The sequence below is a fragment of the Cibotium barometz genome, chromosome 24 (assembly GCF_041138505.1).
Source record: "Cibotium barometz isolate CiBa-2024 chromosome 24, ASM4113850v1, whole genome shotgun sequence".
Lineage (NCBI taxonomy): Eukaryota > Viridiplantae > Streptophyta > Polypodiopsida > Cyatheales > Cibotiaceae > Cibotium > Cibotium barometz.
In genome coordinates this window covers 17167434-17239250 of record NC_141069.1, presented here as the reverse complement: position 1 = coordinate 17239250, position 71817 = coordinate 17167434, and the positions used below count along the sequence as shown (strand labels likewise).

At 39.4% G+C, this 71817-nt stretch overlaps 5 protein-coding genes across 9 annotated transcripts; 3 read left to right on the top strand and 2 right to left on the bottom strand.

Annotated features, from left to right (window-relative positions):
* Positions 1-27368: 27368 nt before the first annotated feature.
* LOC147624961 (major pollen allergen Bet v 1-D/H-like) lies at positions 27369-28326 on the bottom strand. Its single transcript, XM_086818906.1, has 2 exons — positions 28051-28326; positions 27369-27904 (listed from the first exon to the last, which is right to left on the bottom strand). Exons 1-2 carry the CDS (start codon positions 28232-28234, stop codon positions 27567-27569), a joined length of 522 nt encoding a protein of 173 aa, XP_086675032.1. The 5' UTR covers positions 28235-28326; the 3' UTR covers positions 27369-27566.
* Positions 28327-43774: 15448 nt separating this feature from the next.
* Positions 43775-47150, top strand: LOC147624960 (uncharacterized). 2 transcript variants are annotated; one of them, XR_015269022.1, is made up of 4 exons: positions 43775-44107; positions 44792-46022; positions 46105-46756; positions 46844-47150. XR_015269022.1 is itself a non-coding variant. In XM_086818905.1 (3 exons), exons 1-3 carry the CDS (start codon positions 44057-44059, stop codon positions 46251-46253), a joined length of 1431 nt encoding a protein of 476 aa, XP_086675031.1. In that variant the 5' UTR covers positions 43775-44056; the 3' UTR covers positions 46254-47150. The 2 variants fall into 2 exon arrangements, 1 of the variants encoding a protein (XP_086675031.1); XM_086818905.1 differs by having other exon boundaries at positions 46105-47150.
* On the top strand, positions 46251-49032 carry LOC147624959 (uncharacterized). The gene is made up of 3 exons (XM_086817919.1): positions 46251-47234; positions 47337-48088; positions 48856-49032. The coding sequence occupies exons 1-3, from the start codon at positions 46892-46894 to the stop codon at positions 49030-49032; spliced, it is 1272 nt and encodes a 423-aa protein (XP_086674045.1). The 5' UTR covers positions 46251-46891.
* Positions 49033-49945: 913 nt separating this feature from the next.
* Positions 49946-55630, bottom strand: LOC147624958 (uncharacterized). 4 transcript variants are annotated; one of them, XR_015269021.1, is made up of 18 exons: positions 55257-55630; positions 54765-54833; positions 54534-54602; positions 54222-54287; positions 53636-53707; positions 53177-53248; positions 53014-53079; positions 52694-52765; positions 52531-52596; positions 52304-52372; positions 52123-52191; positions 51725-51939; positions 51489-51617; positions 51253-51417; positions 51009-51146; positions 50870-50916; positions 50623-50724; positions 49946-50537 (listed from the first exon to the last, which is right to left on the bottom strand). XR_015269021.1 is itself a non-coding variant. In XM_086818902.1 (18 exons), exons 1-18 carry the CDS (start codon positions 55347-55349, stop codon positions 50448-50450), a joined length of 1716 nt encoding a protein of 571 aa, XP_086675028.1. In that variant the 5' UTR covers positions 55350-55626; the 3' UTR covers positions 49946-50447. The 4 variants fall into 4 exon arrangements, 3 of the variants coding, with proteins under 3 accessions (XP_086675028.1, XP_086675030.1, XP_086675029.1); XM_086818902.1 differs by having other exon boundaries at positions 50823-50916; positions 55257-55626; XM_086818904.1 differs by lacking the exon at positions 51489-51617 and having other exon boundaries at positions 50823-50916; positions 55257-55627.
* Positions 55631-58511: 2881 nt separating this feature from the next.
* Positions 58512-59432, top strand: LOC147624957 (major pollen allergen Bet v 1-D/H-like). Its single transcript, XM_086818901.1, has 2 exons — positions 58512-58787; positions 58934-59432. Exons 1-2 carry the CDS (start codon positions 58604-58606, stop codon positions 59269-59271), a joined length of 522 nt encoding a protein of 173 aa, XP_086675027.1. The 5' UTR covers positions 58512-58603; the 3' UTR covers positions 59272-59432.
* The last annotated feature ends 12385 nt before the right edge of the window (positions 59433-71817 follow it).

The window sequence follows — 71817 nt, the reverse complement described above, 5'->3', positions numbered from 1 at the left end:
CTTGAAATTATAAGTAAAAATGATATCCAGATGATGAATTTGAATGTGATTGATATGATTTTAAAATTCTGGTTGAGAATTGATTAGTTGATTTGGATTTTGATTGAAAAAAAGATGATTCCTGAATTTTGGTTGAAAAGCGATCAGTTGAACAAAGCCACATTGAGGATGAATGGGACGAGTCCCTATGATGATGTTCGTAACTGAAATGACGATAATGACTTCAGCAAATCACTACGAGATTAGTGGATTGTGCTGAAAGATTGCTCCTGTTAACACTTGACCCAGTGGATCAAGTTGAGGGATGTCAAATTAAAAATGTGTAAAATTAAAAATTCCCAAGGAGGAGGACTGTTCAGATGAAAATTTTGGTCTAATGGACCATTCTTGTGATAAGGATTTGAATGATATGATCTGAGTGAATTGTTATATCTGATGATGAGTTCTATATAAGGGATACTTATCCCAGGATTCTATGGAGTTCACCAGACTATAAGGAACCCTAGAATCAGTTGGATCTTACGGAAAAGAGTTGTCCTCTAATTTTGCGAGATGAGGACATCTGGTGTTTTTTAAGTGGAGTAGATTGTAAGATTCCTCCCTCCAACTTTTGAGGTGTACAAGTGTAAGAAACTCCCCTTCTCATCTTATAATTATTCCCCTCTCTGAAATAAAAGAAAGATCTTGTTTTACCTTGTTTTGACCTAGAGAGAGAAAATATCTAGAGAGAGGTAGTCCAAAATTGAGATATTTTTGGATATAAAAATCCTCCTAGTGTCAAAAATGGTTTCCTTTGAAATAGAAATTTAAAAAGAACTTTCCAATGTGCAATTGGAATTAATTGAAAACAGGTAAAAAGGACCTTAGCCTAAGGGTCCAAATTTTTAGAAATTTTTGGATTATGGTCGAATTATGAGTATTACTAAAAAAATGAGATATTTTGGGTATAGTGATTCAATTTTGACACCTTGGTAAGGAGAAGGGGGGCTCTTTAAGGAGGCACCTATTTCACATGTGTGGTGGAGTTTTAAACTCAAAAATATTGTGATATTTTTATCTCTCTTCTCTCCTAGCTGGGGAAGCATTTTGACCGTCTTGTGAATAAGGTCATGGGAGACCTAACTCATAAAGTTGCAATAGCTGACGCACAGAGTCAACGGAGGATGTCTCGCGTAGCAAGTTCGACCGAGGTCTTGACCAGCCTTGGTTCAATTTAAATGGTGAGCTTCCGGTACAGTGGATAAGGGACCAACGAAATGGCCTATGAGTGAAGCGCTAGGTCACCTGTGAAGGATCCTAGAGGGTGCTGACCATACGGTGCTCGGGCTCTGGGTCACCGATGATACCCACACATGCATCGTGGAAGATATTGGAACAAGGAGTAAGAGTTGTTTTCTGAAACCGGGCATGGATCTGGTTGATTGACCTTCCTGGTCCTCAATGGATGAGTCCATGGCTCTTTTATATGGATCTGTTGGTTGATCTTGTTGATCTTTAACAGAGATTCCATCTTGATTTTTATAAGTGATTATATTACCGGTTACTATGAGCTAGGAAGAACTATTGAAAAGGCCCCTCAGGAGACAGGTGGTGAGCGTTCTGGTTTGCCAATGATGCCATAGATACACCGATGAACGAATGATTGGAAATAAGGATTCAATCAAAGATTTTGAGGATTATGATCAGTGACACTATGGTTTCATTAAATGATTGTTTTAAAGATAGCTGAATTTGTGAAAAAGGCAATTTCATATTGGGTGTGTAAGTGGTGTGATTGGCGTTAAATTTGCATGAATATTTGGCTAGGGGTCCTAGGAACTCTTTTCCCTGGTACCTGGGACAAAACCTAACTAAATTCCTAATTGGATTCCATCACTTCAATGGTTGGGTGGTTGGCTAACCCATGGGACTGGATGGCTGGACTGATGGATCCGTAAAATGAAACTCAATTCTGTTATAGTATGATAGATGAAGTAAATCTCAGATAGTAATTGTTCTATGGAAAAAGAATCAACGGATGTGCCTCTCGATGGGGAAAAAAGCATTGGTTTCTATGATCTAAGTGCAAGTTTCTTTCTTGATCTGACCAAGTGACTCGCAAGTTTGGTTCAATTTGGTCAGTAATAACCAAAACTATATTAGAGTACAAATATCCTGGAGGAATCGCCTGTGCTTTCGGGTAGGGGGAAGTTTGTCCGGGTTCGGTTTTTGAAAAACCAAGGGATTAGTCTCTTGTTTGGATATCTGTGGATGAGGCCTCGGGTGAGGGATCCTGCCTCGTGCAAGAAGTGCTACTTCCACTGCTGGCACCCCCGAATCCATTGCGCGGAGGGGGCAAGGATCTTTCAAAATTGAATTTAATATTCCATGCAGTTCGGTTCACAGTGTGAAAGACTCAGTGTTTCACAGTGTGAAAGCCTAAGGTTTCACACGAAAAAAAATTCAAAATTTATAAAACTTGTGAAGTCCGTCGACGTGAAAAGGGGTCCCTCGGCCAAAAAAAAGGTCTGTTTTGAAAACACCCCTGTTTGGAGGCCCGTATCTCCTAAACCATATATTTGGTGAAGGCGCTCTAGGGCTCATCGAAAAGCTAACATCGAGCACTTCGACTTTGGACATGGTCGTTCGAAGTCAAATTCGACCATTTTGGCCTTCGACCAACAACCTCAAAACTCGACCCAGAAATCGAGGCAAAAAATAACCTAAAAACCACAATCGCAAAAATTAGTGCGAAAACGACGACGAGCCAAGGCTACTTTTTGAGGGTCTAAATGACAAAATCGTGGACAACTTCTCAGGGAAACAAAGTTGTAGTACTCCAAAAATACTACAACTCCCTCCTAGAGAGTTTTTTCAAAATTCCTTTTGGAACGCCCTAAAAAACGTGCTGCGAAATAGGGAAAAAATTATCAAAAAAATTTTCCGTCTTGAGACAATGATGGAAAATAGGTTTTAGGACCTCCTCTTCCATCTAGGAAGTTCCTAGCATACGCTTTTTTTGGAAAAATATCTTGGTCATTCACGTGCGTATAGCACATAAGCTAATTAGGGCGAACGGACACCCGTTTGATCCAACGAAGAGTACGCCAAGCCTCTTGACGCTATAACAAGCTATGGAAAAGTATAAAAAGCAAAAAAAAAAGTGTGATTGCTCATGGCCACGATAGAGGGATTGCTAGGGATCACACAAGCACTGAATCCAATGGTTGACATCTTCGATCCATTGAGATCTATGCCGTAAATTCACCTCCCCATGCCATTGGCCATACCTATAACAAGTGTCATAGGGTTTTACACCCCTATGACCGATCCCACCGGGCTTTGGTCCCTTGCCTAACATTCCCACAAGTCCTATAAGTACCAACCCTTTCCTAGATGCCCACACCTTGGACATACTGACTAGTCTAGGAAGGGGGGTGGCCCAAGGACTCACTGAGTCTCTTCCAACAAGAGCACTTACATACGTCCTCAGTGACTCATACAGAAATATGGCAGTTCAAATTTCTAAAATTATGGGCAAATATGATGGAACAACACACCCTGATCAATTCATTCAAATGTTTGAACAGAGATGTGAAGCCTTTGGAAATCCCAACTGCCCCACTAAGGTACATGCGTTGAACTTATGCTTAGAGGGAAAAGCTAGTCGATGGTGCATCGCATTAATTTCGGCGATCAATGCCAACTTCAAAACCTTGAAATCAACCTCTATACATGGCTTTTCCAGACAAGGTGATTGGTGGAGTGCAGCAATAGAACTCTATTCAATTGAGCGTCAACCAAATAAATCCATTAGAGATTTTATCCTTAGGATAAAACTCTTGGACTCACACTATGAGTCATGGGAGAAATTAAAAAATGTTTGTGAGACCCCTGCCCTCTCTGCGCATCAAACTCTAGAGCGCTAGCAGCGGAAGTAGCAACCCCTCGCACAGGGCTACAGAGCTTCCCACTCGGGGGCTCGCCCAAGAATGTCCGGGCAAGGGACTAGTTCGGCGATTCTTCCAAAACCAAAACCGAAAAAACTTTCTTTGCCTAGAAAGCATGGGCAGTTCCTCCAGGAAAATCTTCTAACGAAAATTTCTCTAATGGGGTCAAGAGCCTTAACTATCCTTTGTATTATGACCAAACCCGTGGGTCACATAGCCGAATCAAAGGAGGGACTTGCACTTGGTTCATAGAGATAATCACTTTTTCCCCCTTAAGTGAGGCACAGGCGTTGATTCTTTCCCATAGAACAAGAATTACCCTGTGACTTACTACAACTATCGTAACTTGAATACAACTAAACTTTATTGTAGAAATCCACCGATCCAGCCTACCCCAACCGGCCCATGGGTTAGCCAACCACCCAACCACTATATTGGTGGGATCCCTCTTTAAAAATTTGGTTGTGTTTTATCCTGGGTACCATGGAAAAGAGTTCCCAGGCCCCTAGTCGGCACTCATATAAAAATATTAATAAATAGACACACCACTTACGCACCCAATATAAAATTGCCTTTTCTTAGATTCAACTATTTTCAAGACAGAACTACAATAAAACCACGGTGTTTCCATCATAATCCTCAGTATTCAAGTTCCATTGTTTTACAATCAACTGTCCTCGGCAACCGCGAGCTCAAGCATCGCCTGGTCATCAGAACCCTCTAGGATCCTCTTTAGGTGTCCTAGCACTTCACTTAGGGACTTCTTTGTCGGCCCTCACCCATCATACTAGAAGAGCACCATTTTTAACCCTACCGAGGCTGATCAAGACCTTGGTAGGCTCTGCCCCGCTGAGAGACATCCTTCGATGACTCCCTGCCGACTGTTGCAATGTAAACTCTCGTTAGATTAAACAATAAACCAAATGCTTTCTCTAGTATTCTAGCGTAAGACAGTCATCTACAAAAATAGAGTTTCTCTGCAAGTAGGATTTTTCCATTGAGTTTACTTTCATCTCACGAAAAGCCATTTCACGAGAAAACCTCTCTAGTATTGGTTTCACAAGACCCTTTTTTTAAAACCCAAAATTCCTCAATGAAAATCACGAATCTCGTATCTCGGGTGATCCATCCCATCAATTACAAATGAATTTCTAACTTATTTTTAGACCATTTCAGGTTTTAGGGAAAATTCTCTAAATCAGACAGTTATCCCTTCTTCGTACTACTGAAGAAATGGGAATGGTCATAAGTCTTGGCTTAATTTACAATTCAAGAGTGGGCATGTATCTTACTGACCCACCTTTCTCAAGTGGTCATGGTCTAGCACGGAATTACTTGAATTTATTCCTAGATTTGTTTTCTAAAGATATTTCTCCATTTATCTCATAAAATAACTATGATTTCTAATCATAAAAGGATTAACATCCAATAATATGAAAATTCATTCTACTTTGGATATAAAAGAACTATAAATAATTCTACTTGTGAATAATGGAATTTAACAAGGATATTTCTTTTTCTAAATTATCCTTTAATAAATATGCATACATCATTTTATTAAAATATTCACATAGAAATATTCTTAAACATTCTCTTCTTCATTTGAACCTGGGCATCAACATGCTATAATTATCTACATAGAAATATGATGAAACATTCTCTCTTTGATACCAAAATTAACTATGCATATTCCTATTTAAAGATATGATGAAAATTCTTCTTTGATAAACAAAAATATTCATGTATATACATACCATGAATATACATATTTAAAATGTAACAAAAATTCCTCTTTTTAAGATTCTAGATATTTATGCATACACATACTATGAATGTATATTCAAAAAATGTAACGAAAAACCTTCTCTTAGCATTTAAAATGCTTATGCATAGAATATCACGAAAATTTCTCTTTTTGAATTATTAAATTTATGCATAAACAAAATTACATAAAAATATGGTGGGACTTCCTCTTTTAATATAAAAATTCTTTCAGCATAAACCTAAGCATAAATATAAACATAATTGCATCTAAGCATCTTGTTTATTTTTAGAAATATTCAAATATAACTTCCATATGAAAATAAATATATGAATGTTATTATAAGCTCTCTTTCATCATAAAATGAATAAATATAAGATTTCTTATCATAAAAACAAGCTTAAATGAATTAACCTCATTCCAAGTAGGTAAATAAACATAAAAATATTTAACCTTCATCTCTATCTTGATAGGCTTAGAGTTTAGGGTAAGAAAATGAGATTAGAATTGATTTATCCTTCCAAGAAGGATTTAATCATAAGAAGCGAGTATTCTTTCATAAAGAGTGATTATAAATAAAAATAATACATTTAAGCATAGGAGATTAACATTACTTCATTTAAACAACATAAATCAAGAAGGGCATGGTTTTAAGAAGAAACCGTGAAATAGAATGCTTCCAAAGCATGTAGAGAGATTGGGAAGAAGATTACCATCCAAAGAAGAGAGTAAACATCATTGATTAGGCTTACCCCCTTGGTTTTGGCTTGGTTCTTTAAGGAGATGTGTAGCCTTCAAGGAAGAGGCTTGGCCACCAAGAGAAGAGGGTAATCTTCAAGAGAAGAAGAGGTTTAGTGAAGCACCAAAGCTTCACAATGGAGAGGCAAGGTAGAGGGATGAAGGAAATACACTAAAATGAGAATTACACTAGCATGTAAATACACTAAGATGAAAATACAAAGGAATGGGGTTCTATTTATAGGTGAGGGAGGCCACCAACCAAGCCCAGGCTTCCAGCTTTAGTTTTATCCAATTTGGATAAGTTTTTGACTAGTTAGGCCCACTTTTTTTATCTAGTTTGGAAGAGGAGAGATGAGAGATGAAATAGCTCAATTTTTTGAAAATGAGGATTTTATGTGCCTCCTTAATGGCCTCTCCCCTCCCCCCTGAGGTGTCACAAGGCCTCCCAAAAGTCTCCTTCAAATATCTGAAACTCATGATTATTGAATCTTCACGTCATGTAAGCCTTTCTTTACTCTTTTCTTATGGATAATTCTAAAATTTTTCATTTTTATTTTAATTATATTTTCCAACCTTAATGGATAAGGATATCACATTTTTAACTTCAAAATAATTTAATAAGGCTTAGAACTTTGAACTAGGGGACTCCTTGGTTCACCCCCACCACCACTGTCCAAATCTAATGCAACTTAGAAATTCCGGATTAAAATTCTGTTTCAGGGGATCACTACTATTGATTGGAAGAAAATACTTATCCAAAAATATTTCAAATTTTTTTACCTCTCTCTAGAATATTTTCTCTCTCTAGGCCAAAAACAATGAAAAATAATACTCTTTTTGTATTTTGAAAAAGGGGATGATTACAAGGGACTAAAAGAAGAACTTATACATCTTTAGGGCCTAAGGAGGAGCCTTACATCCTCTCCCACTTGAAAAATGTGAGATGTCCTCATCTCGCAAAAGTGGGGGTAATCCTTTACCAGCTGATCTTCTTTTTCCCAAGTGGTGTCCTCTAAAGGGTGGTAGAACTTCCACTTGACCAAAAATTCTCTTAGTAATCTGTTCCTGAGAGCCTTCTCTCCAACATCTAGGATTTCTTTGGGTTGGAGCTCCATCTAACCTTGAGTCAAAAAAGTCAACTGCTCATCATCTAGCACATGACTCAGGCTCGATACATACTTTTTAAGCAAACTGACATGGAACACATTATGTACCTTTAGATGGGGAGGTAGAAGACGGTCATATGCTAGATCTCCTACTTTCTTCGTAAATGGCATACAATCCATAGTATCTAGGAGATAACTTTTGTACTTCCCTAGAGATAAAGAACTTCTTTTGGGTCTTACTCAAATGAAGACCATATCTGATTCTTCAAACACTCTCTCTGTTCTCTTCCTATCATCATACTGCTTTTGTCTATCCTGATAAAGTAGCCTTAATATCTTTGCGGATTGATTGTATTTGCTGCTCCATATCATCTAGCATCTGTCTGGACATCTTGACCCTGATCAATGGGTTGGGCCAAGTTAATGGTGTGAGGCAATCTTGTCCATACATAGCTTTGAAAGGGCTCATCCCGATACTTCGGTGATAAGAGGCATTATAAGCAAACTCAACTAGATGTAAGTAGCTTAACTACTTACTGAGTTCTCTGCCACAGCATGACTGAAGGATATCTTCTATTACTTGGTTCACTCTTTCTGTCTGGCCATCTGTCTTCTTGGGGTGATAGGCTATAATGAGATCTAAGAAAGTTCCTACTCCTTTGAAGAATGCAGTCCACAACCTTGACGTAATCTTAGGATCTCTATCACTCTATCCTTCTTCTGGGTAAGCCATGCAACCTGAAAATCTCATTGAGGAGGACTCTGGCAACATCCATTGTAGTGTAGGTTTCTTTTACTAGAATCTGATGGGCAACCTTGGTTAGTTTGTCAACTACCACAAAAATGGAGTTGTAACCTGATGATTGCACTAATGGTAGTCCAGTAACCTGATTGCATTGACGGTAGTCCAGTAATAAAATCCATACTGGCACATTCCCACTTCATCTGTGGAATATCTAAGGGATGCAAAATTCCTCGCATTTTAACTCTTTTTGCCTTGACTGTTTGACATAATAAACACTGATGCACATCATTAAGTACATCCTTTTTGAGTCCTAGGGCCAAAAGAATCTCTTCTTTACATACATGTAGGTCTTTATGAAACCTGGATGTCCAGCTATTGGGCTATCATGGGCTTCTCTCAAAAATTTTCCCTTTGTTTCCTCATCATTGGGAATGCATAGCCGATTATTGTAATACATGCATCCTTCATCTAGTCTATAAACAAGAACTAACTCAACTCATTTCCTGATGAGGAGTCTTGCTTTAATGCATAAGTAGGGTAGCAATAGGGGCAAAGACTTTGTCCTGCATGATCTTCTCTCTTGCTTCACTAATCAACAGATTTGACACCAATGTTATTGCAAGCAAGGAGGCTTTCCTACTGAGTGTATCTGCTACCACATTCTCCTTCCCTGGACTGGTACTTAATCTCAAAATCAAATTCTTGCAAGGTCTGCATCCACCTTCTTTGACGCATGTTGAGATCGTTTTGGGTGCAGATCCACTTCAAACTTTGATGATCTGTCCATCAAGGTGAACCTTTGTCCCAAGAGATAACGTCTCCACAGCTTTAGAGTATAAACTACTAAGAGTAACTCCAAGTCATGTGGATAGCATAATTTCTCTCATGCGTTCTCAGTTTTTTGGATTTATAGGCTACTACATGACCTTCCTACATGAGTGCACCTCCCAGGGCAAAGCCACTAGCATATGCTACTACTTCAAAGGGTATGGAAAAATTTGGCAATTTAAGAAAAGGGTTGGTTACTAAGGCTATCTGCAGCTTATCAAAAGCACTCTGACACATAACGGTCCAATGAAATAGGGTACTCTTCTTGAGAAGGTTGGTCAAAGGGGATGTTATCTGAGCATACCTAGGTATAAAGATTCGATACCACCCGATTAATCCTAAGAATCCTCTGACTTCCTTCACTATCTTGAGCTCTGGCCTATCTACGACAACTGCTTGGATTTTAGCGGGGTCACGAGAAATCCCATCCTTAGATACTATAAATCCCAAGTATTAAACATGGTCAACAGAGAAAGTACACTTGCTCTTTTTTGCAAAGAGTTTATCCTTCCTTAGGATCTCCAGGACTTTATGTACATGATATTCATGATCTGTTGCATTCTTAGAGTATACCATGATGTCAGATGTCAAAGAAGACAAGAACAAATTCATCCAAGTATTCTTTGAGAATATCCTGCATGAGGCGATTAAACGTTGTTGGGGCATTTGTTAATCCGAATGGCATGACTATAAATTCATAATGCCCATAGCGAGTTTTGATGGCTATCTTTGGGATATCTTGATCCTTGATTCTGATCTGGTAATATCTAGATTTGAGATCTATCTTAGTGAGGATTTGGGCTCCACTTACGGATCCAAAAGCTCATCAATCCTAGGGATAGGATACTTACTCTTGACTATCAAAACTGATTTAATCCTCTGTAAATCAATACAAAGTCTTAACGTGCCATGTTTCTTTTTTTGAAAGAGAAACGGGCGCACCCCAAGGTGAAACACTGGGTCTTATGAATCCTCTCTAATAATTGTCTTAACTACTCCTTAAGTTCTATGGCTTCTAGGACTGGCATCTTGTATGCATGCTATTGGGCTATCGGATGAGCTCCGCGGGTTAGCTCTATCTCATGATCTACTTCACGAGTCATGGGCATCTCAGTAAGCTATTCTGGGAATACATCAACATACTCACTTTGCCACTTGGGTTCCTTAGCCTTGGATTTTTTGTCTACTGGATTCATTTTAACGATATAGATGGCTTGCTTCTTTCTGAGTCCCTTCAGAAACTTAGAAGCTTTGACTAATTGCAAAACTGGGGATCCAAAAATTCTAGTTCCTTGAACTTGATTCTCGTGAAGGTCAAGGAAACAGATGGTTCCATTGTGACAGTGAATGTCAGCCTGATTCTTATGGAGCCAATCCATTCCAAGGATTCCGTCTCATAAATTCCCAAAGGTAAGACTGTGAACTAGCAGTCTGTTACATTCTCATCTAGATTAAACTGAATACGGTCTGTCTCATGGTGTGTGAAAAGAATCTTCCCACAGGCCAGTTCTACTTACATAGGTTTTTCTATTTTCTAATCTAGGACTAACTTACATAAACATCCTGGGGAAATAAAAGAATGCGTAATGCCTGAACCAATCAAAATCTTAAAGTGCTTACCCTTGTACTCTGCTAGATTATGAATGACTGAGAACTGACGATTATGCCCTTGATGTTCAATGGTAGCATAAATCTGTCCTCTTTCTTCCTCCATCTTTCTTCCTCCACTACATCAGCTATTGTGGTGGCTCTGGCTGTTGTTGTTTGGGGTGCATGGAACTCTCTCTCTCTGTCTTCCCCAATTTTGGGAGGGGGATCTGAGACTACTCTGCATTGAGGTCTGCATTGAGGCTACAGGCTGAGCTGGTATTCTTCTAGGGTTTCCTTGACTTTGGTGAGAGGGACCTTGATTAGATTGATACAAAGGAGTCTCGGTCTCCGCACTCTAGGACCTTGGCTTCCCTAACCCATTAACATAGAAGGAGTTGGGCAATCCTTGAGTTGGTGCCCAAAACCTTGATAGCCAAAACATATGTTTTCACTTCTAAGCTCTTCCTTCTCCATCCTAGAAAGAGCCAGAGTTCTAGAAAATGTGTTCTGAGGAAAAGGCCTTCCTTCCATTCTGAAACTTCTCGTATTCTGGGTTTGATTAGGACCTTGCTATTTCTTAGGAGGCAGAAAGTTGGAAGCACTTCCTGGGGTTTGGAATCTTTTGAAAGATGAGGGGGCTTTGACGAGACCTTGACAACAAAGGCCTTGGCAAAATCCTTTGTCATTCGCACTGCTTTGGCCAAGAAACTGGCTTAGCATTCTTCACCAAGGTATCCAAAGGTTTGTTCATGATAAAATCTCTTTCAGAGGTAGGCCTTGAGATCATCCCACGTATGGGTTTTCCGATCCAAGTGGTTTGTCTCGTAGTGGTTCCTCCACACTACTCTGGCTGTCTCTACGATCTTTAGCCTCGCAAGAGCCACCTTACATTTTTGTTGTAACATGTGACATTGAAGTACTCCTCCATAGCTTTGATCCACTTTTCTACAACCTCACCTCAGTAAGAACCTTTACCCTTAAAGGGACCTGGATGAGATCTGTGTAGAGCTTTACAAACATCAGGGTCAAGCTCATCCTCATCCGTGTGAGGATCTAGCTGTCTACCATGATGCGCATGTCTCATTATTTTGCCAAAACGATACATTGTTAAATTTTATATTGGACTTTGTTCCAAGATTCTAAGACTTAAGAAGTTCAAAAATAATTCCTTCAAACAAGGTAATCGTTCTACTATAGATCCACGACATATGTCCTAAGAAAATAGAACTTATTTCTTTAAACTCAATATCTCGTGCTCACAATCACTTAGACAATTGGATTTTTTACAAAAAAATCTTTATTTACATAAGTTTTATAATATATACATAGAGTAACATGGCTCCAAAAAGTCAATGCCTCAATTGCATACGCATGAAGTGGCGATACTGCGATGTGGGCATGCTACGTTGTGTTTTTTCCGGAGTACCAGGGAAGAGAGTTCCGAGGCCCCCTAGCCGGCACATGCAAAAATATTAAATAGACACACCACTTACGCACCTAATATGAAATTACCTTTTCTTGGATTCAACTATTTTCAAGATAGACGTAATAAAACCACAGTTTTTCCATCATAATCCTCAATATTCTAGTTCCATCGTTTTATAATCAAGTGTCATCCGGACTCTCCGTTGAAGACTGGTTAGTCAACCAACGAGATCCAATTTCATAGTTTCCAGTTTACTTAAATAAATTTCTTGCCAATCCATGAAGATCTCCCTCGACATACGCATGGGTGTCCTCGGCAACTGCAAATCCAAGCATCGCCTACTCAAAACCCTCTAGGATCCTCCTTAGGTGTCCTAGCACTTCACAGGGACCGCTTCGTCAGCCCTTGCCCATCGTACTAGAAGCGCACCATTTTTAACCGTACCAAGGCTGGTTAAGACCTTGGTAAGCTTTGCCACCCACGAGAGACGTCCTTCGGTCACTCCCCGTGGGCTGTTGTAACGTAAACTCTCCTTAGATTAAACAATAAACCAAATGCTTCCTCCAGCATTCTGGCGTAAGATAGTCCTTTACAAAAACAGAGTTTCTATGGAAGTAGGATTTTTCCATTGAGTTTGCTTTCATCTCACGAAAAGCCATTTCACGAGAAAACATCTCTAGTATTGGTTTCACAAGACCCTTTTTTCAAAACCCAGACTTCCTCAATGAAAATCACGAATCTCGTGTCTCAGGTGATGCATCCATCAATTGCAAATGAATTTCTAACGTATTTATAGACGATTTTGGGTCTTAGGAGAATTTCTCTAAATCAAAGATAGTTATCCCTTCTCGTACTGAAGAAATGGGAATGGTCACAAGTCTTGGCTTAATATACGATTTAGGAGATGGGCAGGTATCGTACTGACCCACCTTTCTCAAGTGGTCATGTCTAGCACCGAATTACTTGAATTTATTCCTAGATTTATTTCCTAAAGATATTTCTCCATTTATCTCATAAAATAACTGTGATTTCGTTAAGGATAAACATCCAGTAATATAAAAATTCATTCTACTTTGGGTATAAAAGAACTATAAATAATTCTACTCGTGTGAATAATGGAATTTAACAAGGATATTTCTATTTCTAAATTATCCTTTAATAAATATACATACATCATTTTATTAAAATATTTACATAGAAATATTCTTAAATATTCTCTTCTCCATTTGAACCTAGGCATCAACATGCCATAATTATCTACATAGAAATATGATGAAACATTCTCTTTTTGATATCAAAAATAATTAGGCATTTTCCTATTTAAAGATACGATGAAAATTCTTCTTTTCTAAACAAAAATATTAATGTATATACATACCATGAATATACATATTTAAAATATAACAAAAATTCCTCTTTTTAAGATTCTAGATATTTATGCATACACATACTATGAATGTATATTCAGAAAATGTAACAAAAAACCTTCTTTGGCATTTAAAATGCTTATGCATAGAATATCATGAAAATTTCTCTTTTTGTATTATTAAATTTATGCATAAACATAATTACATAAAAAATGGTGGAACTTCCTCTTTTAATATAAAAATTCTTTACGCATAAATATAAGCATAATTGCATCTAAGCATCTTGTTTATTTTTAAAAATATTCAAATATAACTTCCATATGAAAATAAATATATGAATGTTATCATAAGCTCTCTTTCATCATAAAATGAATAAATATAAGATTTCTTATCATAAAAACAAGCTTAAATGAATTAACCTCATTCCAAGTAGGTTAATAAACATAAAAATATTTAACCTTTATCTCTATCTTGATAGGCTTAGAGTTTAGGGTAAGAAAATGAGATTAGAATTAAGATTTATCCTTCCAAGAAGGATTTAACCATAAGAAGTGAGTATTATTTCATAAAGAGTGATTATAAATAAAAAACAATACATTTAAGCATAGGATATTAACATTACTTCATTTAAACAACATAAATCAAGAAGTGCATGGTTTTAAGAAGAAACCATGAAATAGAATGCTTCCCAAGCATGTAGAGAGATTGGGAAGAATATTACCATCCAAACAAGAGAGTAAACCTCATTGTTTAGGCTTACCCTTGATTCTTTAAGGAGATGTGTATCCCTCAAGGAAGAGGCTTACCCTTGGTTTTTGACTTGATTCTTTAAGGAGATGTGTATCCCTCAAGGAAGAGGCTTGGCCACCAAGAGAAGAGGGTAATCTTCAAGAGAAGAAGAGGTTTAGTGAAGCACCAAAGCTTCACAATGGAGAGGCAAGGTAGAGGGATGAAGGAAATACACTAAAATGAGAATTACACTAGCATGTAAATACACTAAGATGAAAATACAAAGGAATGGGGTTCTATTTATAGGTGAGGGAGGCCACCAACCAAGCCCAACTGGGATCTAGAGGCTTCCAGCTTCAGTTTGATCCAATTTGGATAAGTTTTTGACTAGTTAGGCCCACTTTTTTTTAAATCTAGTTTGGAAGAGGAGAGATGAGAGATGAAATATCTCATTTTTTGAATTAAAAAATGAAAAAATGATGAGGATTTTAGGCGCCTCCTTAATGGCCTCTTCCCTCCCTCTCGTGAGGTGTCACAAGGCCTCCCAAAAGTCTCCTTTAAATATTTGAAACTCATGATTATTGAATCTTCACCTTATGTGAGCCTTTCTTTACTATTTTCTTATGGATAATTTTAAAATTTTCCATTTTTCTTTTAATTCTATTTTCCAACCTTAATGGATAAGGATATCACATTTTTAAATTCAAAATAATTTAATAAGCCTTAGAACTTTGAACTAGGGGACTCCTTGGTTCACCCGCCGGCCGCTATCCAAATCTAATGCAACTTAGAAATTTCTGATTCATTAGGAACTCAATGGAGTCTTCTTGGGCCCTTTTATTTGGCAGTTTAAGGAAGTCAAACCTTTTCTCTTAAGAAGAAACGTTTTCTAATTTGAAGCTTCAAAACGGCTACTTTATTCGAATTTGAATTTTGGGGGGAAAGTGGAATTTAAAATCTAGCGGATAAAACCATATCATGTAACATATCTATGGAAAGCTCTTGATGCGTAGATCACGGATCTGTAATCTCTGCTCAAATCGGAGCTTGTATGTAGAAGTTATGGAGGTCCGAAAATTGTAAAATTGCCCCCCTCCCTTTTTGGGAGAAAAGTGCACACTTTGACCACTCTTACACCTCTCTTACAAACCAATGGTTTTTGCTTACATGGCGGGCTCCTATTTGTCAAAAAGTTAAACGTTTCCATAACCTCATGGCAAATTAAAGGGCCCAAAAAGACTCCATTGAGTTTCTAATGAAAATTCTGTTTCAGGGGATCACTTCCTATTGACTAAAAGAAAATACTTATCCAAAAATATTTTATATTTTTGTTACCTCTCTCTATAATATTTTATCTCTCTAGGCCAAAAACAAGGGAAAATAATACCTTTTTGTATTTTGAAAAAGGGGATGATTACAGGGGACTGAAAGGAGAACTTATACATTTTAAGGGGCTGAGGAGGAGCCTTACAATGTTCAATTGAAGAGATGTTTCATGATGGGCTTGTGAAGAATAACAGCTTACACAACTTGTTCATTGTATCCAATTCGAAAACATTCGATCAATGTTCCAAAGAAGCAATACGTTTAGATGACAACATGCTAGATGATGAGCATACTATAAGGTGTTCCTCATCTAAACCAAGTGAAGCAATGGCAAAAGAAAGATCGATCTCAAAATTAACATTCCCCAAATTTTTTGCAGCCTTGCTTAAAACCTTATAGCAGACATCTATAAGAGAGGATGAAACCTTCAAACCTAGACATCCTTGATGTCTCTAAAAGTGGGGAATGAAATGCCTTGTGTTGAATGTAATTACTACGACCATCCCATTCCTCATTGTGCATACAAGGCACCTATTCTTCTATACTACATATATAGTAAAACCTTTTACCACCATGATACTAAAAAGTGTCCCGCTTCATCCACAATGGTTTCAAAACCTCCATCTCCTGTGCATCAAACAAAAACACTCCAAAGGGTAGAAACTGCTCAGGAAGTAGTTAATCGGACACTTCAGTGTTTCTATTGTCGTGGATCTCACAAGGTGGCAGACTGCATAGTTTGGAATACTTCCATGCCCATAGTCACTAACACTTTGTACAACCAATGTGTGAACAATGTGGCATTGATCACATGTTTCAAGATTGCCCAAGACAAGTTGCAAGTTGCATAAATGCAACTTGTCTCACAAAATACAACTCTTAACATCTTAGTGTATAAAATGGGCAATTGTCCACAGTGCCATTAAATGTACTTACATGTTTACAAGCCAAGGCATGATAAATAGTAAAAAATAATGTAAAAGACAATACCTTAACATGGGTAGAAGAACATACCTTAAAACAGAATCCAAAAGAGAAAACAAAACCTTCTAAACCCAAGAAAAACAAAGGACAACAAATTGTCAAAACCAAGGTCAAATTAAAAAACAAGGAAAAGGATTCTGTAGAGGATATAAACCCAAAAGGGATCATAAACACAAAAGAGCCAAAAGCTATACATGATGCAGAAGCATCCACCTCAAATACCACCACATAAACCTCAACACCCATATGTAGGACACAAGATACAAAAACCCAAAAGAAAATTTGATCTCATCGCATGGGTAAATATAATGAAAAGCTGACAAACCAAAGAAAGTCAGAGAATGAAACAAGCTCTATTACATCACTAAGTGACGATGAAACAAGTTCTTACTCTTTGTTCAGTACACCACAGAGGCCAATCAAGAAACTAGAACCCACCCAACCACCCCAAATGGATAATAATAATCACATGACATATGCAAAATGCAAAAAGAAAGCTCAGGACCTCAAAACCTCATTCGGAGGAATGCTCTTCTCTCATGATAAAGCCAGGATCACATCAGCACTTACACCTTTAATGGCTCAGCCTGAGTTATACAAGCACATAACAAACTCCATATAAAACAGGACTGTGTGGATTTTCAAGTTTCCAAACAGTCCTCATTAAGAATTGTCAGAGGGCCAAGTGTGCCAGTGTACGCATTGGGTACTCTTGAAAAAGCTAAGACAAAGGATGAAAGTGAACGGGAATATGAAACAGGCATAGGATCTAAAGCTGAAACAATAACTGAAACACCCATGGTTTCTTTGAAAGATTCTATCATAGTATGGTTGGATTTCCCTACAGGCAATGATGTTCAGTGCGAACACGCATTTATTAGCCCTCCAGCAAGTCATAACATCATGTGACAATAGACACTTGGGTGTCATTAGGACAACCTAAACTCATCCTACAAGAAATAGTCTTGTAAAAGAAACCAATGAACAAAACATTGAAGTTCCAGGTTACTTTAGATACACAACTCGAATAATCGATGGCAATATGGAATTTACATTTCATGTTATCCTAGATTCCCTTGAGTATGATGTCGTCTTTGATGGACCTTGGATAAGTGAATCGTTGTATTCACTAGATGAATCCATGCAAATAGTCTCCTTGAACACTCTTGCAAGCACTATAAAATTGCTAATATAGAGGAGGAAGAAACCTTGCACGATCTGGAACTTCCAACATATCATACAGAAAAGATCCTTAGGATTTTGTATGGATTGGAAATTTCAAATAAAATCAACACAGCTCAAGCACAGCTTTATCCAACACACGAGAACACAATCTCATGACTCTCGAGCTATGGGATTTGTTCGGTCAACCAACACTCACGGCACATCCTGAAAGGATTACCTTTACACATGACTTGAACATGCCATGTTTGGGGTACTTTGAACATACAATGTATATTGAAACTAACCCCCTCACTTGCAAGTTTTTTGTGGTTGAGTATGTGTTGGAACCAGATTTAATCTTGGGACATAAATGGACTGTTGCTGCCCAAGCACCAATATGCTTTGCTAGCGATAAAGTCATCATGATGATTAACGACAAAAAGTTGACAATACCATACTGCAAGGAAGAGGATCCAACTTTAATAGATATCTATGATGCTGAAAAAAAAGGATACAAGCCTATTCCACAAAAGCCCCTCTACACAATGACCTACCATCTGTGTCAACAACCAACTCCGATAAAGCCTCTACTCCTTCAACCCCATCCTCACCTACGAAGTTTGATGCCAAAACCTCGCAATTAGCAGAGCTATTCTTGAAGAAGTTCCCAGAGCCCCAACCATCTATTGCTAACAAGGAACTCAAAGGAAAGGCCCCGGATCCTATGCATCTTCATGAACAAAAGGAGGCAATCACATGCTCAAAGGCCTCATCATCAACACCCACTCCACAAGAGACTCTAACCTCATCATCATCAATAATGCCCCCATGAGTCTCAAACCTGCATCATGATATCTTAATAGTATCAAAATGTGGGTGGAGAAGTAGCTACTTGTAGCTCAAGGCTACTATATGAAGGTGCCAATCAAATTTGGGTGCCTCGATAGTTAAAACCTCTTCCTTCAACGCAGCACTAGGAGGCTAAGGAAGAAGAAGAGTGCTCCACAACACTGTCCCACAAAAGCTTATGCAAGTTCCTCAAAGAACTCCACCAATGCAACAAGTGTGGGTACCAAAAACACTGTTGCAAGTACAAGGGTACTACCAAAGAAATACCAAAGTTTGGGTCCCTAAGCGCATAACAAAGTCCCCTAAGCTTGCACAAAGAAAAAAGCCTCAACACTAAGCACATCGGCCACCAAATTATAGTGTTCGTTAAAGATGGGTGCCTGTGCATGCACTTCAATAACAAGGATACTATGATAGTAATTCCATCATATGGTTATAGTCAAAAAATGTGAAGAAAACCTCACCATTGAATTCAACCCCAACAACTTCACCTAAAGTTTGACAAGAAAGGAGGCCCAAACAACAGCAAGCAAATCACTCAACCACTCTCGTGCATTCCGCACCAACACAAGAGCTTGTCTGTTCAAGCAAACAATCAGCAGTCTTCCCTAGTGCCTCAACATCATTTCAGCAAACAAATTCAAGAACAAATACAAAGACTTAGGAGCACATCAAGAACAAAATAAAAATACTCTTGTCACCCCTCTGGAAGTGAGAAATGAGCGCACAAGAAGCTGTTGCTTACAAATCATGACCTAGATGACCCAAAAAATAAAAATAAAAACCCTCGAGGTCAAAAGTTACAAATTCACAGAATTCCATCTTATGGAATTACAATTCACGGAGTTCCATCTCATGGATTAAGAACCTGCACTTTCATAATTTAATCCCCATCACGCATTAAGCCATATCACGCAATAGCCACTATATAATTGTTAAGCTTATTGCTTACTATTCTTTTGGCTCAATTAATGTAGCAGATGCTCTATGAGTACGTATCCATACTCACGCAATGGAGAACATTTGTACCAAAGCCTCACTATAAATAACTTCTAAGTACATCCCTGGATGGGGGAGCCATAGTGGAGGAAATCCTGGTCAATGGTACAACCCATCGCTTGGAATTTTCTTTCAAATTACAAACGATGCCACAATCTTCACAACTCAATGATTTTCAATCTTTAGTAAAGATCTCTATATTATCCTCGCAAGCCGACGTAATTCTTTCAATCCTCACCAACAAGTGGCTACTTCAACACACAGCAGTTTAATAAGAGTCTATATGACTCCATTCTTGGACCTCATGGGAGACACGGTGGAATTGCTTCTCAAGGAGTTGTAGAGCTTGGAGACCTCAAGAGTTATGAGCTTGGCCATTGGAAAGATCCTTACGACAGTTGCGGTTCACCAGGTAATCTCTTTTTGGATGTGTTTTAAGGAGGGTTAGGTTGAGCCATAACAAGGTTCAAAGAAGTATCTCTCGCACTAGTTAGGTTGGTAGTGGTAGCACGTCGAGGATCATGAGTGTTCTACTCATAATGTGGTGTGTGGCACAAAAATCGACCCATCACACACGCAAACAGCATAGGGACACAAGGCACAAGAAGGTTGGTGGCAAGAAGAGGAGTGCAAAATTCTAGGGCATGTGTGTGCAAAGTTTGGTGTCGATCTGGTATGATTTACTAAGGTTGGTAGTGGTAACACGTTGAGGATCATGAGTGTTCTACTCATAATGTGGTGTGTGGCACAAAAATTGACCCATCACACATGCAAACGGCATAGGGACACAAGGCACAAAAGAGAAGGTTGGTGGCAAGTAGAGGAGTGCAAATTTCTAGGGCATGTGTGTGCAAAGTTTGGTGTCGATCTGGTACGATTTACATGGTCATGCATGCATATGTGTGAGAAGCCGAGGACTTGGCTAGCTAGGCAGCCAAGCACAGAGGAGGTTGTAAGGGTCTTGTAAATTTGGAAAAATTAGAACAAAGCAAACATCATGGAGCATTACCTAGATGGAGGGAAGATGTGCGGACGGGAGGAGAAGTGGCAGACGGGAGGAGAAGTATAGGGCGATGGGCAACGAGCAAGCGGGCAGTGTAATGATGGATCGTATGTTTGAGCTGAGGGTGTCGATATGTTGAGAAGGAAGATGGCTCTTGCGAATTTGCGAGTCATCTGATTTGGGTTTTTTTTCAATTTCCCAGACCGTGGCTTACGTGATGTCTCTATAAGTGATGTCGTGTAAGGGACACTTTCCAGTATGCAACCATCGCTGTTGCCATCGTGTAAATGATGCTCAATCAGCATTCTCTAGAGATGTATCATTCTTATCAAATCTCTTGAGTGGCACATTCTGTTGAGAAAGAGAAAGAGTGTTTTGTTTGAGATAACTTCAGTAAGGCATTCAGAGGTGAGAGATATTTTTGCAACTCTACGTGAGTGAGATAAAAGTTGAAAGAAAACATTTCCATTTGAAAAGAGATGAAGAGAGTGATTTTTACTGATACTTTAAGTTTTCTTTTTCACAACTATTGAGGCCCTTCATTGTTTCTATGTGAAGCTCAAGAGTCCTTTGTAAAACTCCCACATCAAGGTGGCCAAGTAGTAGCAATGCAGTGAACAGCTACCACTTCTTTTCAGAGCCATAAGTGAGTATGGGCAGTAATATCCAAAGTGCAGATATGAACTAACGTGTGAAGTCTGGGAGCTACTCTTTCTTGGAGTGAGCTTCTCTATGTGTGAGACAAAAGACTAGCTCTCTATGAGTTGAGCAACAAGGCATTTGGAGCAACCTGAAATGAGCCAGTAGTGCTACAGCTTGGTGCAACGTCTAGCTGTCTTCCACATTTTTTATTTTCCAATTGCATAATCACCTCTACAGAGCTTCACCTATGTGGACTCTTGGGGGGTTCACTATGAAGAAATCCTATGTATCTCGTGCGTTCAAGGAGTATTTAAAAAACCCCTTGCACTTACATACTTTTTGTGAGTAAAATGATCCCATTTTCTTCATAAACTTATAGTTTTTTTTTTCAAAATTGGTTAAAAACCCCCTCCTGTAAATGTAATTCTGTAACTTTTTAAAATTAATATACCCCTTTTGATGAACTCATGTGCTACACTTACATAATTTTAGGTGAAGCCCCTGAGTGTGGACTGAAGCAGTAAAGATAAGCCCAAATCCAAGCTCATGGATCCATTTAGAGAGATTCTTCCTTTAGGACTTGAACAGACCCTAATCACTAGTAACACCTGAACAAAACCCCCCCCTTAGATAACGGGGCCAAAATGACGGGTTTTCCCAAACACGTAACTTAAATGATAACGAATGCTACTTAAGTGACGTGTTTGAAATGTGCTAATACACAAAATATCCGTCACATAAGTTCCCTCTCTCACTCTATGTTTGCCACACACAATAGAATGTGTAGATGTGCAATACCCATTAGATATTAACAAAAGACTCTTATCCCCTATCTTACACAAATATTAGGAAGGCTTAATCACTCACGACCCCAAACCATCACTCCAAAACACCTAGAGTTCAACCAAATAACACTGTCTTCTAGCTAATATGGTGTCTCACCAAGAATGATTGCCTTTACAACATAGATGTAGGTGTGTGACTTGTACATCCCCACCAAAATATGGAGCAATACAGCATCCTCTTCCCCCCCCCTTCTTAAAGTCAGCTAGAGTTGAAGAGTGACATGAGTGTGTGGATGGAGAATGGTAGTTGATTCAATGGTTGCACACCATTTAAATGCATAGGATGGTGAGCGAGACCATACAAAGGTGTTCTCTCTAAAAGAGCTAGTTCTTGAACACATGTTGTTGGCATTGGTCAAGAGATCAATGGTCAAACATCAAAACAATGACCGATGGTGAAGATCCATGGAGAATCAATGATCAAATGTCATTATAGGCGGTCTACACCATTTAGACGAAATCTAATATGTGGAGCAATGCATGGAGGTTTGTGTGTAGTGTCACGCAAAATGGAGATGATTCATACATGTAGGACCCCAAAACATCACTCCAAGAGCTGAGTCGAAAAAAAGAAAAAGAAAAAGTTTTGTCTATCTAATGTTTTGCTCATCTCTACGTCCCCAAAAATCTACGCAATGCAACATTCTCCTCCCAATGTTCGGTAGAGCTGTAGCCCTCTCATGAAGTGGGGAAGAGTGACATTCAAGCATAGTGTAGCTAATGCAATGGTTAATGTATGCACCCCATATTGCCACGTAGGATGGTAAAACTTAAATAAAATTTATTGAACTTGGTGAGTTTCAATAGTTACTAAAATTTGCTACATCGAGATATATTGAGAGCAGTGCATGGTAACATAAAACTTTCTCCTTCTATCCCTTCCCCTTCTCCCAATGTCTCGGTACCTTAATGCATCTTGGTCTTCCTCTTGCTTCTCTTGGTAGGTCATAGTCTTGCCTCTAGATTAAAGCTTCTCAATCACAAAATTAACTTCTACTCACAACTATGCACCATAAGCAACTCCAAATGCATCCCCCTTTTGCCCCTTTACCCATGCCATATGATCCTTGGAATGTAACTATTCATATAACCAAACTCCAAATTCCATTATGAGGAACGCTAGTAGTATGGAGAATGTCTCATGATTGTTCAATGTGCACTTGTAGAGGATGTCATCCAACAACAATGCATTCTCCCAAAAGCTATGTAGCATTTTGAAGAAGATTGACTTTCCACATGCAAAATTGAAACCAGTTGAATGCCACATCTCTTGCCCCACACCAACCTACAAACTTTCTTATCATCTTTGGGACATTGTGGAGAGTTGTAGAACCCCATATCTAGACATTGTGGAGAGTTGTAGAACTTTGCAGGACATACAATGGAAAGGAGTCCTTTATATAGTGATAGGACTTATTGAAAGAGATTTTCTCACAAAGCTATGATTTTTCTAAACATTTTTCATACCAAGTGATGGTTTCCTTTTTAAAAGCAAACCATAGTTGATTTTCACAAAATATTTTATAACCTATAAAAACTTGCCTTATGCTAGCCTTTTAATGCACCAGCGCCATTTTCACCCTTGGAATAGAAATGTTCTACCGGCCGCCCATGTGCATTATACGTAGCATGTGTTATGCTATGAGGAGTGCTGATTGAAGAGAGAAGACACGTAGCATGTGTTATGCTATGAGGAGTGCTGATTGAAGAGAGAAGACATGCCACCAGACTGGTTCTCTGGAAATGCAGCTCACAACACAGAGATCTCTACAAGTAGAACCGTTCCATATTTCCTTTAACTCACACAGAAAAGATGTTCATGATTGTGTTATGAAATACGATGCCCAAGATTCACTGTTGTTTGCTGTGCACCAACCCAAAAGGCAGATGCACCTTTTTATTGGTGATTAGGGTTTGTTCAAATCCCAAAGGAAGAATCTATGTAAATGGATCCATGAGCTTGGATTTGGGCTTATCTTTATTGCTTCAGTCCACATAAGTGAAGCTATATAGAGGTGATTATGCAATTGGAAAATAAAAAATGTAGAAGACATCTAGACATTGCACCAAGCTATGCACTGCTGGCTCATTTCAAGTTGTTCCAAATGCCTTGTTGTTTAGCTCATAGAGAGTTGGTCTTTTGTTTCACACATAGAGAAGCTCACTCCAAGAAACAGTAGCTCCCACATTTCACACATTAGTTCACAACTGCACTTTGGCTGTTACTACCCATACTCACATATGGCTCAGAAAAGAAGCCGTGGCTGTTCATTGCCTTGCTACTACTTGGCCACCTTGATGTAGGAGTTTTACAAAGGACTCTTGTGGAGCTTCACATAGAAACAGTAAAGAGCCTCAATGGTTGTTAAAAAGAAAACTTGAAATATCAGTAGAAATCACTCTCTTCTCCTCTCCGAGTCACATGGAAATGCTTTCTTTCAACCTTTTTCTCACTCACACAAAGTTAATAGGCTATCACTCTATTGCAAAAATCTCTCTCACCTCTGAATGCCTTACTTAAAAAGAAACACTCTTTCTGTTTCTCTTTCTCAACACAATGTGCCACTCAAGAGATTTGATGAGAATGATACATCTCTAGAGAATGCTTTTCCTCTGTCACTCTATGTTTGCCACACACAATAGAATGAGTAGATGTACAATATCCACGAGATAGTCACAAAGATTCTTAATCCCTATCGTACACAAAGATTAGGAAGGCTTAATCACTCTAAATATGCCACTTAGTTAGAGTAATGAAAAAAAGGACGTCCAACACAAAGAAGTTGCCTAGCGTAGTGTAGCTAATGCAATGCATTGTTGATGTAAACACCCCATATTACCCCGTAGGATGGTAATTAAAGCAGGAGCATACATACAAAGGCGATACTCTCGCCTGACTCGAGCATGTACATATCCAAGCTTTGAAAAAAAAAACACGTATGTATATAAACCTCTTTTTTATTATTATTACTATAAAAAAGTTTTCCCCTCGATAGCGCCCAAAAAACCAAGATGGTCACTTCGATTTAAGACTTTCAGCAGCGCCTGCACAATGCTATCGGGATTCGGGATCGATACGATTACTTTTTCTTTTTCTTTTTTTTTTTGGGGGGGGGGGGGGTGGTCTTTGTGGTCGATACGATTACTACTTTTATTATTCAGGCGTACTCTAGGTACCACCTTCATGCTATAAAGTTCTAGAAGACCATGGAATCGCCTACTCTTCTTCTCTCCCATTCCTTTTGCCTTTCAAATCCCAAAAGTTGAACGTTGACCCTCAGCCGCCCCCCGCTACCCTTGTACCCGACCGATATATATTATAATTCCGAGTTAATCCATCTCCAACTTAATTATTAATATAAAAAAATTTCCCCCTCGATGAAGATGGAGAGGATGACTAGAGTGATAGCCTAATGATGATGGTGGATAGAGATGAAGGGTAATGGCTCTTATGGATGGATCTCTATTCTCTCTTGTGTTGGTGCCAAGAGTATGACCCTTTTTATAGGCCTCCAAGAGTATAAAGATATTTCATATCATGAGATATTACAAGGTTTGGTGTTCTCTTAGCCTGCCATGTGGCGGGATACTTTGGATAGATGAGGATATTTTGATAGATGGAGATACTTTGGATATCCAAGGTGAGTTGGGGTTACATGAGCTAAGATATCTCCAAGTAATTCTCCAAAATGAGCCTCTCCAAGGATATGTAGATGGTGTGTAGAGGCTTAGTGAATCCTCATGGATGTTTCTAGAGATGGTGGGTTTCTCCACGAAAATCTTGAGATAATACCAAACTTTGATATTATGTTTCTTCATTACAAAAAAAGGAAGGTAGACTTTGCATGCCTTATTCCATAAATGGAAGGTTGGAAATTGTTGATGAAGCGGAGACCACCTTTGAATATCTCTTTTGGAGCCTTCTATCCTTATAGCAAAGTGTGCATCCTCATATGTCTTTATTGGCTTACATATTTTCAAAAGGTAGGCCTAGTGTGTGTGGGCCTAAGACTAGTGAGGCTATTTTTAGGAATATATATATATATATAATCCAAAGATGGTTTTGACTTTGATGATAAATCGTTTCTATATGCCCAAGGCCAGTAGGAGACAGATCGTGTATGCAAGAGGGCAGTCTCCTTTAACAATTACATGGAGGGTGGCATGTGTGTGCAAGATGGTTCGGGGTGGCCCAGTGGGCCGAGGTGGAGCATGAGGGTGTGAGGAGGGAGCTCCCAGCATGTTCAGTGTCTGTCTTAGCTTTATGGGATTCATTTATAGGAGAGGCACAAGCTACAAGCGCTCTTAGCTCCCCCGTATGCTCTTCCTTCTTCTCATACATATGGCGAAACCAACTGATCCAACTGCTGCAGCTGTAGCCCCTACCATCTCGGCTTTGATCTTGTGCCTTCTAGCATATATGTGGGATCCATGTAAACACATGGGCATGGGTGGGCTCATATGGGCCTCACGAGGTGGTGTCAGGAAAATTTGGACCCCTAGGATAAGGCCTTTTGAATAGATTAAAATTGATTTCTAATGCACCTTCTGAAAATCTTTTTGAACTTCAGAAAAAAGATTTTCAGAAGGTGCATTAGAAATCAATTTTAATATGTTCAAAAGGCCTTAACCTAGCTAGGGATCCAGATTTTCGAAAAAAAATAAATTAAGGTTCTGAGGGGCCAATCAGATTCATCCAAATGTGTGGAGAAGATAAATAGAAGAAATAAAGAAAATCCCTCCAAAAATGAGTAAATACTCACATAAGATGAAGTCTTAGAGTGGCCTAAGGACCAAAGGAAATACTAAAAAAATGGATTTTTGACATCTCTTTTTTTAAATTATTAATATAAAAAAATTTCCCCCTCGATGAAGATCAATGGAGAATCAATGATCAAATGTCATTGTCGACGGTCTACACCATTTAGACAGAATCTAATATGTGGAGAAATGCATGGAGGTTTGTGTGTAGTGTATGGAGATGATTCATACATGTAGGACCCCAAAACATCACTCCAAGAGGTGAGCCGGAAAATAGAAAAAGAAAAAGTTTCGTCTATCTAATGTTGTGCATGACTCTACGTCCCCGAAAATCTACGCAATGCAACATTATCCTCCCAATGTTGTGGGTAGAGCTATAGCCCTCTGATCAAGTGGGGAAGAGTGACATGCGAGCGAGCGTAGTGTAGCTAATGCAATGCATTGTTAATGTAAACACCCCATATTGCCACGTAGGATGGTAATTAAAGCAAGGAGCATACATACAAAGGCAACACTCTCGCCGAGCATGTACATATCCAAGCTTTGAAAAAAAAAACACACACACACACATATGTATATAAACCTCTTTATTACTAATAAAAAGTTTCCCCCTCGATGAAGAAATACAAAAACGGCAGCGCCCAAAAAACCAAGATGGTAGTCCCTCCCGTTCGCTCAATCGTTTGCTCAAGAGCAGCCGACCTCATGAGAAGCCTTCGTATTTAAACAACCATTTGCCTAGGTAGAGAGAGGGGGGCCAGCTCCAAGATTCACTCCGTGTATAAGTCGCCGTGGGCGAGCAGGTATGCTTCCACTCCAGTGAAGCTGAGGGGCACCACCTCCTTAAGCGCCGCAGGGACGTGGGGCTGGTGCTTCTCGGACAGGGCCTCATATTCGAAGGACCAGTGCACCACGCATGTGCCGGGGTGCGCCCCTTCCTTCACCTTCACGGTGTACTTGTAGTGCTTCACCAGGACGCCCAGGAAGCCCCCTTCCACCACCTCCACCTTCAGCTTGAGGGCCTGGTGGTCCACCTCCTCCAGCCTCTCCTTGATGTGCAGCACCACGTGCTCCGGGTGCTTCTCTCGCGCAATGTGCTCAGCGTGGCCTGCGAGGAGCCATGAAAACTGTCATCAGTATTATCTAATTTACAATGATTCAATTCATTATGCAGCTAGCGCGAAGCTGCTCATGCAGCTTATAGCTGCTTATTTAAATAAATCAATTCATTCATCGACCAGCCTGCATGCATACTCTTGTGGAAGTGGATGGTTCTCAGCGAGCCCGGCTGGAAGCCGCTGCCCGCGTACTCCACGCCCGCGATCACCTGCGGCAGAGCCTTGGGCAGGCAGTTATGGGCGTCCTCGAAGGCCCCGCGCCACAGCCTCTTGGCCGACACCTTGCACTCCACCTTGTCGCTGAACACCTCGATCGCCATTGCCGGGAGAGTTAACTAACTGCTGTGCAGGAATATTGCTAATAATTATTAACAATTATTAGCTCAAATTAAACAAGAAAGAGAGAGAGATAGAGAGTTACACGGGGATCCAGCCCACCTGCTTTTATACTGCAAGAGTTGCAACTCCATTCCATTTGTGATATCCACAAAAGTCCTCGTGGACCCCATTCCTTTCCGCCACGGCACCCATGAGCGTCCAATTACAAGAAGAAAAACCCGCAGGGCACGCCACTTCGATTTAAGACTTTCAGCAGCGCCTGCACAATGCTATCGGGATTCGGGATCGATACGATTACTTTTTCTTTTTCTTTTTTTTTTTGGGGGGGGGGGGGTCTTTGTGGTCGATACGATTACTACTTTTATTATTCAGGCGTACTCTAGGTACCAAGTTCTAGAAGACCATGGAATCACCTACTCTTCTTCTCTCCCATTCCTTTTGCCTTTCAAATCCCAAAAGTTGAACGCTGACCCTCCCCCTGCCATAGCTACCCTTGTACTCGACCGATATATATTATAATTCCGAGTCCAACTTATAATTCTTAGAGAGGAGTCCAATAAACCACCCAAATTGCACCCCTCCTCTAAGAAAAAGCCACATCATCAACTCCTCAGCTTCAAAATTAATATGTTGCAACTCAAAAGTTAAATGAAGCCCCCCCCCCCACCCAAAAAAAAACCAAAAGAAAAAGAACATGAAATTATTAGTGGTTAGGATAAAAGTATGAAAATGCCCGCTTCTTTGAGGACACGTATGAAGAGACTCATGTCGTCAAATCGATGAAAGATCCTTCAATGTGCCAATGCTTTGTGAACATACAAAAGATCAAGATTATATATAACGAGCTTTCAACTACCACCCTTCAAAAGTCTTCAAGGTGTAGAACTTTCAGAAAGATGAGAATCATAGTCCACTTGAATATGCACTTATTAGGGCCCAGGTTGGGGCATCCTTAGGCCTTCGTGCTACATTTTATAGAGCTTTCTACGCTTGGCCTCCTACTCCTTCGCTACTTCTCTTTCATGTTTATGGGATGTGTTGGCAATAGCATTTGTAAATATCATTGATAACTGGCATGGGGGAGTAGCAACGAGCTCTACATGCTCCTATGATATTTTATCTACAAAAGCATTTTTTAAACCATCAACTACACCTCACTTACATCCACATCCAAGGAAACCTGCACATCCAATGAAACATTAACGCCTGCAGCACTATCCAAGGTATGTATCTATCTACTTGTGACAGTGGCATTGGCATTGGCATTGTAACATATAGGTATTACAATGTCACTTTAAAGGTCCACTTCCAATCGAGTTGTGCATTCTTGATACAACATAGGGTTTTTCTAAAAAGAGCTACTTGGAATATGGATACGTTTGGCAAGTTTCTTAAGGTTGTAATGGAGACTACACTATCCCTAGCATAGTTTATCTTGTTATTATTCTTGAATATGAGAGAGATGGTCAATCTCAAGGATGTTGTGGCTAAGGTTGTAGGCTGGTATTAAAGATTTGTAGGCATCATCCATAGAGACAAGATCCCACTCATGGGTGTGACAAAGACCTTTTGTGTTCTAACACTCTTGAGCAAGGAGGGTAGCTTTGGGGGAAATGATCACTTGTTAGAAGACATCCATCCCTACTCTAACTCATAGCATCCATCCTTAACATAGATGAGGATGAAGTGGCAAAAGAAGCACAGAAGCATATGAAAGGCAATGTCTTCTATGCAAGGAAGATCAATATGTTATTGACCTTTGCACTAGAGGATCAAGTCAATATAGGCATTGGCATCTCAAAGAAAAGTAGTTTCATTGGTAAGGATGCATCAACAAGCCAGCGATGTCGAGTTGATGCGTGTGGCTTTTGCATCAAACGATCCATTGATCAAGGTATGGGATGGAATCCAGGAGGCACTCAAAGCAACTATTGAAGTGAAGACACCTGTACTTGATCCAAAAGGAGATAGTGAGCCCATTAGTTAGGCCCACTATAAAAAATTCAAGAAGTTATGACAATTGAAGACTTAGAAGGTGCTCTACAATTCTGCTCATATTACATTACCACCGCTCCTGTAGTTTGGACGTTGTTGTCCACACCTCCAAAACGGCATCCAATATTGGTTCTTTTTCTTTTAGGTGCATGAAAGTTCAAAGAGATTTAATCAAGATTCTTGCAAACATTGTATTATTAGAGGTATTGGTGGATGAGCTCATGATAATAGAGATGAAGAGATTGATGGGGCATAGAGTATTTGAGAGGGTGAAAGGGAGAGAGGAAAGAGTTTGAGGGAGAGGACAGTGAGAGTGAGAGTGGCTAGTAATTATGGTAGAGGGAGTGGAGGGTTTGAGAGGGGTGCGATAGTGTGAGAGGGGAGAGGAGGGTTTGAGATCATGAGAGTGGAGGATTTGAGGGTAAGAGAGGTGTGAGAGGGGGTGAGAGTGGAGGGTTTGAGAGGGTGAGAGGGGTGCGAGAACATTTAAATGGCACCGCCCCATGGTGGCAAGCCACACATGTTATGCATGTGTTGCATGCATAACACACGCATCTAGCACATGGTGGCATGCACCACACACATGTATTTTACGTATGCAACACATGTGATGCCTTCATGCACGGCAAATCAATCGACTCATGGTCTTCCAAATCAATGGAGCCTTGCACATCTGGATCAAAACCAATGGATTACAGGTCATCATGGATTATCTCATTATTATTTATGATACAAAGGTTACATGGATACATAGACAAGAAAATTTTTTTTAATGACCTCCTCTCAAATTTGTAGTCAAAGGTTGTGACCATGTGTGTTTTTCACATCCTTAGTGCCCTAAACCTTTGTCCTACCTATATCAACTTATCTTAAGAATGCTTTACTTAATTTTGTGATTTACACGATTTTTAATTTTCTTTGAGATTTTATTAGCTACTATTTACTATTTGGAATGAGTTTTTAAAGATTTTTTGGTGATAAAAAATAAAAAAATCATAAAAAATCTAAAATATTTTAAAGTTAAGAAGAATAGTCCCCTAAAAGTTGATGTTTTACATCAAAGTTGATGGAAAACATCAACTTATAGGCTAAGAGTTGATCTTTTGCATCATCAAAGTTGATGCTGCAAAACATCAGCTCTACCACAAAACTTGATGTCTTGTATCGAGTTTCAGATGTTTAGGAGAAGAAATTTAAAGGATTAGAGGTCAATTTTCACAAACGGCCTATTTTAGCGATTCTATTTACGTGAGTATGCTCAGAAGATCTATTCCACAAATTTTGAATACTAACACAACTATGTTTCAATGCGATATGCAGACGTCACATAGTACTTTGCTGATGCTTAGACGACCTATTCCACAAATTTTGAGTACCAACACAACTATGTTTCGATGCGATATGCAGACATCATAGAGCTATTTGCTGATGCAGCAAATAGCTCTATGACGTCTCCATATCGCATCGAAACAACATCAGCAAATAGCTCTGTGACTTCTGCATATCGTATCGAAACATAGTTGTTTTGGTACTCAAAATGTGTAGAATAAGTCATCCTGAGCATGCAATCATGAAGAGAATTGCTAAAATAGGCCGTTTGTGAAAATCAACCCCTGATCCTCCAACTTTCTTCTCAAGCATTTGAAACTTGATGCAAAACATCAAGTTTTGTGGTAAAACTGATGTTTTGCATCAAAGTTGATGCAAAACATCAAGCTTTATGGAAAAGTTGATGTTTTGCATCAAGGTGATGCAAAAAGAGTAACTTTTCCATAAAACTTGATGTTTTGCATTAATGATGCAAAACATCTTTTGTGGAAAAGTTAATGTTTTTCATAACATTGATGCAAAACATTGAGTTTTGCAAAAAAGTTGATCTCTTGCATAGAAACTTGATGTTTTACATATAAAGTTTATGTTTTGCATCAACTTGATGCAAAATATCATTTTTTCATAAAAGATGTTTTGTATCAAATTGTTGCAAAACATCAACTCTTAGTTTGTTGAGAAGTTGTTACTTTGCATTAAGTTGGCTGCAAATTCTGTAGCTAAAAGATCCTTACCATGTGTAGTAACCAATAGGATTCGAACCCAAATCCCTGCCTAATATTTTACAAAAAAGTATTTTGGAAAGTATAATTTTTTGTTTCTTAAAGAGAGTTTTTTCATGCTTTCTAAACTCATTTAATAACTAAAATTACCATCTTAACCCCTTTTTGTCACATTAAGGACACATCTTCTTTAAAAATTATTGGGCAATTATTTTTTAAAATTAGATAACTTTGAAATAGATTATTCATGATATTTTAAAATTAATCTATACATAATATTATCAATTAAGAAATTATGATACTCAAGAGCTTCAAAATGGATTTTAATGCTATTCTCACCAAGAGCAAAAATAAGATTTTGTAATAAATATAATAACTATATCAAGATAACACTTTTGTAATATATTTATATAAATAGATAGCTTTTTATAGTTGCACTCTATAGCACATCCTCAATCATATTAACATGGCAGATGACCCAAGGAGTCTAAGCTTCAAGTGTACACATAGAAGAAAAAATGAAGAGGATGTCTCATCTACCTTCTCAGGGAAAGGCACATCAACTAGTGATGGTGTTGGTATACATAGCAATGATTATGAGGAACCATAACAATTCCATAAGCTATATGTTTAGCAAATAGCTTCTTTTTATAGTTGTATCAATTTCTTTTTGGATTGAAGATGGCAATAATAAACATTGTCTCTATTTTGGCATGTTTTTTGAAAACTTATTATTAGATTTTCAATTATAATCTCAGAAAGTAAGCAAAACCAAGTCCTTTTGGCAATGTTATACGCATGCGTAGACCTCTTTTTAAAAAGAGGTAAAAAGTGAACCTTTTTTATGGACTCTTTGAAATATGCCAAATTTTTCTCGTTTTCAGGAAATATTAGCTATTTTGTCTGCCGCCGCCGCCAATGTTTATAGCGGGTGGTCTTGCCCTTCTCTCTACTCTCAAATAATTTGCTTACATTTCTTTTCATAGGAAAGAATTTTGTACGTTGTCTTGAAGGACAAATGAAGAATATTAAGAATTGGGATTTTATAATAGTTTACATAGATTTTATAAAGATATGCCACACACACACATACACAATCTTATGCATGCACCACACATAAATGCACACACTCTTTCACATGCATCAAACAAAACATTCGCAACACTTTAACACAAGTGAAGATTTAATGGTCCATCGAATGAGCTCTTCTTGAAGAGATTAGTTATCATGATGCTAGTTGGTAATAAAAGAGAAGATCTCAATGTTGCTAAGGCTGCAAAGGTATTAGGGATTCTTATCAAAGAAACTTTTATTCAGCAAAATCCCATCTATCCTTTTTGAAAAGGATGGAATATTTCCCTTATCCACATGTCAAAGACAACCATGTACTAGCAAAATCACACATGAGGTTAGGGGCCTTGTGTTTTCCTTTTAGGCGTCAGAGACACGAGTCTCTCCAAACAAGAAAGATGTTCAAGTCTCTCTGCTTTTTTGTGTTTTATTTTATAGTGCTTCACTTTTCCTAGTGCTTCAAAGTATTACAAATGTGTTTCCTTGCTATTTGAATGTTTTTTAAAGCAGCTTGAAAGCAGTTTGCACATCATAATGTTTAAGTGCTTTTGTGTGCTTTATAGTGGTTCACTACTTTTTAAAGGAGTTCACACAGATTTAAAGCGCTTTCAATTGCTTCATTAGTTGTGTGAACTTTAAACTTCTTTATAGTAGTGTATTACTTTTAAGTGATTGACAATGTTTCATTGGTTGCTGTCAGTGTTTTCATTAGTATATGAAGTATATTAATTTTAAGTGCTTTATAGTGTTTCATTGGTCAGTGTTTTAACTACTTATAAGTAGTACTTATTGGTTATCAATGCTTTTAACTACTTTAAAGTAGTATTTATATTTACTAGTTAATGCTTTTATTATATTAATATTCACTAGTTATTAGAACTTTCAGCTAGTTTAAAGGAAGCAGTATATTACTTTTAAGTGCTTTGCGCTGTTTCACTAGTTGTCACTACTTTAAAGTAGTATTTGGTGTAAGTGCTTTTAACTACTTTAAAGCAATATTTATTAGTTATCAATGCTTTTATCTCCTTTAAAGCAATATTCACTGGTTAGTTATCAATGGAGTCCATTGGTTACTTTAAAGTAGTATTCATTATAGTTATAAATGCTTTTAACACTTTAAAGAAATATTCACTTGTTATGAGTGCTTTGAATTATTGTAAAGCAGTATTCATTAGTTCTTAATGATTTTAACTACTTTAAAGCAGTATATTTCTTGTAAGTGCTTCATTGTGCTTTTAATTAATTTAAGGCACTCTATAGCTTCTAAGTGCTTGATTGGTTGTCATTTATTTTAACAATGCTTCATTGGTTGTTAGTACTTTAATTGATTTAAAGCAGTATATTACAGTGCTTCATTGGCCACAATGATTTTAACTACTTCGAAGCTTTATACAAATTTTCCTTCATCATGCTTCCTATTGTTTTGGTAAGTTAATACAACATTCCAAGAGTGCTATCTAGAGTTAGAGATCGTTGTATAATGTTTTGGGGGCCTAAAGCTATATTTTGTGTGCAAGTTGAGATTTCAGTACATTTGTTGCTATGTTGCACATGTGCATATGATGTTTCTCAAGGATGCAGTCAATTAAATGTGACAACAATTCTTTGGGTTCCATGGGCTAGCATGCACATATACTTATTAGGGTTACTTGGTTCAACAATTGTTGAATATGCATATAAGAGTGTCATAAAAACTTGGGAATCCATATTGTCCCAAGCACATTACATCTATGTTTCATGCACATAAATGTTTGATGGGAAAGTGTGGCTAGTGTGGTGTTTAAAGGATGGTGTTATGTCTACAAGAGAATGAGAAAAGTATTTAAAGGTCTTTGTCAACGTTTTTGAGGACATCGAGACTGGCAAAGTTGATAAGGAGGGGAATAACAAGAAAAGGAAGGATCTTATAGTGTAAAAGTTGGCATGCATGGATGGATCTACTTTCCTTGTTCAAAGCACAATTTAATAGCTTTATCAATCATAACTTCTTCTATAGGTGACACGCTCAATAATTTAGGGAATGTCTATCAAGGTTTCCAAGTGATACGATGGTCTTGGTCATTGACTTCATGGAAAATTATTTGTTTAAAGTGCAAAATGAGATATAATCAATATACTAGTACTCAAACCAAATCACTATATTGGTTCACATTTCATATTACTAACTGGCATTAGGTGATGTGAATAAGACTATCCATTTCTATGTATCACAAGGTAAGGTACAAGATATGCTATTTTTCCAAGAATGCTTTCTCCAACATGATAGGTCGCTATATAAGATCAAGGGACTAAATTGAAGTGACATCGGGTGTGGTTTAGCCATGCTAGATATCAAAATTTAAAGTAAAGAGAACTCTTTACTTTGTTTGCAAGATATTACAAACTTATAGTCTAGAGATGGAGTGGATTAATCTTGGTTTCAGTAGTTCATGGGAAGGGGAAGCATGATGGGGCTGGTGTAGTAATCTAGAGGGCACTCACACAAAGACAAATTTAGGAATTTTGGGAATTATTCGAGTCCCATTTCTTATAGGATTGGTTGGAAACTTGGTATTTTTGTGTAGTTTGAGCTAACATCTATTTGTTGGTGCACTCTTTGTGCCATTAGATTATATCTTGACACAACTATTTGGCATATTTGTTTGTAGTTGTATAGATACATACATCAATGCAACAATATTGGAAGGACAAGGGAAACATGACACTAAATTTAATTGAGATTATACACCTTTCATATGAAGAAGATAATGTTAAATACTATCTCCACTTTGAGACATTGAAGTAAAAACATGGGCTTTATTTAATTTGCCAAAATAATTCTAAATATCACTTAAAAAGGAACCTTAGGAATGAGAGATCTCTAAAGGGTGTGGTGTTAGAAACAACAAAACAAAAAGTAAATCTCAATGACAGTAACAATGTGCTAAGTTTACGATTGATCCACAGATAAAAACCCATCTTAGACACTATATCAAGATTATAAATCATGATATATATGCTCAAATTTGAGGGACATTGAAGTAAAAACATGGGATAATAATGCCAAAGAACACTTGGAAAAGGAACCTTAGAATTGAGGGATCTCCAAAGAGTATGGTGTTTAGAAACACCAAAAGCAATCAAATTTCAATGAGATTGTTACATTCAAGTTTACAATTCATCCGAAGACAAAAACCCTTCATAGATAATAGACACTTTGTCAAGATAAAAATTGAGTACAAATTGTATCTCAAACATAGCGTTTTCTCATGTATTGCTCCAATACATACAAAGTTTCTCTATCATAAGCTGCTTCATTTACTAAAGTGTTGCAAGTATACTCCCGTTTGTTCTTTGCATAAATCCAACCAAGTAACCATGCGTTGATTGTTGTCTCTAAAAAACTTTGAAGCTCCTCTATATTTTGATTCCACATCTTTGGAAAAATCAAGTAGGTTCCGGGCATATTCCACATTATATTGTCGAGGGTATCATAAAAAAATTAGCGTGTTATTTCCATCCAGGTCATGAAAAATTCTCCATGCTACATCCAAGTTTTTGTGGTATACAAATCGATATCCAATTAGAAGATTCGTCTTTTGACATGCTGCCTGCCCTGCTCTACGACCTTAAACTTTTGATGGTGTCGAGGAAAGCACAAATCAAGAATGCGTTGAGTCCTTTGTAGTCCATTAGTACTCCAGATCCATACCTCAAACCATTGCATACAAAAATCAAGGAAAGTGAATGCATCTTTGCGAATCAAATGCCAAACACTTGTATTCTCTTCCACAAGATGCATATGTTTGGCCCAGTCTGGACATACATCACCATGTTGCATCTCAATGGTCTTAAGTAAAACACCATTGAGTTCAAGTATCAATACTCTTCTTTGTTTCCTTATTGTATCTGGGGGTGGTGGAACTCTTTTGCTTCTAGGTACATGAGTCACCAATGATTGGTGCCACCTCAATAGTAAGTTTTCTGTACACTTGAAATCAAAGCTATATGCTTCAACATATCCTGTTGAAAACAAAATGTATGGTTAATGGACATTCAAAATTTTAAAAAAATATATTATGTGCCAACAACATAAATTCATCCATGATATGGATGGTCTTTAACCTTCATAGACAAACGCTCCAATACCTCAGAAGTTCAACCAAAAAAATAAAAGAGCGAGTATATTGTCAATGCTAAGTTTCATCAAATTTATTGAATATGATGTATAAAAGATTTTCACTGTTGAGATAATTGAGTCTATCCAAATTAAATTATAATATTCATACCCTTACACCTTGACAACGTAATATCTTCAATAAAAAACGAACACATCTTCGTTGCAATCGAATGGCAAATATTGACAAAAGAGATAATCAAATGATAGTAAGTTTAGAGGCATTTGAATGGCAAATATTGACAAAAGAGATAATCAAATGATAGTAAGTTTAGAGGCATTTGATTGCTTGATACAATAGTATAAAGATTTGGCTCGTACAATCCAAAAATTAAACCCATCTAAGCACATTGTTTTGGCCAAAGCCTAAGTCTATCTTATGGGCTTTTGTTGAAAATACAAGTGAATAGGGTGTGTGCGGGAATAAGCCCTTGGTTAGAGACTGTAAAAGAGGATGTGTAAATGTGAAAGAACCTGTGAAAAGGTGAGAAGAATCTACTGGGAGAGAATAAAGGGTAGCATGAGAAGATTCAGGAAGTGTGGAGATATTCTGGGAGATATCTTGGGAAAAGTGAAGAGGTGGAGAGAATCAAGTAAAAGAGGTAAAGATATTCTCGGAGAGGTGGAGTGAATCAAGGAGAAATTAGTGGGATTAGATGCTTGGATATGTAAAATCTATAAATTGAGGCATTGGCCTAATGAGAATTTGCTAGTTTTTGATTATCCATTCCTACATTAAGTTATTTGTTGCTAATTACTCACTAATTACGTCTTAAATTACATCTTAATTATTTGCTAATCAATTTATTAATGATGTTAATTCTAGTATTTGATCCACCATAGCTCATCACATTGCTCTAATTTCAACATGGTATCAGAGCCATGCCTAGAATCCATTAGGTTTATGAGCCCATTATCTAATTAATTAGGATTAGTAGATAATTAGGAATTAATTAAATTTTTAGTTATTTTTCAACTCACCTCTGTACCCCCAGCCAGTTGAGGAGATCCCTCTCCTTGCAAACATCAAATTAGCCCAAGCCCTTTTAGGTACTCAAACTAGACTCAAGGGGCTACACTCACCTCAAAGGAATTGAAGCAAATCAGTGCAGAATGCCGGCGGGGACAGCCCGATTTGCAGGCGTGTTTTTTCTTAGAAAATTTGACATTGCAGCTGCTCCAAATCAAATTGGTCTAATTCCTCATAGCTCCAGGGGTTTTCAAGCATGCTCTACAAGCTGGTGAAGTCAGAATTCAATTTCATCAAGTCTACAGTGAGATCCAAGCTCTTCATGAAATCTGCAGAGCGGTGACTTTGGTAAAACAGAGATTAAGCTTTCAATATTTGGTCAAATCTTGTGTTTCTTGGCTTAATCCTCTACTAGACTCATTGCTATTGATGGCCTTGGAAGCATTTAAGCTCATTTGAAGTCTAAGGCACCAGATCTGGACTCCCCACATACTCTGTTTTCTGCACACAAAATAGTGGATTAATTTGCTAATCAGTGGATTAATCAATGCTAATCACTATATTTTGGTGCAATTAAGGGTTTAAATTAACCATTAGGTATCTGATACAGATCCCTATAACTTCATATTGCAATTCGGAGTTGGTTTAATACTCCAACCATTCCTCGTACAAATTGGTTACCCTTGATTTAATGTAAGTTTTGGTAAAACTATGCTGATAAATTTGTGAAAATCATCATTTTGCATTTAACCCTTGGTTAATGCCTGTAAATCTCACTCAAAATCAAGATTATTCACAGTCAGAGTTGCATTTGGGAATGAGCATAAGAATGAATGCTATACGCATTATGTATTGGGCACATTACATTAGTGTAAAAATGGGATCATCATATGAGATTGGAAAGTCCATTTTGTTCTCGTGCCTGGTTGAGCTAAAATACAACCAATTGCAAAAGGCGAAGCATCTATATGTACGTGGAATAAATTATCCCAATCCCGCGGCCTGAGAATAGGTGCCGTCACTAATGCTTTCTTCAGCTTCTCAAAGGCTTCTTCACAATCCTCTGTCCATTCAAATACAACAAGGAGTGCGTACAATGGCCGTGCTATTTCAGCGTACATGTAGATAAATCTACGATAGTACTCGTTCTTACCTACAAAGGTTGGAGGTGGAATAAAGTCCTCTTTATCCACATCTTCTCTTTCTTTTTGTTGTTGTTGTCTCTTTTCCTTGACTTTCTGTTTGCGGAACTTCCGGTGACTCTTGCACAAGTGAGCGTGAAGCGTCTTGTTTCGTAAGCCTTCCAGGAAGATAGAAATTAATCTTCCTTGGCTTGGCTTCCCATCATCAGGGCATCGATTGATGTACTGCTTTAGCCTATTTATGCAATCTCGCACCGATTCTTGATCTTTTTGCTTAAAGGCATAAATTTGAGCTACCGCATTGTGCTTAATTTCCATTTTTGAAAACGCAGCTATAAAGCTCTTTTCCAGCCCATCGAAAGATCGCTTTGCCTCAGGCTCTAAAGTCTAAAACCATGATAAAGACTTACTCTCTAGCGTCAAGCCAAATCCTTCGATTTGTGTATGCATATCCGTGACTTGCTCTGCATGTATAGCTTGCTTAAAAGCTGTTATATGGTCATATGGGTCACCGGATCCGTCATACTTCTTGACAAGCTTTTGCAGTGTAGATGGTCTCACTTTTCTAGAATATTCATCATCATGTCTCGTATATGAGTCTCAGCCTCTAAATCTAGGCTCTTCAAATGTCAGTTCACTTGGTCTATGGGGTTCTCTTGGAGGTACATATCCACTTGCTCGTGGTCTTTCTTCTCCCCTAGATTCTCTAATAGCCCCGGGTCTCCTCGTAGGATCAATCGTTGGAAAGACTGGTCCTTTAGCAGTTGTTCGTATGGAAGGTGTTGGTCGAGCCACACTTGGGGTTCTAGCCCATGGTGGTGCTAGTGTTTCTCCTCGAAAGGCAGAAGGAGGTGATGGGGAGAATTGTGGATGAGAATGGCCAAGAGATGGAGGGTATAGAATTGATTGCTGAAAAGTGGGTGAACTTTTTAAGAGCTACTCCTAGCATGAAAGAGGACTGGTCTACCAAAAGCTTTAAAGCTGAGAGTAAGTTGCTTGAATTAATAAGTAATAGCATAGACACTGACAAAGCTAGATGGCTAGAAAGAGATATTGAAGTGGATGAATGCTGGGACACCTTAAACAAATTGGGAAAGGAAAAGTCACCTGGATGGGATGGGTTGTCTGTAGAATTTTTCATAGCTTTCAGGCCTTCTCTAAAGGATTTGGTTGGGAGAGTATGTAGAGATGCTTTTAGAATAGGAAACTTGGATAAAGATCTTAAGGAGGGGCTGATAACGCTCATTCCTAAGCAAGCAACCTGTGAAAGGATTAATCATTGGAGATCTTAAGGAGGGGCTGATAACGCTCATTCCTAAGCAAGCAGCCTGTGAAAGGATTAATCATTGGAGACCCATCACTCTAGTCACTATCATCTATAAGATCTTGGCTAAGGTAATTGCTATGAGGATTACCCCTGTGTTGCAGAGGATTGTCTCTAAAAGACAATATGGATTTATAAAAGACAGATCTATATATGATAACATATATGCTACAATGTTGGGCAGAGATTTGGCTCAGAGGACTAATCAGAAATGCATCCTTATGTAGCTGGACTTAGAGAAATCCTATGACAACAGAATACATTGGGCCTTTGTAGCTAGGGTTATGGAAAAACTTGGCTTTGGCATGAGGATGGAAACTTGCATCTATACCCTTACATTTGGAGCTCATTCTAAAATTCTTTTGAATGGCATAATTGTTGGGGGATTTGATATAAACAGACCAGTCAGACAAGGTTGCCCTCTTGCCCCCGTGCTCTTTGCCATTGCTTCCCATCCCCTGTTCATAGCATTGGAGATGCCACTATTGAAGGGAATGTTACTGGGTTGAAGCTAAGCAATGGGGAACAGTTTGGTAATTCAATGCTTTGCTGATGACTCTCTCCTTTTCTAACAAGTTGAAAATGATAATATGAGACTTGCATTTAGCATCATTCAAGACTTTGCTGATGCATCAAGTTCTAAATGCAATATACACAAATCCAAATTATAAGTTTGTCTGAGGACAATGATTTTGATCTAGAGAGATGGGGCTGTGAAGTTATTAAAAGAGGTCAAATGGTCAGACATTTAGGGGTCCCTTTTGGTGTAGATGTGACCAACAAACAACTTACAGACTAGGCCTTGGACAGGTTTAATTTGAAATTGAAGAAATGGGAAGGAATCAGAGTTTCTTTCCATGATAGAGCGACCTTATGCAATGCAGTACTAAATTTCTTACATTATGTTTTTGTGCCCTTTGGCAAAGAACATTGCAGAGGATAATTAAACCCATAAGACAATTCTTATGGAGAAATGGTAATTCTAATAAGAAGACTTTAGCCTGGTGGCTTGGGACAGATTGTCTGTTCCCAAAGAGGAGGGCGGGTTTGGCATTCTACATTTGCCCTCTCACACTAAGGCAAGGATGGCACTATTGCTCCCTAACTGTCTGCATTAGGAGAAAGTGTGGACAAAAACGATGAGAGAATTAGTTGAAAATGCTGGGGTATATTATGAAGGTTAATGGCATGATCTGGAGGACTGGAAAGATAAGATATTCTCTTATGCTCCTCTGAAGGTTACAAGCTCTTCTCTGGCCAAAAGGCTGTGTACCAACTGAAAAGAGATATTGGAGTTAATGCTCTGGGATGGCTGTGCTAGAGTCACAGGGAATTCTTTACAAGGCTTGGGTGTTTGGTGGTCACATAAGTTTAGCCCTCCCCTAGCTCTGGGGAGGATCCTAAAACAGCTAAAAGCTTGAACAACAAAGGTCTCAAGAGTTTGTCTGACTACTGGGCTCCTACTGGGATAGGGCCTTACTGGGATGGAAGGACCTTGGTCAAATAGTTGAGGAGTTTGATCTAAATTCCAGGGAGGGACGTTTGGTTAGAGTAGTGTTGGATGAGGTCCAGAAAAGCTGGTGTTCTACTGCTTTTGATGAGTCCTATTGGCTAAACGACTGGGTATGGTATAATGGGGCTAAATTGGATAAAGGGACTACTAAAGACTTGTATAGGGATTTAAGAAGGACTGAGGAGAATGTGATGTATTGTAATAGGATTTGGAGAACAAGTTTGGGGCCCAACACTTGGAGGAAAAGATGGAAAATGATCTAGAAACTGGAAATTTCTACTAAAGATCAAATCTTTCTTTGAGGGTTTGTATGGGTGCCCTTCCTCTGGGGAGTAAACTGGTGTAAAGGAACTTCACTAATGGGTGTTGACCTAGATGCAAAACAGCTTTGGAAGACGAAAAACATGCCTTTTAGGATTGCCCTACTATCAGAAGCACTTGGACCAGAGTTAGTAGATTGGTATTATAACTGTATTGGTGTGCAGGCTTACTGGGGGGACTAGGTATTAGCGAGATGGAAAAACAATGAGGAGATTGTGGATGATATTTTTAACATAATTAGATTCTATTGTTTGTGGGAAATATGGAATACCAAAAATTGTATCTTATTTTAGAAAACAGGTGATACAAGGTTGGATACTACCGGTTTGATGTATAAATGTGTACATATGTGTTGGTTTATACTTTTAGTCAATAAACTGAATAAAGAAGGGATGTTACAGATTATTCATGTTTTGCACGCTGCCATGTCTTGACACTACTTGGAAGAGGATCCCTTCAAGCATACTAGGCTGAGCCTATCCTTGTTGATGTGTATTCAGGTCATCTCTGTGCAGAAGCCAAGGTGCAGAGACCAGTCACGTTTAGGTCCCCAAGGACCAGAAGATGGTATAGGAAAGTGAAACAAATCAAATATACTTATGTAGCCTTCATTGAAAATCCAACATGTGCAAGACCTGTGGTCAAAGTATGGTCAAGGAAGGGGGATGTTTTTGAGGATCAGTCATCCAAAGGATGTATTACTGAGGCTCTGATGGAAGCATGCATTCAGCTGGGGTTTTTGACTTCCTTGGAAAACTCTTCTTTTTGTATTTGAAGATGGGAGATGGGATATGATTTGTAACATGTTGAATGGGGTTTGAGGGTTGTCAAGTTGTTATTTGAGATGTAACTGCCTTTTGGTATATTAATACATATCTATATTGGTTTAAAAAGAAGGAATTATAATATATATCGGTCGAGTACAAGGGTAGCTATGGCAGGGGGAGGGTCAGCCTCAACACTAAAGGGCACGGGACACTGGGGAAGCCAAAGATTTGGGATCGAGGGTGGGAAAGTGGGGGGACGCTGGCGGCTTCAATCTGGGCCGTCGGATGCAGTGAACTCGGGTAGCAACTGGTGAACTCGGGTTTCGGCTGAGCTGGCGCCCCAAATCGAAATTTAAAATAAACTCAATAGCCACGTTGGCTTGACGTGGAGGGCAGGCTTCTCCAGCGTGGCTTGCAAAAGGGCAGAATTTCAAATTTGTATGATGACGTCGTAGAGCATGTGTTGCATGTGTTCTGTAAAATCACCACGGCTATGGAAAGCTCTTCTCAGGAATCACTCAGATTGATTCCAGATTTAAACCAGGTACACACACACACACACAAAAACTCACACTTGCCAATCAACAGGCTCTCTCTCTCTCTCTCTCTCTCTCTCTCTCTCTCTCTCTATGTGAAGAGCCCCTTACTTAGGTTGATTTTGGATTTAAACCATGCACACACACACTGGATTTAAACCACGCATGCGTGCGCGCATGCACGCACACACACACACACAATTTTGCCACTTGAAATCAGCTTTTCTCTCTCTCTCTTTGAAGAGGTTTTTGCATTGAAGCTAAATGGATGCTCCATGAATATTGAAAACATGGGTCAATCAAGCCATCTAAAACAGAGACCACCTCATCTTTGCGAGAACAGATAAGAAAGAAGCGCTCATGGAGGGAAAAATGCATACATTGATTGCAACACTGTGTCTTGAGCAAAGCCTTGTAGGGGATACTTCTAGCCGTAGCGCTTCATTCATCATCCAATGTTTGATTACTTCTAGGACTAGCAGACCCCCCATAGCTTGTCATTGGCTTTGTGGACATTCGTAGAGCGGAGGGTGACATTACCTTTGAAGTGGCATTAGTTATAGAAAGGTTTGCCCTTCCTAGTGCCCTACATTGTTTTCATAGCCATAATAAAATTAGCAAACGATGCAAAAACTTGTTTTAAGAACATGTCCTACCTCTCTCTGCCTATCTAACTTGGACTTCAATAGCAGGTTGATTGGAATCCAACGAGTGACACAAGTGACTTCGCGGTGCCATGGCAGGCTAATTGGAATGCATCAAATGAGGCTGATTGGAATGCATCCAATGACACAAATCAGTTCATATTGGATGAGTATTTAGATAATACAACAAGTAGTGACACTACATCAAGTGACGACGCAGATGTATGTGACCTCTTCCAAGATGATAATGAGGGTGTTTTTCCAAGTTCATGGAGTACACCTAGGCTTGATTCATGGGGGGCATTGGATCCATTTACATATACATCAAGCTTTTTTTTCTCTTTCGATGAGAAGAGCTTCTCCTTAATGGAGAAAGATCTTAGAGGAGCTCTCACAGTGACGCTTCCAACATTAAAAGCACACGATGCAAGAGACTTGTTGGATTTGAAGAGGTGGAAAAGAATAAGAGAAGAGCTTTGTTTCAGCCCGCTTCACCTTTGCCTATGTTCGAAATCAACAGGATTGAAAATAGCATACATTGAAGATTGGGAGCGTATTGTCATGGCAGCCCATCGTCCTCTTGAGCATGGTGTTCATCATGGTGTGAATGCCACTATCAATGCAATCAAGGTAGAATGGTGCACCGACAAGAGGAGGCATGGAATTTCTCTTGACTATGTGAAAGATAGGATTATCGCTTGCGGCTGCCTGCTTACTGAGGTCGGGGAACAGACCCCTACGAGCAAAAAGACCATAGCTCCAGCATCAACAATTGTCACAACTAAGTCTCAAGTCAATCAAGAGTTGACCAACATCATGATCAAGCACCAAACAAAGCTAGTATTACTTCGATCCACAAAGAAGCATGGACCATCCAAGTGGGTGCAAGAGTACATGTGCCATAGGGCAGGAAGTATTGCTCGGAGAGGTGCTAACAAGAGAAGATTGCGGAGGTCCAAGAGGTGTGGGTGTCCCTTTAAGGTGGTCTTGCAGCACTCTCATGACACAGAGAAGGTGACCATGCTATTTCATGATGTTCACGAGGGACATATACCAGGCTCACGTGTTGACCTCTATTACTTGCCCGTGCACCCACATGTGATTGCTTGTTGCATGGATGACTTGTTCGACGTAGGGACATGTCGTCATGTGGCAAAAATGTCTACATCAAAAGAAAGATTTCACATACAGAATGCCTTGCCATTAGATCGTGTAATCTTTCGCTTCTTCATGATACCAAAAGAGGTGCAAATGATGTCATATCAAATGCGCACACAAGGTACTTTGCTTTGCTTTACCAACAATTCTCCTTGTAACTTTTGGTTGTTTTATACTTCTAATCTGCCTCTCTATCCTTGTAGGAAGATGTACAAACAATGATTGGGCTGCGATGTTTGGAGAGGCTCTTCGTTTGCAAGAACAGAACAAGGTTCTTTATGTTCAACCTTACAGCCAACGTTCTTTATGTTTGAAGCTCTTTCCCCTATTCTTGCCTCTTTATTCATCATGATTTCTTTGTAGGTTCTTTATGTTCAACCTTATAACCCACAAGCCTCTGATGAAAGTAAACGACCCTTTGTCCTCATCATTCAAGATGAGTGGATGCTACAAATTGCTCTTCGTTTCTCACGACACAACACTTGGGCAGTAGATAGCACATTCAAGACAAATGTCTTTGGTTTGCCCCTGTATGCTGCAGTTTTGCCCAACCAAAATGGCATGGGTATTCCAATATGGCTCATGCTATGCACTAATGACATCGGCACTAACCAAGAAAGTGTAGCCTTGGAGTTGACCTTCAAGATGATCTTCACAAGGTTGCATGGAGTTCGTCCGACGGCTATTATCATCGACAAAAACCAGCAAGAGTTGGAAGCCATTATGAAGATTGTTGATGTAGACCCCTATTGCTGGACACAAGATGAAGAAGGGAGACGACACCAAATTGCATGCCATGTCTTGCTATGCTGGTTTCATGTTAAGAAGGCATGGGTAGAGAACCTCCTACCGCAAGTAAGTCACCTTTTAAAAGCTAGATCCATTCTATTGTGCATATCATTATCAGGTGGTATGTATATTCATTTTATTTTGGCTGTGTAGGTTCCAAAAGAGAAGCGAGATGATGTGTATAGTTCCTTGTCAAATCTAATGCAAATGGCAAGTGAAGAGGCATTTGAAGAGAGATACCAAGAGCTCTTGCAGAGATATTCAGCGTATATCAATGTTCAACGATACATCTCGAATGGATGGTGTGCCACCACATGCATGTGGCGGAGAAGGTGGCCAAAGTTTGGGCGTCTATTTTCACATGGAAATGTGGATACAACAAACTTGGTCGAGAGGCTCTGGCAATACATCAAGTACACTCTTCTTGATGCAAAGATAAATAGATCAATTCTAGTTCTGTTACATGCTATTGCAGGGGATTCTCTAACGGGCACTTACATCGGCGGAACGCTACTTGAGTTCTTTAAGAACAAACAAGAAATAGGTAATGACCTCTTTTTTTCTCTTGTGGCTTGTCCCCCCTTTGTTGCTTGACACTCATGAAGAAAAGGTGTCGTGATACTAACCAGCTTTACGTACTTTTCAGCTGATTCTCAACGTTTTAGTATTCATGGATCAAGCAAGAGTCATACGTCCAGATTAGCAGCAGGTGAAGAAATCTTGAGAAGATTTGAGGCTAGTTCGTCCACCCTTCAAGTGATTGATGAGTCCACTTTGCTATTCAAAATCTTGAGTATGTCTTCATCTTCGCAATGGTATCATGTCAGTGTTCAGTCCAACTATTGCGATTGTCCAAGTTGGGGATCTGATTGTAAGCATCTTTATGGAATCCGCCTAATAATTCAACATCATTTTCCACATCTACATGCCATTTTCCCTGTCCTTGATAGTCTTCATTCTCTAAGTCAAATGGACGAGGACATTGATGTTGGGCTAAGTGAGCAGGACATGCCAGATAACATAAAGAGTGGTGAGTGCAAGGTTGTCAACATCAATGAGCAGATAGCTTGCTGCATTCAAGACATGAAAAGGGTTCTACATGTTTTGGAAGAGAATCTATCAGCATGTGACACCAAGTTGAAAGAAGCAATACTCCAGCAATTGAGCATCTCACAGAATAATATTTCAGCTTTGATTATCCCAAAGGAGATTGATTTGCCAATGAGGGGGTCCATCAAACAAATCCAAGCTCATGTTACGCTTACTCGGCTTGGTCACGGGAGACCGCATGAAGTAGCTACAACCGTATGTGATCAAGAGATAGCCTGCTCGCCTCCAACAAAACGTGCTTGTATGACAGGGGTCTTGAGACGTAAGCATCAACGTGGTAGGAGTCGGGTGCGGTTTGACAAGAGACCTCGCATATTTTGTCACCATTGCTGTAGTAAAACTCTCCTAGTTGATCCTATACAAAGTCACTCGTGCCATACATGCCACGCGCTCCTTCCCCTTTCAAGTAGACATGCCCCAGTTGGTTCAGAGGCTCCTCTTATTAACCGAGCTGTTAACCTCTACAACAACCTTTGCATTGAAAAGGGACTACTCATCTCATGTATGTATGGGTCACTTGAAGATGAGGAGAGGCACTTCACTATGCATTTATCTAATGGTTCAGTACTCGAGAAGGTCCTTGCATCCGAGCAAAGGATAATGCTTGTATATTAATAATGCAGATGTATTCAACTTGTACATTATATCATTTTGGAACGAGTGAGGAGATTTTTTGTCAATTTTGGTATAACCTGCTGCTCTAAAAACCAAATGTATATGCTTATTTTGGATCAGCTGGAGACTCAATGTTTTGTAAATTTGTATGTATGTTGTTTCTGTGAAGGGAATTCATGTTCAGTATAGCTTGATATAACTTGCTGCTCCAAAAACCATATGTGTCTGCTCATTATGGATCAGTCAAGAAAACGACGCTCAATTTGTGTTATGTTTTTTGACCATAGCTGATTTATACAGCCCTTGGGCATGTAATGCAAGACTAGATTCATGCAATCTTGTCCGAGCTTCTCTCTTTTTTTGTGTGCTCTTAAAACTGTATATACTTTTTGCATGGGTACACAATGTGGGTTAGAACTTAGTTTTACTTGGGTTGACAGACAGACATTAGTTATTTCAAAAGCTGGTGGTTTTGGTACCACAAGACCCTGCAGCAGAAGTCAGTTTATTTGCAACAGGTGGGATCAAGAGCGGGAGGCCTGGTTCTCGTTGGGAGAGGGCGGATGGAAGAGGGAGTTTTGATAATCAGCTATGAAACTTTTATGCTTGGCGTATGAGTGTTGTGGCTTTCCCTGCATATTATGTCGCATGGTCACTGTATTGATCTGTCACATCAACTCATTTCATGACTGACATGTCAAGAGGTAGTAGTTCCAACTGTTCAGTTGTTATGCTATTGTAGGGGATGGTCAGATCCGTCAATGTCTAGGGTCATGAGAAACCTCATCATTGCTGGTGCGTAAGCCGCCTTTCTACCAGCCAGGCACAATTCTCAATCAAGCTTTATAGTTTGAATGCAATGAACATGTTAATCTTTTTGTCACCCAAATTATGAACACTTTCAATACTATAAAAAGATTAAGATCATTTTACTAATAGCTTGATATTAGAAGGTAAAAAAGTGATCATATACTTTTATGGCTGCATCGGTAGAGCAAGATCTCTCTCTCTCTCTCTCTCTCTCTCTCTCTCTCTCATCATATACTTTTATGGCTGCATCGGTAGAGCAAGATCTCTCTCTATATCTCTCTCTCTCTCTCTCTCTCTCTATGTGCACCAGGACTAGCTTGAGAGTTTACACGTCCCACACAATCTACAAACAGAGACCATATCCAAAACGTGGAAGCACTTTGGCTCCTTACAATGCATGTTGGAGTGTCATTATACTCGATCTTCTCGCTACTTGGGCCAAGATATGGGGCTTATCTAGAGCAGCGGAGAATCTGATTCAAATTCAACATGAAGAGCTTCTAGTACAAGAGCATCAACAAGAACCATCATGTTGCGGAACTAAACTAAACACCAAATAGCAAAGTTGAAAAAGGAACCAACGGAAGCATATTTGTTGATAGACAATTTACATCGGAACCAAAACAAATTATATTGAGAAGCTAAAAAATATCATGTATTTCATGTGAATTGGCTGATACAAAACATCCTTAGATGCCAAATTATGTTTATAAAGATGTTCATAAGAAGTGTGTTGCCCACGACAAGCCAAAAACACCGCTTCAAAATCGCATAGCTGGTGCCAAAAATAGAGGTTGCTGCTCCAAAAAGCATCTACATGCTTGTCGCTCGTGCAGGACTCCGCGTCATAAGTTTGCCACCCACCGATAAGCCATGTTACACTGCTCCAAAATCACATCGCTGGTGCGAGGTTGTCGCTCCTACAGTGCTCCAAAATCACATGGCTGGTCCTGCATCTACATGCTTCTTGCTCCAAAGTAAAAAATGCTCCAAAATCACATGGCTGGTCCTGCATCTACATGCTTCTCGCTCCAAAGTAAAAAATGCTACTGTGCGTGTCATAAGAAGTGCGCTGCCCATAAAATAACATCCTTAACATGCTGCTCCGATGTCACTGCTATGTCACTGCTGCTCAAGAAAGTAAACATGTCATAAGAAGTGCGCTGCCCACAAAATAAGACATGCTGCTCGGATGTCACTGCTGCTCAAGACAGTAGACGTGTCACAGTTCTTCCAAAACACTCATGCACCATGTGTGAAGCTCCATCCTAAGCGTGCATACATCTTCATGTTGAAACCACTGATCTGTGAGCTGAAAAAAAGCAAAGCTGTAAGCGTAAATGAGCTTGCATGTTCTTCTTGAAGCAGCAAAGACGTAACACGAAGCAAGCACTTACCCAATTCTTGTCTACATTGTTTTGCAATATACCGGCAATGAGGTATCTCATAAACGCCATCACATAGAAGCCACAATCTGTGCTATTGTCCTGTTGCGGTACCTGCCCCAAATGATGCACATGTAACACCAACATTCAGCATGTAGAACATTCATAACAAATTCAACTCGCTACTACCAACAAATCAACGTCACCTTCACCTTAACGATTTTTAGTTTCAGCTCTGTCTCGGGGTTGAACAAAGCACCTTGAAGGGTTGAATCAGCCACATGCGGTGCCAAGCATTTTAGAGCACTGTAATCAATCCAAACCAGAACCATGTCATGTGTCATGCATTGTATGAGTATACATGAACAAAACCAACATGGAAGAGAATTTCAATTTACATGAACAAACTATCCAAGCACTCCTCTGGATTTATTAGTCCCAATGAATCCATGTATAACAAATAGCTTTTGTTCCCTTTTAAAAGGGGCACCTCCTCGTTCTTGTTAACATACAGGGTAAAGAGGGACCAATGATTCCTATTGCACACAATAGCCAGCCATTAAAAGCGCACAAATTTGAGTGCCAAGTGGTATGTAAAAAAGCATAGCCAAAATTCTTTACCAATGAAGTGACCACACACACCTGCATACAACGGGAAAGAAACATAATTGAATGGCTGACATATCCATTTTCTCGAAGAAGCGGGTGAGGAAATTCTCCACGCACTTACGTGACATAGAATACCACAAAGAATCAGCCCAAAACACCTTCTCAAGAATGTCCAATGGCAACTTGTTCTCCATCAACCTGTGCATGCAAGGAGGGAATGAAAGTGCATCCATGTAAGTGCACTAAAATGTTTGAAGTGATACACTTACATCCCAAACAAGGTCATGGTCCTAGTGGATGCCTCATTAACAAACATTTCCCTCAAAAAGCTATCATCTACGCGCACAAAGGTTTTGGATCTCATGGAAACAAAGTCAATGTCAGCCCCGGAAGCTAACCTGCAAGGCAAAAGCCAAACAAAAAAAAATGCAGCAAACCACACAAGCTGAGACTATCATGACAATACATGGTTTTGATAAACTGTCAATCGTGTAGAGCCTCTTACCTAGATCTCGCAACATTGCCCCTTGTTGCTACCAACCTCCCCTCCCCTTTCTCTGTAACAATAACCTGCATGTTGGAGATCTCGAATATAAATTCCATATTGTTGTATGCTTCAGAAAAAGTCGGCGATGATACAATAATCGGTGTTTCTTCATTGCTACTTTGCTTTGCACGAGAAGTCCTAATAGGCAACTTTTTCCTTGAAACCTCAAACACCTACACAATGGCAAGAAAACAATGCATTCACCCATTGAGTCCCTTTAGGACATAACAAACTCCAGGGTTGAATTAGCTGCACTTACCTGGCCCATGCAAGTAAAGAGAAGAGTGAACTAACAATGTAGGCAGCAACATGAAAAGCTTTAACAACTCGGCATAAAGGATATTGGAATCTCTTACGTTCTTTTGAGTGTTGTCCTTCTTTCTTGTATTCACGCATGGCCCAACACCCTCATGGGCTCCGGAATCCTGCAACAAACAAGAACAGGGCCCATGCAAGTAAAGAGAAGAGTGAACCAACAATGTAGAAGAACATGAAAAGCTTTAACAACTCGGCATAAAGGATATTAGAATCTCTTACGTTCTTTTGAGTGTTGTCCTTCTTTCTTGTATTCACGCATGGCCTAACACTCTCATGGGTTCCGGAATCCTGCAACAAACAAGAAGATGGCCATGGCCCAAACGATCTCAAAGTGTGAGGTGTATGGAGCCATGTTAGGCAGCGGCAAGGACTTGAACAAACTAGTGGGAAACCAAGATGATGTGACTCAGAGCAAGGAGATGAATGAAAAATATTAGAAAGCTTACGTTCTTCTTAGTGTTCTTCTTTTTTATATCCACACATGGCCCAACACCCTCACCGGTTCCAGAATCCTGCAGCAAGTAATAGCCATGCATAGTTGTATGCAATCTTTGCACCACAAACATGACTCGAAATGAGGGGATAAGTGAAGGAGATTAGAAATCTTACCTTATTTTGAGTGTTACTCTTCTTTCTTGTATTCGTGCATGGCCCAACCTCATGGGTTCCGGAATCAAAATCCTGCAGCAAACAAGAAGCATGGGCCAAATGATCTCAAAGTGTGGGCATGTAGTGAGTGAACTTGTGAACTTGGCAACAGCAAAGAAACTTGACAAGCTATGAGTGAACTTTGCATGCAGCAAGAAAACATGCATCAAGTTAATAAACTTGGTAAGCTGTGATGACTTAACTTTGCATGCAACAACTAGACAACACTAAGATTGAATGTAAGCAAACTTGGCAGCAAACTAAGAAGAATGTAAGCTTACGTTCTTCTTAGTATTCTTCTTTTTTATATCCACACATGGCCCAACACCCTCACCGGTTCCAGAATCCTGCAGCAAGTAATAGCCATGCATAGTTGTATGCAATCTTTGCACCACAAACATGACTCGAAACGAGGGGATAAGTGAAGGAGATTAGAAATCTTACCTTATTTTGAGTGTTACTCTTCTTTCTTGTATTCGTGCATGGCCCAACCTCATGGGTTTCGGAATCAAAATCCTGCGGCAAACAAGAAGCATGGGCCAAATGATCTCAAAGGCCACGCATGTAGTGAGTGAACTTGTGAACTTGGCAACAGCAAAGAAACTTGACAAGCTATGAGTGAACTTTGCATGCAACAAGAAAACATGCATCAAGTTAATAAACTTGGTAAGCTGTGACTAAACTTTGCATGCAACAACTACACAACACTAAGATTGAATGTAAGCAAACTTGGCAGCAAACTAAGAAGAATGTAAGCTTACGTTAATCTTAGTGTTGTTCTTTTTTGTATCCATGCATAGCCCAACACCCTCCATGCAATAGCCATGCATAGTTGTATGCAATCTTTGCACCACAAACATGACTCGGAACGAGGGCATAAGTGAAGGAGATTGAAAAGCTTACGTTATTTTGAGTGTTGTTCTTCTTTCTTGTATTCGCGCATGGCTTAACCTCATGGGTTCCAGAATTAGAATCCTGCAACAAACAAGAAGCATGTCCAAATGATCTCAAGCTGTAGGGCATGTAGTGAGTTGTATGTGAACTTGACATCAGCAAAGAAACTTGGCATGATGTGAATGAACTTGGCATGATGTGAATGAACTTGGCAAGGTGTGAGTCGTGGACAATGGCTAGTAGACACATTGCCAACTGTTCACCGACCCTTACATGCAACTATGAAGCCATGTTAGATTAGAAGACTTACGTTCTTCTTAGTGTTGTTCTCAAACTAAAGGGCATGTAGTGATTTGTATGTGAACTTGGCAGTACCAAAGAAACTTGGCATGATGTGAATGAACTTGGCATGATGTGAATGAACTAGCAAGGAAGGGATAAGTGTGAGGACACTAAGGAAGACGATAATGTTGTGAGCTAGTAGAAACATTGCACGTGCATTGATTGCATGCAAACTATTCACCAACCGTTGCATGCAACCATGGAGCCATGTTAATGAAGTAGATAGAGAACTTAGCAAGATTAGAAGGCTTACATTCTTAGTGGTGGTGTTCTTTTCTGTATCCACACGTGACCCAACACCCTCATGTGTTCCAGAATCCTGCAGCATGCCCAAATGATCTCAAACTATAGGGCATGTGAGTTGTATGTGAACTTGGCAGCAGCAAAGAAACTTGGCATGATGTGAATAAACTTGGCATGATGTGAATGAAATTAGCAAGGTGTGAGCTAGTAGACACATTACACGTGCATTGATTGCATGCAAACTATTCACCAACCCTTGCATGCAACTATGGAGCCATGTTAGTGATGTAGAGAGAGAACTTAGCAAACTTTGAAAGCTTACATTGTTTTTAGTGTTGTCCTCCTTTTTTGTATCCACACATGGCCCAACACTCTCATGGGTTTCAGAATCCTGCAACAAATAATATCCATGCATAGTTACAAACAATCTTTGCACTCGTGAATTCGCATACTTACTTATGCCAAGAAGCCCACATGAGCATCGCTAGGCACTTTCAACATCACAAACATGACTCAAAACGAGGGGATGAGTGAAGGATATTGGAAAGCTTACGTTCTTTTGAGTGTTGTCCTTCTTTCTTGTATTCGCGCATGGTCCAACACTCTCATGGGTTCCAGAATCCTGCAACAAACAAAAGGTGTGAGGTGTATGTCAACTTGGGCAATGACTAGTAGACACATTGCATGTGCATTCATTGCAATTTGCTTACCAACCCTTGCATGCAACTATGGAGTCATGTTAGTGCTGCAGGGAGAGAACTTGGCAAGCTGTGAGTGAACTTTGCATTGAACAAGAAAACATGCATCTAGTTAATAAACTTAGCAAGCTGTGAGTGAACTCTGCATGCAACAAGTAAACCTGCATCAGGTTAATAAACTTGGCATGCTGCGAGTAGACCATGGAAATTAGGCAATGGAAAGGACTTGAACATATTGTAGGGGAAGACCGTGAGAGAATGGCTAGGCACTTTCAAGGCAGCCATGTTAGTGAAATAGAGATATGAATCAGAACGAGGGGATGAATGAAAAATATGACAAAGCTTACGTTCTTCTTAGTGTTGTGCTTCTTTGTTGTATCCGCACACGGCCCAACACCCTCATGGGTTCCAAAATCCTGCAATAAATAATAGCCATCCATAGTTGTAAGCCCAACAACCTCATGGGTTACGAAATCCTGCAAATACAGCCATGCCAAGTGATCTCAAAAATGTAAGAAGTGAAGTTGACATGTGGTGAATAAACTTGGCCTGCAGCAAGGAAACCATGCGTGTTGTATGTGAACTTGGGAAATAGCCATAGACTTCGACCGTGTATATGACCAAGAATACATATAAATTGTAATCTAATTCAAGAACAATTAATTCAAGAGTAAACACATTGCACATCATGACTTCATCTGCTACCAAGGGGGCAACTGGCATGGAAGCTCAGAGTGTAGGAGCAACTTGGGTTGTTCCTGACATATAAGTTTGACTCAACCCCCCCCACCCCGCCCCCCCCTCCCCCCCCCCACACACACACACACACTCACTCGCACGCATACATGCAACTCAAACATACTTTGTTTTACAGTGGATTTTGTCCAGCTTGCCCAATTTATGGATACACTTTATTTGGCTTTCATTCTACCCCTTGCCCTACTGCCAGCTGAAGAAAGAAGAAGGCAAATTAACGAAAGCAGCCCAACAACTCAGTTCAGCCTTTTGAAATGGATAAGCCCACAAGAGAACATTGCACAACATGTCAAATTAACACATCAAATGAGCTCTAATATTTGCAAGAAAGTCATGACTTGTGAATTGAAGAAATGATAAATTGTAGTTACACAAATCATTCTCAGTATAAGAAAGCGTAAATTCTTCATAAGATAAAAACACATGTTCAAGAAGCATGATTCATAAGATGGAAAACAAGTTAACGAGCTTCAGGTGGCACTCTTTTAAGGTTGCTACACTTTCCACTAGATACAATCCTGAATACAAAGCTACGTTACATTCTGACTTAAGGAGTAGAGCTTATAGATCGTGCATTGCACAACTGTTGGGTAGGCTAAATCTCTAAAACCCATTCTTGGGCAGATTGGCAAGGTAAAAGACGGCTCAAAAACTTGAAGCAGAAATTGTGTGAGCAACGGCACACCACTGATCCACATTCAAGCGAGAACTCGCACGATATTTGAGCACATTGCACCTTTCCTTTCTGCTCCAACTGTTCGATACTTATGCCTTTCATAAACAAAGAGTCTTATGTGTGTGTTTGCCTTGTAAGATCGTCCCAGCTACTCCACTATCATACATTCTTACATTTTGTTGACAACAAAAGAACCTAAAAAAATCAGGGCATTAACTTCTCTTAAGTACATCTAGGAGACTCAAAAAGGGGAAACCAACTCCTTGGTGATAGCTCTCCACCCCCAGGCCCATCCATAACTAACCATAAGGCCTAACGCAAGCATTTAATAAATGCATCCTTGAGAGTAGAGCGAGAAGGGCACACATGATGGGTATCCTTTAGTTGAAAACACATCTTCATGAGATGAAAACACTTCAAAATTAAACCTTTTAGCTTCTAGATGCAGCAAAGCTTACCTCTTTGGAGATATTCTCATCTATCCGAGCCTGGATTTTGGCAACTCGAGCCTCTGCTGTTGACATGTACTTGTCCATCTTATCTTTCACCCAGCTTGCTATGAAGTCCTCTTTTGATTTGTTCTTGAACTGACTACAAAGGTTATCCCATGCGCGCTCAGCCTGCATGTATTGAGAATGCTCATACTTTTGTCGATTGATCTGAAACTTTCTTTCTTTATCTTGCGATCTTTCGTATGCCTGTCTCTTCCACCTCTGAGCATACGGGTGTGGGAAAGCACGAGCTACTAAGTTGCTCTTCGGAGGACGACCAAGTGGCAGCTTGGGAATATCAACATCTAACCCATGAGCAAGCTTTAAGTGCCCAATCATACTCTTTCTCTTTTCTATGAAAGATTTAGCAAGGGGGCAAGTGTCACTTGCACGACATTGGCGCCCAACCCTCCCATCTGGCAATCGTACAATGGCATATGGCAAAATCTGATCTGTCCCCTCAGCCATCCCTTCCCCTTTAACATTAGATGGGCCCGCGTTTTCCTGCATTGAGGTTGTAGGCTTCATGAGCATGGTTTCCAACTTTTTTTTGGGCCTCTTATTGAGGCTATGTGGGGGCAAGATTTCCCCTGATGCAGCATCCAAGTTTTGTGGGGAGGGCGATTGCGGTGATGCTTGCTTTTCCTTTAGTCGAGGACTTCTTCGTTTGTCAAGTTGTGTAGACTCTAGAAACTCCATTGCTTGACCTTCGTTGCCACCTGTTTTGCTTCCTATGGCAGCCTTCTTCCTCCTATGCACTCGGCTTGCACTTGGTGCCATGCTTCTATAAAATTGTGTTGCAGGCTTGATGAAGAACCATACACCTTAGAAGGCGTTGCTGGGTGCTTGTTGCAATACCAACAAGCAGGAAAAACCTTTACAGCTTGATGGCTAGCTTGATGAAGAGCCTTTGATTCTAGCTTAGAAGATCACCCATGCAAAAGCACAGCGTCGTCGCGGAGCCAAGCCTGCAATCGCAGCAAAGCGTGTAGAGAAAAACGCAGAGAGAAGCCTGGGCAAAATCAAATCTTTGAGATCTTTCTGGTATACGGGTACCCCTGCATGCACGGCTTTCCCCCGTGGCGTCCTGCCACGTCAGTCCAGCGTGGCTACTTTAAAAGCTTTTTTTTTGCCAACTCAGCCGAAGCCCGAGTTCACCCGCTATCCCTGGAGTTCACTACATCCGACGGCCCAGATTGAAGCCGCCAGCGTCCCCCCACTTGCCCACCCTCGATCCCAAATCTTTGGCTTCCCCAGTGTCCCGTGCCCTTTAGTGTTGAGGGAGGGTCAGCGTTCAACTTTTGGGATTTGAAAGGCAAAAGGAATGGGAGAGAAGAAGAGTAGGTGATTCCATGGTCTTCTAGAACTTGGTACCTAGAGTACGCCTGAATAATAAAAGTAGTAATCGTATCGACCACAAAGACCCCCCCCCCAAAAAAAAAGAAAAAGAAAAAGTAATCGTATCGATCCCGAATCCCGATAGCATTGTGCAGGCGCTGCTGAAAGTCTTAAATCGAAGTGGCGTGCCCTGCGGGTTTTTCTTCTTGTAATTGGACGCTCATGGGTGCCGTGGCGGAAAGGAATGGGGTCCACGAGGACTTTTGTGGATATCACAAATGGAATGGAGTTGCAACTCTTGCAGTATAAAAGCAGGTGGGCTGGATCCCCGTGTAACTCTCTATCTCTCTCTCTTTCTTGTTTAATTTGAGCTAATAATTGTTAATAATTATTAGCAATATTCCTGCACAGCAGTTAGTTAACTCTCCCGGCAATGGCGATCGAGGTGTTCAGCGACAAGGTGGAGTGCAAGGTGTCGGCCAAGAGGCTGTGGCGCGGGGCCTTCGAGGACGCCCATAACTGCCTGCCCAAGGCTCTGCCGCAGGTGATCGCGGGCGTGGAGTACGCGGGCAGCGGCTTCCAGCCGGGCTCGCTGAGAACCATCCACTTCCACAAGAGTATGCATGCAGGCTGGTCGATGAATGAATTGATTTATTTAAATAAGCAGCTATAAGCTGCATGAGCAGCTTCGCGCTAGCTGCATAATGAATTGAATCATTGTAAATTAGATAATACTGATGACAGTTTTCATGGCTCCTCGCAGGCCACGCTGAGCACATTGCGCGAGAGAAGCACCCGGAGCACGTGGTGCTGCACATCAAGGAGAGGCTGGAGGAGGTGGACCACCAGGCCCTCAAGCTGAAGGTGGAGGTGGTGGAAGGGGGCTTCCTGGGCGTCCTGGTGAAGCACTACAAGTACACCGTGAAGGTGAAGGAAGGGGCGCACCCCGGCACATGCGTGGTGCACTGGTCCTTCGAATATGAGGCCCTGTCCGAGAAGCACCAGCCCCACGTCCCTGCGGCGCTTAAGGAGGTGGTGCCCCTCAGCTTCACTGGAGTGGAAGCATACCTGCTCGCCCACGGCGACTTATACACGGAGTGAATCTTGGAGCTGGCCCCCCTCTCTCTACCTAGGCAAATGGTTGTTTAAATACGAAGGCTTCTCATGAGGTCGGCTGCTCTTGAGCAAACGATTGAGCGAACGGGAGGGACTACCATCTTGGTTTTTTGGGCGCTGCCGTTTTTGTATTTCTTCATCGAGGGGGAAACAATAATAAAAAAGAGGTTTATATACATATGTGTGTGTGTGTGTGTGTGTTTTTTTTCAAAGCTTGGATATGTACATGCTCGGCGAGAGTGTTGCCTTTGTATGTATGCTCCTTGCTTTAATTACCATCCTACGTGGCAATATGGGGTGTTTACATTAACAATGCATTGCATTAGCTACACTACGCTCGCTCGCATGTCACTCTTCCCCACTTGATCAGAGGGCTATAGCTCTACCCACAACATTGGGAGGATAATGTTGCATTGCGTAGATTTTCGGGGACGTAGAGTCATGCACAACATTAGATAGACGAAACTTTTTCTTTTTCTATTTTCCGGCTCACCTCTTGGAGTGATGTTTTGGGGTCCTACATGTATGAATCATCTCCATACACTACACACAAACCTCCATGCATTTCTCCACATATTAGATTCTGTCTAAATGGTGTAGACCGTCGACAATGACATTTGATCATTGATTCTCCATTGATCTTCACCATCGGCCATTGTTTAAAAAATCATGGCTTTATGAGAAAATCTCTTTCAATAAGTCCTATCACTATAAACATTAGGACATTTTCGAGGTCATTTATAGGGCCTTGTAAGAAATTCACGAATTTCTAATTTCTCTCTCTAGAAAATGTGTATAGAATAAATAAAAACTAAATTTCAAGATGTAAAAGTTCTATTCTTTCTTTTAAGAACATTTGGAAGCTTGTCATAAAGTCCGTGTACCTCATGTCTATACCCCACATTGCATTTATGATGTGAGAGATGTGGAATTGACGGCGCGAAACACGGGCACACATCACTAGAAGAACGCAGGTATTTGAACAAAATACCTGCATTAACAATATGGGGTGTTTACATTAACAATGCATTGCGCATTCTTAATCAAAGGAACTCCAACATGCAAAATAGGCTTAAAGAACCACTAAGGATAATTTTTGAACAAAACTCACTATAACGCATTCAAAGGAACTCCAACACACAAAATAGGCTTAAAGAACCACTAAGGATAATTTTTGAACAAAACTCACTATAACGCAATAATAGGATTTCAAACACACTGACTCCCCCATATCGCATTGTACTGCATTAACAATGAAATGGCCTCTAATATGTAAAATAGGCTTAAAGGACCATGAAGGATAGTTTTTTAATAAAACTCACTACAATGCAATAAAAGTACTTCAAACACATTGAATCCCCCATATTGCATTGTACTGCATTAACAATCAAAGGAACTCCAACACGCAAAATAGGCTTAAAGGACCACTAAGGATAAATTTTTAACAAAAATCACTACAACGCGATAAGAACACATTGAATCCCCCATATCACATGTACTACATTCACAAACAAAGGAGCTCTGACATGCAAAAAAGGGTCAAGTGACAAACAATGAAAACATATTCGATAAAATTCACTACAACGCGATAAGAGGACATCCAACACGTAAAATGTTCCATATCATGTTATATTGAATAAAAAATGAAGCAAACTCAAACATGGAAAATTGGCCCAAATACAATGCTATATGCAAACAAACAATATATTCAAACCAGTAAATCGTGTTGTGTTGCATTCAAAATCAAACAAACGCAACAACATATTTGGATTCAATGCACTACAACGCGATGAAAAGAGTTCCAACAAATTGAAACCCCCATATTGTGTTATATTGACTTCATAATGAAGAAAACTCACTTAGGAGTCCATATAGAAAAGGAAGAAGAAGACATGATGCAAGTCAATAAATATTGTATTGAGAAATGGATACTTGCTCGTTAAAGGATGTCGTCCATGAAGGGATGAAATGTTGTAGATGACAGAGAGCAGATTAAGGCGATGAAGATCAATAAAAATACACTACTGTTTACACAAAGCTTGACGCTTAATTTGATGATTTAGGGTTTAAAAAAGGGGTCCCACCTTAATTAGATGTTATGTTGCATGATGACATTGGCGTTAAGTGCACATGGCAGGCAATGATGATGATCAAATGCAAGAGTGACACATGTCTATTACTCGTGTGAATGAACATGGACAATCGCCAATGCAATCCTGCCACATGTAAAGACCGTTGGGTAATGCACGCACTCCTACATTCATTATTTATAGTGTGCATTTCAAGTACACGGATTTTTTTCGGTGCAACTATTTTCTCGCTCTTGCTTTCTCCTATCCGACGGTGCGACCGGTGTTGGCAATTCTCCTGATCTTTCTGGCACTCATCTATGACAATCTCCAAGCCTAAGGTGATTTTAAGCTCAGTTGAGTTCTCAAGTCTATCAGTCTTAAAATGTTAATTTTTGTATGATTGTGAGGGACATTCCTTCTTTTCCTATGTAAATCATGTATAATTGATAAATAATTTTGAGTTTCATTACAACGCGATGTAGGACTTCACTCGAGAATGCCCACCCAAAATCGAGTTGTACTGACTTGAGTTAAACAAGTTCAATATAGCTCGAATTCGAAAAAATATGGGAGATATCCGACCCATAATTTTGTTTTTAGTAAAAATTACTTTGAGCTTCAGCACAACACGATGTAGGGTTTTACTCGAGAACGTCCACCCTAAATTGCGTTGTACTGACTTACATTATACAAGGTCAATATAACCCAAATTCAAACCCATATGGGAGATCGCTAGTGCATACTTTCGTTCTTAGAAGCCGCTTTTTAGTATTCTCTACATATTTGCTCTTCAATATAGACCTTGTATATTATAATTCAGAAGAATGTGATAGAAGGCTTCACTTGCTAACATCAACCCTATATCATGTTGTACTGACTTGCAATATACGTTATAGCGTAGATATGGAAGCCTAATTCTGATGGGCTACGTTGCATACATGTGCAATGTCAAACTATATGGTCCTTGTATACAACGGAAAACTGAGTATCATAAACTTTAGAGGCCCATTTGTTAAATATTAGTGGAATATAGACCTTGTATAGTGCAAGTCAATATAACATGATATAAGGCCTCTCCTAGTTAGCATCCAATGCAAATCACATTATCGTGAATTGCAATATACAAGGTCTTTTTAGCTCGAATATGGAACCCTTTTCCATATCTCTGTCTCATAGTGGTGTTTACTGATATTTTAACAACGCAGACTTAGTATAGCTTGAATTAGAAACCCCATAGTTTGTGTTGTAATGAAAAGTTGTAGTATCGCTAGCATCTGATGAATATATGTGCAACGTAGACCGTGTATATTTTGATTCAGCACAACGCGATATCATGCTTCACTCGCCAACATCCAATAAGAATCGCATTGATGCAGTGATCTTGGAGAATATTTCTTCCACATCCTCAAGAGATAAGGTGAAGTGGGATATTTCATAGGTGCCAAGGGATAAGAAGAAGACACGTAAGTGCCCAGTACACAAGTGCAAATGTCATCTTGTTGACTACCACTATGGGTTTATTTGCTATTTGTATTTGTTGCTTGAGGATGAGAAAGGTTTAACATAAGAAGATGAGGAAAGGTCAGAGAAACCTTTAAGAGCAGAAGATGATGAGGTTCAGGAGGTTTCAAAGGAGATTGACTTTGCCTCAGAGAGGGAACTACGGTAAGCGGTTTGATATTGATGCCCTTAGAAGAGAAGGCACCCAAGTTGTTATAGCTGCTTACGAGGAGCCTGGTGTGGTAGTGGAAATAGGGCACATTCCAACCTTATCTCTCCCTATGTTTCCAATAGGTGACCACCAATATGTCCTCCTAATAGATATTCAAGCTTTGTTTGACATCAGGGAGGACTACTATCTCACCATCATCGCATAGAATCTTGAAGAAGAAGATGATTTCGTCAATCCAAGTGTGGATAAGTATCTTCTACTGCATTCAAATGTCAAGGACAGTGAGTATCATACTTTTCCTCATATTATCAATGATGTATAAGGATGCTAGTCACTATGAAGCCAACCTTTCCAGTGAAGAGGAATTTCAAGATGTTCAACAAAGACTAAAAAGGGAAGAGGAGTCTTCAACTGTCCAAGATGCCGAGTCATCAATCAACTTATGGACAAATGATTTACTGAAGATGAGAATCAGAAGGTATGATTAAAATAATTTTGAATATTGTGATGAAGCTGCTAGATAGTGCATTTGGTTTGTTGGCTTATGGATAACTTTGTTTTGTAGTTGGTGGTCTATGAGGATGATTTTCTTATGTACGCGTCAGGATCATGAGTGGGAGGACTTGGAAAGGACTCAGCACTCAGCGAGTACATTAACCTGCTTAAATTTCCAGAGGTCATTATCTTCCACAAAATGTTTTCAAAGGACAAAGCTAAATTCCCATTATTTGCACGATCAAAACATTATCTAGATATCCTAGGAGATACCTCGTCATGTGAAATGTAGATAAAATCATGCATCTGGAGAAGCAGGTAGTGGTGCAAACCTTTGGGCGAGGCCCCAAAGTGTATTCTCTAAGGAGAAAATATTACTTAGCCTACACCACATATGGATTAACATGTGGAATCAGGGATCCCAAGATGTTAAGTTAATATGGCAAAAGGAAGCTTCTCAGATTAAAAAGACCAAGAGTTCCACCAGTTCTATGATTGCAAGATGATGCCAAGCCATCTAGAGAGAGGCAAAAGCTTCACGCACCAGAGGATGCTAGGTAGGATCAGGAGTAGCAATAGAATCCTATCCATTGTTGTAAAAGCATCACTTTTTTATATAATACAATGACACTTCTGGAGTATGGCCTTTTTTGATTTAGCTCTATTATATCCATGTTTTTAGTGTCAAAGTTTGAAAGTATCCTTGGGAGGTGATGCATATAGATAGAGAAGCATAAATTGAAACAAATCAAAATTTTATTGAAGTCATTGTTGATTTATAATTTTCAATATTTAAAGCATTAAGCCCCATGAATTGAATGTGTTCTATTAGCTTTGGCTTCTTTCTACTCTATCCTAACTCCAATCCTCCTATGCCATGACATGAGTAATTGTCTCAATGCACTGACTTCATGGATTCCACCACCATGAGAGGTAGCCTTCTGAAACCCACAACAAGCTTGCCAATGTGACTGCTCCATGCCTTGGGTCAAGCAAATAGCTAAGCTTCCGTGATTTGCAAAGTAGGGGCCACGAGGCTCCAAAATGTGCTCGAATAAAAGTGAATATCATATGCACATGTCAAAGTGCGTAGTGGAAAGCGTGAGACATAGGCACACAGAGAAAGAAATGAATCTGCATAATGATGAAGAAGCAATGATACAAACATCCCTATGCAAGGGGTGGTCCCTATAGGTGAGGGCATGATGAACAACTGCTCCTATAAGGAAGGACCCCCGGCCTAGAAGCCCCTGTCAAGGTATCTACAAATGAGATAAGAGCTTGGCCTTTATAGCCCCTACAAGAGCTGGCTGACTTGTTCTAAAAAAGACTTAGGAGTAGCTAATGATAAACATGTGAAAATGGGTGGCCAACCCTACAACCAAGGGCCCTGACCACCAGAAGGAAAAATATGGTGCTACCCAGGATAAATTTGGGCACCCTTGATACTCAATTTGGACACACTACCAGAAGATGAATAATGCTAACACCCCCTCTTAGATCTTGGGAGAGAAATTGGTCCAAGGAGAGCTGGAAAAGGAAACCTCCAAATCAAGTCGAGAAGTAGATCTACTCCCGCCTTTGCACTTAATCCAAGAAACTATTGCCGATCTAGAGGTTAAGCAAAATCCAAAAAATAAACCACTAGATGTCCATATCTCCAACCCAATCTGTATCATCACACCTGTCACACAATGTGCTCCCTCTTCATCCCAAAAAAGGATGTCATCTAACTATCTACCTCCAAGAAAAAAATATGCTCCTTAGAGAACACTATTAAACTGTCTCCCTATTAGCACACCCTGTAGACACCGTAGAGGCCCACAATGTCTACATCAGCTAGTACTCAGGCCTCCAACTCTGAGCTTGTTGAGCACCAATCTCTAGATAGAAGGTTTTCGGATCTCCATGTATCCCTCAGTCCAGGAATGCCTCTCTATCGTGTTAACACTCCAAGTGGAAGAAACATACCTCCAACACTGTAGCTGACAATCCAGCACCTGACCTTTAAAACCTGTATCCATAACTCTCCGTTCATGTGATGGGACTACTACTCACACACCCCTATGAGTCATCCAATCACATAGCAACATCCCGTAAAAGCTCTTTGGTGTTAACTATGCCATTGAGCTCAAGAAATCTCTCCTACCAAAACCTAACACCCCCAACTGGCAAGCCTCCAACCAACCAGTCACTTGTCCAGGTGGAACCAACCATCCACAACTGATCATACCAAAGCACAATTTGATGTCAATCATATGCTCCAAAGTGCTGTTCCATTGGGACCTACCTGTACCCAATGAACGTGTACACTTGCCATGCATCCTATTCCCATCCTGCAAAGTGAGCAAGTACCAATGAACCTCGACAACCAAAATGCTCCCTCCTCCTCTTCTGTTCTGCAACCAACTAGCAGTATAAAAAAAATGCAAAAATCCTTCTCTCAGAAAAAAATGCCAAAACACCTTCTGTAGAAGAGCCTCAACCTGGTGCTCTGATACCATATCAAAGTGCACAGCAGAAAGCATGAGACATAGGCATAGAGAGAAAGAAATGAATCTGCATAATGATGAAGAAGCAATGATACAAATAGCCATGTGCAAGGGGTGGTCCCTGTATAGGTGAGGTCATGATGATGAACAACTACTCCTATAAGGGAGGACTCGGACTTGGAAGCCCCTATCAAGGTATCTACAAACAACCATGTGCAAGGGGTGGTCCCTGTATAGGTGAGGCTGTGGCTTTTATAGCCCCTATAGGAGCTGGCCGACTTGCTCTAAAAAGGACTCACAAGTAGCTAGTAATAAACATGTGAAAATGGGTGGCCAACCCTACAACCAAAAAAGGGCCGTGAGTAAATAGAGGGAAAAATATGGTGCTGCCCCGGGATAAATATGGGCACCCTTGATACTCAATTTGGGCACACTAAACAGGAGATGAATAATTCTAATAGCACATTGGTTATTTTCAATAAGAACGTCTAAACAACATAAGAACATACAAAATTGGGGATCTTACCATATAATGTGTTATGCTACTTGATGTCCATGCTTCCACCATGCACTTGTAAAATGTAGTCAGAGCTTCTTTAAAGTTTTTGGCATCTCCTTTGTTGAATGTCAATTTTTGTAGGTGTAGTAACCTTATCAAAGGCAATCCTCTTTGCATGCTTTCCCTCTTTGCATGCTAAATCTTCACAAGGGTGGTCTTCGTAGGTTTCCCTTTATGAAACCATAGGTGCATACCATCATGAAATTCATCAATAGCTTCCACACTAATTTGCTCATCTTGAGGAAAATTGTAAAGAACTACCTCTTCCTTTTGGTGTGCTAAGAATGGGCTCCATCCTCAACCCATGACCACTTATCCCTTTCTTGGACAAGATTGCACCTCTTCATGTTTTTTTTCCAAACCATGGCAATCACACATTCCATCATATAGCCTCCCTTCTTCAAATTGAGTATCATCTATTCTCAACCTAGTACTTCATGGCATAAGAAAACCATAAAACCAACCTTTCTTAAGACACAAATGACTTCTTGGTAGCCTCTTTGAAGATGTAGACTCCGAAAACCTTCATGTTGCTAAAATCTCCATCGTAGACTCCATGGGGATCTTCAAGTGACCTCCAATCTTTAAACAACCCATTTGAAGGCATTATCTCATAATATTTCTCTCCCTTATAATAATGATTGTGCTATAATTTCTTTTTTTACACACAAACCATGATAAACCAACACTCTAAAAATAAACATAAACCAATCTTTGCCTAGATAAAAAAACTTGTTTTGATACCATGTTAAGAATTTGAGAATATGCTAATCCTAGTCTAATCACATGATTAGAATATACTTAAGGAGTATCAAAATAATAAAGATAAGCCATGATGCTAATTGGACACTAATACAAAGTAGACAAGATAGGCAAACTCTGCCAATCTCTACCGCAAAATGTGTTGTAAACCATACAATGAGAGGCTTCCAATATAAATAGCCTCTAGCCTAATATTATGCCATGTGGCAAGCCCTTTTACACATGCTTTCATATGGCTCTCACCATAGTATCTTATGTGGCATTCTTATCTTTCCATAGTACATAAGATAATATCTTGCACCTATGAGCTGTGTTCACACACTCAACCAAATAACCCGAGCTTACATATTTCAACCAAATAGTATGAGCTTACATATTTCAATATAGTTTCTATAGAAAAGTGCTTTATCATCACAAAAATGAAATTAATAGTCTAAAAAAGATTGACTATACTATGCATCTCAAAAGGTCTACAAAAGACATCTATAGTTTTTTTTTGAAAACTATTCTTTAATATATGGCCTGAATACTACCTATCAAAATGTATGTCAAATGGAATTATAGGAAAAGAGGCCAAACTAATTGAAAGCTAGTCTGATTGAAGTCTTTCTCCACAATTTGAACTTAGTTCTCTTTGTTTCTTTCCTCTCTTATAGCATCACTTATTTCTGCCATATCTGCTTCATCTCTTCTTCTTCTACTCTCAACCTCTTTTTTTAATTCCATCTTAATAGTCTGGTAAACTTTATTAAGCTATGTTTGCTAATCATGATTTCTATTTTTTTGTTATGTTTGTTAATCTTCCTAACCATGATGTATGTCATTTGTGAAAACTTACAGGGTTTTTTGTCAACTTGACTAGAAGAAAATGGAGTGCAAGGTTCACAACATTTCTTTAAAGCTTTATTTTTGTCATTTAGATTGTTAAGCTCAACAAAATGGTAATAATGTTGTCTTTTCCCTTTTTAGATGAGCACTAGGAGAAAACACATCTGCGGCATTGAAAATGTGGAGCTTTTCAACAAGAAGGAAGTTGATGGTGGTAGTTGGATCCCTCAGTGGTTTAGGAAGTCAAACTAGATCACGATGAGACCCAAAACTTCAATGTAAAACAAAAAGACATTGGTGATTCTAACAAGCATTGGAAAGGTACGATCATGGAGTTCTGTAGACGGCCAAATGGTGCAATCAAGGTCCTTGTGTGCAACATGTTTATATGCACATGGACATAATGCTACATCACCATGATAAAAGTACAAGATCTAAGACAAATAGTAAGATTCAATAAGTAGTCTTTGTTTTCTATGTTCAATGCCTAATTGTTTTGTGCTATATAGCTAAGCATTAAATTTTTCTTGTAGCTTTATATCCATCAAATGTGGAGGAGTGGCAAAATATAGAGTGTAGAATTAATGTCTTCCATATAGAGATAGACACATTACTATATGATAGCCCACCTAGCCATTTAGCAGCATAGGAAATATTCTTTTATAATTCCATGTATGTTTTGGCTAATGCAAATGATAATATTGGTAGACTAGAGTCTATCTCACTAACACCATTGTCTAGCCAAGAATGGGTTTGTTTCTACACACACATCATTGTAGCAGACATGAATAAGAGAAGAACAGATATGCATGCAACAATGAAACCATCACAACAGGTTCTAAGGACGTCCATTTGAGTTGGTTTTTACCATTTAGTGCCTTTGCACATATGTTTGCATGATGTGAGGGTGTCAAGCAAACAAAGTTAACATATCAAGTGAGGTCCCTTGATAATGATTAGGTGAACCAATGTTTGGGGGAGGGATGGGATGTAAAGAGGACAACTATATAGAAGATGCCATTGAATGTAAAGTAAAAATACCATATGTTACATTCAGGTGAAATCAAAACATAAAGTTTATTTGTGTTTGTAGCAAATTCTGTTAGGGTGACATCCATTACTTTTAAGCATCGATTGTTTTTATGACCAGGTATTTCATTGGGAGAGGCGAACATTATGTATGTGATTTCGTTATAGAAGATGGCGACTATGGAGAGGCGTCTGGCAAAGCTTGGATCAAGACATGCATGATGGAACACATTCTTCCATCATCGATGTTATCATCCAATTACAAGGTCGAGACTCGTTAGTGGGTAAATCTAGAAAGCCATTGGCCATTGGCCTTTCTTTGACAAGAGAACTAATCGATGTGTAGTGGTGTATCGTGAGGGATTTCTATTTTAAATCGGAAGCAGGAGTGAAGATTCCAAAACTTACTCTGTTTGTATGGAACCACATATCCTAGAGGTTGTGGAAACCTTGAGATTGTAACCTTTCCATCTATGATAGAATTTCAAGAGTTATCTTTAGTCTACATAATGTTGTACAAATGTTACTTCTTTTTGCATTTTTTTCTCTCTATGGCAACCACATGTCTTGGGCATCCCTGCTCCTCTACCTGGAAAATGTCTAGATTTTAACATTAAGCCATAATTGGCTATTATATACGTTACTTTGAATTCTACATATAAGCCCATATTAGTGCAATATAGATCATGTATAGTGCAAGTCAGTACAACACAATATAAGCCCTCTCCTCGTCATCTTGAATATGGAACCCTATTCCATATCTCTGTCTCATAGTCATGTTTGCTTAAATTTTACAACAAAAACTTAGTATAGCTTGAATTCGGAACCGTGGAGAATGAAATGAACATTCAATGCTAAGACATTACCATAAAGCGAGTTCTCTTAGAGATCATTTTTGCAACATGGAGATACAAAAATTCCTTGTTAAAATTTGGCATGAAAAAATTTTGAACATATCGAGAGTAGTTAATACAAAGAATTTACACATTGTCAATATAAAATTAAACATTACATCAAAAGTGAATGGGCTGATGCATAATATTATTGTTGGGTATGGGAAGCTTGCTCTTGTTGTGTGCAGGGGAGTGCTCTTGCTGTGCTTGATCCCTCTGAGGGGATGACGAATCTCCAAGGTGGATCCACTCCCTATCACTTGGCGTTTGTGGATACTGTCTTGTGGCGGTGGCATTGATATTGGCCATTGTGGAGGGGCACAAATGCATATGGCATATCAAGATCTTGTGGCCCAATATTGTTAATTAGAGTCTTAATTGTTGTGGCCCAATATAGTCTTACATCCAGCCTCATGCAAGCACCCCAATGCCAAGGCCTGCCAACGCACATTATAATAGTTCCTTTCACAAATATATCCAACAAGGTGCTAGAATGGAAGCTTCGGAATGGCACATTGCATGTGCCTCTGCACCTTTAGCAGCTCATGTAAGATGAAGCTTTGCTGCTCGTACCCTCGAGTCCTCATTGAGCGAAGGTTAGAAATATTCTTCCCTGGTCTATCTTTCTGAGATTTTTGCCCTATTTTGGGATCCTTAGATGAGGAGACCCTCGTCTTCTTTGTCCGCAGCGTTAAAAGATTTAGATGGATGGCTCAAATGACTAAGAAATTTTTTGGATAAATATCACTACAACACAATATGTAGAAAACGAACATACATGTTGTATTGAATTCATGTTAAAGGAAACTCCAACACATAAAATCGGCTCAAAGGAACAGTAAGGATAGATTTTGAACAAAACTCACTACATAAGAGGACATCCAACACATAGAATGTTCCATATCGCGTTGTATTGAATCAATAATGAAGCAAACTCAAACATGGAAAATTGGCCCAAATACAATGCTATATGCAAACAAACAACATTTTCAAACCAGTAAATCATGTTGTGTTGCATTCAAAATCAAACAAACGCAACAACATACTTGGATTCAATGCACTACAACGCGATGGGAAGAGTTCCAACAAATTGGAACCCCCATATTGTGTTATATTGACTTCATATTGTGTTATATTGACTTCATAATGAAGAAAACTCACTCATGAGTCCATATAGAAAAGGAAGAAGAAGACATGATGCAAGTCAATAAACATTGTACTGAGAAATGGATACTTGCTCGTCAACAAGATGTCATCCACGAAGGGATGAAATGTTGTAGATGACGGAGAGCAGATCATGGCGACGAAGATCGATTAAAATACACTACTGTTTACATAGAGCTTGACGCTTAATTTGATGATTTAGGGTTTAAAAAAAGGGATCCCACCTTAATTAGATGTGATGTTGCATGATGACATTGGTGTTAAGTGCACATGGTAGGCAATGATGACGATCAAATGCATGAGTGACACGTGTCTATTACTCGTGTGAATGAACGTGGACAATCGCCTATGCAATCCTGCCACATGTACAGACCGTTGGGTAATGCACGCACTCCTACATGCACTATTTATAGTGTGAGTTTCAAGTACACTTGGTTGGTGCAACTATTTTGTCGCTCTTGCTTTCTCCTCTTCGACGGTGCGATTGGTGTTGGCAATTTTCTTGATCTTTCCGGCATGGTAGTAGTGCCATTCTCCCTATAGGGTTATAATTACACTCTCTTAT

Bases quoted from the DNA above. Each gene is read 5' to 3' on its own strand.
- LOC147624961 (XM_086818906.1), bottom strand. From the start codon at position 28,234: ATGGCGATCGAGGTGTTCAGCGACAAGGTGGAGTGCAAGGTGTCGGCC. The intron at 27,905-28,050 runs GTATGCATGCAG...GGCTCCTCGCAG, and splicing joins AACCATCCACTTCCACAAGA to GCCACGCTGAGCACATTGCG.
- LOC147624960 (XM_086818905.1), top strand. From the start codon at position 44,057: ATGGAAAGCTCTTCTCAGGAATCACTCAGATTGATTCCAGATTTAAAC. The intron at 44,108-44,791 runs GTACACACACAC...CTTCAATAGCAG, and splicing joins TGATTCCAGATTTAAACCAG to GTTGATTGGAATCCAACGAG. The intron at 46,023-46,104 runs GTACTTTGCTTT...CTATCCTTGTAG, and splicing joins ATATCAAATGCGCACACAAG to GAAGATGTACAAACAATGAT.
- LOC147624959 (XM_086817919.1), top strand. From the start codon at position 46,892: ATGCAAATGGCAAGTGAAGAGGCATTTGAAGAGAGATACCAAGAGCTC. The intron at 47,235-47,336 runs GTAATGACCTCT...CGTACTTTTCAG, and splicing joins TAAGAACAAACAAGAAATAG to CTGATTCTCAACGTTTTAGT. The intron at 48,089-48,855 runs GTGCGGTTTGAC...TTGGGTTGACAG, and splicing joins ATCAACGTGGTAGGAGTCGG to ACAGACATTAGTTATTTCAA.
- LOC147624958 (XM_086818902.1), bottom strand. From the start codon at position 55,349: ATGGATGGCTATTATTTATTGCAGGATTTTGGAACCCATGAGGGTGTT. The intron at 51,618-51,724 runs GTAAGAGGCTCT...TTTGCCTTGCAG, and splicing joins GGCAATGTTGCGAGATCTAG to GTTAGCTTCCGGGGCTGACA. The intron at 50,538-50,622 runs GTAAGTGCTTGC...GCTTTTTTTCAG, and splicing joins ACAATGTAGACAAGAATTGG to CTCACAGATCAGTGGTTTCA.
- LOC147624957 (XM_086818901.1), top strand. From the start codon at position 58,604: ATGGCGATCGAGGTGTTCAGCGACAAGGTGGAGTGCAAGGTGTCGGCC. The intron at 58,788-58,933 runs GTATGCATGCAG...GGCTCCTCGCAG, and splicing joins AACCATCCACTTCCACAAGA to GCCACGCTGAGCACATTGCG.